Consider the following 72,089-nt stretch of genomic DNA (forward strand, 5'->3'; position numbering starts at 1 on the left):
AGTTAATGGTCTGGACTGAATTAGGCTTCAAATGAAACACTATTATCATTATTATTCTTTTCAATTAGAATTCATTCGCTCCTTATCAAGAAGTGACAAATAGCATGTTTGGATTAACTTCTGTTTTCTTGGAATCAATTCTAAAACCTAAAAGGTACTCGGGAAAAACTTCTAAACATGCAATAGTCATCGTGGAGAAATTTATTTTTTGTTAAGTACTAGTTTGGGGAAGAACCGGCGTTAACATATTTATAAGGACAAATTAGGATAGAATACATTATTGATTATGTGTAAACTAGTGTAAGATTGGGTTGATCACATAGGGCGTGGCATCCTATCCAAACCACATGCTTACAAGTCGTCAAATCTAAGGCACAAGGATGAAGTGCATCTTTACTTGCACTCGCCGCTCTTCACACATCGACAGTATAGGACATGACACCCTATCAAACCAAATATATTAATTTTTTAGAAGAAAAAACATTTTTACCCTAAGTAAAAAAAGTTTGCAATTGTCGCCAATTTTGGAGGGGTTTGAAAAATAGAGCATATTATTACCTTTCCCTAATCTCTCTTGACATTCACATGTATCCACCAAACAAGGTTTGATTCCTTTTCTCTTTAGAAACACTCTCTCTCGAGTCTCTTCCCTCATCTTTATTTCTTTCATCCCAAACTCCCCCTATAACAAACAAAACATAGAAGGTCTCCAATGAAAATCTTAATATGAAATCTTAAAATAAGACATTGATCTAAGAGAATCTCACCGCTAGAGTTGTCATGCATGACATGAGCAAAAGCTAATATCTATATCTTAACTCGTTTCTTTCAAAATTGAAATATAAGAAATATAAAATAAATAATTTAAATATTTGGGTATTGTGAATCCAATCAAATGTAAAATAAGATCTCAACCTCTTGAGCGAAATGTGCACTAAAACTTTATGAATGCTTTAAATTTTATGTGACAGAACGGACGCACGAAAAATAAGTTAAATCTCAAATTAAGATATATCCGAAAGAATTAGAAGGTGTATGTTAGAATATAATATAAAATCATTAAAGTGACTCTTACCCAACAGCTTAAGCTTTTGGGATAAAGTGGTTATCTGCCATGGTATCAGAGTCTCTATGACCGAGAGGTCTAGAGTTCGATCCTTGCTCCCCTCACTTTCTAATTAAAAAGTGGAATTTAATTACCCACATGGTAGGTGGGCCTGTGCATTTATCCACGCTTCAAGCCCAAAGAGCTCTTGCGTGAGGGGCGTGTTAGAATATAATATAAAACCATTAAAGTGACCCTTACCCAACAAGTTAAGCTTTTGAGATAAAGTGGTTATGTGACAGTGTACACCTAAACCACCCATGAGGACCGTTCATGTTAGAAGCAACCAAGTTAAAGCAACAATAACAATAACAATGATATATAAACACCTCATTTTTTAAGCACTTCATTTCCACATATTTTTGTTTATATCTCTCTCCTCTTATCATCTATCACATCTCATATTTTCTCCCTCTTACTTTTTTTTTTCTTATATCTCTACTCATTCCACCTCAAAATGAGATGTGTAAGTTTTTTTTCGATAAACAAAATAAGATGTGTAAGTAACATTATTGAAGATAAAGTTAAATAAAAAGTTAACTAAAAAAATCAATAAAAAAAGATAAAACAAAAAAGCTAAAGTTCACCCTGGAAGTCGAAGACAAGCATCCAAATATTTTCCTTTTTTCTGACAAAAAATTGTCACAGACCAAACATCAGAACTTGTAAAAAATTGTCAAAATCTCAGTCTCTCTCCTCCTCCTCCAGCTAGCTCCTCCTGTTAGAGAATCTTCCATTCTGCATTCCATCCATTTCCATGTGAACTTCCCATGTGTCAAACTTGACAACTTTTCACTAACCCCCCTCATTAAGCTTCCTTCTACACACTTTTAATTTCTTCTCACTCTGATACAAACCCACCATCTTCCATTGCAGTTGCAGCAGCTACCAACTCACTTCCAAATTCCAATCCAATCAACCCCACAACAAGCTCCAATCTTTCACCGATTTCTAGATACCCATTAGCCCAAAACCTCCAAAAACCATGTCAGTCTCATGTGGGGTAGAGTGCGTTTTCGTGCTCGGTTGCGCGCGGTGGCTATGGAAGCGCTGCACCTACATCGGCTCCTACGACAGCGCCACCTGGCCGTCCGCCACTGCGGTCGAGTTCGACCCAGTGCCGCGCGTCTGCCGCCTCATCCTCGCCATCTACGAGCCGGACCTCCAAAACCCGCAGCACTACCAGCTCGCCGGAGGCTACCGCCTGAACCCGGACTGGGTGGTCAAGCGCGTCGCCTACGAGGAGAATGAGGGTAACGCGCCGCCGTACATCATCTACGTCGACCATGAACACCGCGAGATTGTGATGGCGGTGAGGGGGCTGAATTTGGCGAAGGAGAGTGACTACAAGCTGTTGTTGGATAACAAGCTGGGGAAGCAGATGTTTGATGGGGGCTATGTTCATCATGGTTTGTTGAAATCGGCGGTTTGGTTGTTGAACCGGGAATCGGAGACGCTGAAGCAGTTGTGGGTGGAGAATGGTTCGGAGTATGGGATGGTGTTTGCTGGTCACTCTTTGGGGTCTGGGGTGGTGTCGCTGTTGACCATTCTTGTGGTCAATCATAGGGAGCGTTTGGGAGGGATTCCCAAAGAGAAGATTCGGTGTTATGCTGTTGCTCCTGCTAGGTGTATGTCCCTCAATTTGGCCGTCAAATATGCCAATGTCATTCATTCTATTGTGTTGCAGGTCAGGCTCATCTCATCAGTCATTACATTGTTATTTTCACTCTAGTCCTTGTTACCAAAGTACTTGATTGTGTGTTTTGTTGTGTACATATTGGCCCCTATTTGAAAGGGACTTAAACCAAAGTACTTGGTCAGTTGGTTGTGTTTAGTTGTGTATATATTGACTCTATTCAGTATTTATAAGGACTTATTTGACCTTAACATATAGGATAATTGCTTATGCAGGTGTATGGAGAATTTAGATTTACTACAGTTGAATTTTCCTAAATTCATTGTGGTAATTGCTATATAACTGTTTGATCAAGATGGATGGCTTAGATTTAAACAGACCTATTATATATCTGAAATCTGGTTTTAAATATGAAGAGTTCGAATTTGATCACACAGCTACAAAATTGTGACTGCAATGAATTTAGGAAAATATGACTGCATGGAAGCTAGATCCGTGTTTTGGAGAGTTTATGTTATAGCTTATTACTGACCTTTAATATGTTTTGAGCTTATTTGTGTTCAAATTAGCTTATGAATAAATGCTTATACATACCTATAACTTATTTTAAGTTTATTTCAATGAGTTTAGAAATTAGCTTATGAATAAGTGCTTATAAATACCTGTAACTTATTTTAAGCTTATTTCAATGGGTTTACGAATTTACCTTATGATTTATGAATAAGCACTTGTGCGATAAACACTTACTGTTATAAGTGCTTAATTAAGTGGTTTACTCAAACACATCCATGGTTTTGCTCAAAGTTGAGTATTCAGTTGTAATTGTCCTTTGAGTATGAGACTACGAGATAATCTCATCTTTAATATCAGTTATTAGAGACATATTTATTTTCAACCACTTTTCCCACTGTTTTTTCTATCATTTAATTCTTCTGAAAATGTTTGGTGCACGTCACCTTATAAGTTATGACCAGACTCTAAGGAAATGTGGCAGAAGTTACATAGGAACATGTAAATAAATGGTAAAAATATAAAAATTATACATGTATGGGGTAATAATATGTTTATAGAATTACGTGGTAAGAATTGTGCAAAAAGTAAGGTAATATATGTATAATCGTACGTCTCTATGAATGTAATTGACATAAATATATTTCTATCTCTTCTTTTTATCAAAGAATGCCGATGAACTTTTTCTTTTTCTTCATCAACATGCTTGATGTTACAAATTTTATGAGAAGTTGTTTCAAATGCCTCCTATTTATTAGTTTTGTTCAATGCTCGTTCAAATTTTTATTCTTTTATTAATATTCTGCAGGATGATTTCTTGCCAAGAACTCCCACTCCACTGGAAGATATATTCAAATCAGTATTCTGGTTATTACTACTGCCCTTTATGTGATATGGATTTGAGTGTCTTGGGTTTCAACTTTCAACTGCATGTGATGTGTTCTTGTTTTTTTTATGTTTATTGTTGAGCGGAGTTAAATACCATGATGATCTCTTAAACCAGGCGTTGATGATTTAAACAGCTTGCCCTGCTTATTATTCCTGGTTTGCCTGAGAGATACCTTCATACCTGAGGGTCGAAAGCTAAGAGATCCAAGGAGACTTTATGCACCTGGGCGAATGTATCATATTGTGGAAAGAAAATTTTGCAGGTAATTGACTGGCAAACAATTTTGCTCTTACTTCATAGTAAACTACTATGTAGGTTTAAATATTTTGGGAATATACTGAAGATTATTTTTCTTTGTTTACTTGGTCTGGTGCTATTCTAAGAAAAATTTATGGAACCTAGAGAAAGGAATTCGACTTGGGTAACAAAAAATTGTAACTGTTTTATACAATGTTATGTATGACATAACTCTATAATGCTGTAATAGCTTGTAGCTTGTATAATATAGTTGTCTGAGAGCATGATTCATGAAAATATATCTTTCTTCATATACCTAAGGAATAAAGTCATTATGATTCATGCATTTCTGCTTTTATTTTGTTTGGTAAAGAGAAAGGGTTGTCTTTTGTTCATTGTTCTTCTTCACCTTTTCTCCTTTTATTTTTTGTTTTGATTCATAGGTGACATCAAACCTTACTCTAAGTATCATCTGCCCACATCTTCATTAGCTAAGCACAAATTGCTATATATCCTGTGGAATTTGTGTCTTGGGATTTTAACCTTTTGCAATTACATAAGTGTGAACAATTAAAAATTGCTCATCCATCTTGAGTCTGCCAGTTCAGAGGTTCCCTCCCACTTTCTGATTTTCCCTCTTTTTTCCTGGCAATGTATTGAAAGAAATTCCAAATTCTATAATTTTAGCATCTTCTATGACCCGCACAAAGCAACAATTTCAAAAACACTCATTTAGCACAAGTAATAGTTCATATGTATTGATAAATAAATCTTTGTCCTGAACTACTGCAAGTAACATGTTATTATTCCCAATAATGAAGTACTTTGTTGCTTGGTGAACACAGATGTGGGAGATTTCCTCCTGAAGTAAGGACTGCTATTCCTGTCGATGGAAGATTTGAGCATATTGTCTTGTCCTGTAATGCAACATCTGATCATGCTATTATTTGGATTGAGAGGGAAGCAGAGAAAGCCTTACAAGTAAGAAAAATCTAGCATTTGCTGTCTTGCTCCTTTACTTGCAGCATTGTTCTTTGAAGCTTGAGACCTTTTGTTATGGAGATTAGTGTAATCTATGGATCAAAATACTGTTGTTTAACAAATTTCTGACTGATCTTGGTGTCTACTTTCAGTTAATGAAGGATCATGGTGGCTCCGAAACTGTGACAGTGCCGCCAACAGTACAGAAGTTTGAGAGGTTGAAGACCATAGAAAAAGAACACAAAGATGCTTTAGAAAGAGCTGTTAGCTTAAATGTGCCTCATGCGGTGGACGCTGAAGAGAAAGAACTGTCTGAGAACAATGAAGATGAGGCATCCGGTAGTGGGGGACAAGACAACACCACCACTTCCGCCGCCTCAAGTACCCAATCAAAATCAAGTGTTGCAAGGTCAAACTGGAATGAGGTTGTTGAGAAACTCCTAAAGAAGAATGAAACAGATAAACACATGGAAAATGATACAAATGTCTCACAATAACAGCTTGTTCTACATGTTCTTTGATTTAGATAGTCACACCCATTTATACATTTGAATCTTTTGTTTCTTCTACATATTCTTGTGTTTGTAAACATGATGATGTAAAAAGATATTCAATTCTTGGGGGAAATCAAAATTAATTCCGAGTGGTGCTATTCTGAATATGTCGGTTCTGAAATTGTTCATCTGTTATGACAAGGACAATTTTCTTAGTTGCGAATGTTACTAAAGCAAGGTATATATTTCAACTTTTCCAATCAATTCTTTTCTAGTCTATACTGCTAGGCAAGCTTGATGCGAATGAAAATAGTGTTTCCTTGTAGATGCTCAAATTATGTTTTTCTAAAGCATTATATTAATGTATAGATTCAAGTTTTAAATGCTCTCATCATTCGTTTCAAAAGAGAAGTTGCCAGACCTGATTGTTAATCTCATGAACGTTAATAGGGTTCTTTTTTTAATCAAAGACCAAAAAAACATTCCTATCATTAGCTTAGACGCAATTAAAAGATGGTAATAATTGTAGACAAGATTATCAAATGAGATTCAAAGCGGTAAAGAGACAATATAACATCGAAAGATCTTATCATTGAAATGGACAAAGTGTTGCCCATCTTAAACAAATTCAAGTATAATCAGACTAATACAAATTACAGGGTTGCTTGATTACAATAGTATAAAACAGATTTTTTATAAAAATAGTATAAAAATCTGTTGTTTAAAATAAGCGGTATTTACTATCACTTCAAATTTTCAAATCACCTATATTCCAATTTCAAGCTCGCAAAACATTTGGTTCGTTGTTTTAAAAATAAAAACATGTTCTTCACATTTGTAATACATACATTTTTAATCCAAAACAATAACATGCAAGTCAAACAAACCATCAGCACAGAAAATACTAAACTGTTTTAAAAAGATTGACATATAACTGCTTAACAGAACACTGAAGAAGCATGTTAAAAACTAGAGTTCAACTGAACCAAAAAACTAATTTCTTGTAAGATGAGAAAATCTTCAAGACAGAAGACTGGGAGACCAGCTAATGGAGCCCGACAATTGCAAATTTGACCAATAACAATAGGCAAAAATGCAACAATAATCTATATAATCTGAACTTAAAATCACCAAAGCAATCATTCAGACCCTCACAAGAATGGCACATTTAACAGCCCAGTATAATAAAAAACAAGTAACGCCATGGAAAAACTTAAAGCTCCTCTGTACAAAGCAAATAAGACTACTTCTAAGATCAAGAGATTTGCATGGACTCAGCATGATAGGTCTCCAGTTCCTTGTCAAGTTCCTCAGCCGACTTCTCAACCCAACCCTTTCTTCCACGACCCCGGCCTCCACCCCTGCCACGACGGCCTCGGCCGCCCCCACGTCCTCCACCACGTCCACGTACACTCCCACTACCAATAGCACTCCTTGAGCCACCACGGCGTCCCCAACTGTATATAAATAAACAAATGAAGAGAAGTCTTTGGTAAACAACTTAACTGAAGTGAATGAAAACAAAGAAACTATAAGATCATTTGAATATTTCAACACAGCACAGGTCTACTGAAAATGCTTCGGGGACAATTAAGAAGATTCATGCAACCCCACAAATACCTTCATTAGCAAGCAAGGCAAGTTAACAGAAAAAAATCATACAAAGAAGCACATTACCCAAGTCCCACTAGGACTCCTAAAGAAATTGGACCAGAACTACAAAAACTCAAGCACGGCCAATCAAAATAAAACACCATAAACATCTTGCCTGTTCATTATGTGCAGGGTAATTCACCAATTTCAGAAAGAAAGAAAAACTAATCCTTGCTTTGATGATGGTAAGAGTGGCAAGACACAATCAGTGAAGAAACCAATATCCAAGAGTACCACTCATAAGTTTCTACATTCTAAAGTGCTTTAAAGGATTTATGTATGCAAATATTTCAATATCTGTCTACCAGAATCTGAAAATTCTAAACATGGTCAATACTGTAGACAAATTTGACTATTCTTGCAAAGACATGTGACATGCACATTACAGAGATTCTAAATAAATGATCTATAAATATGGGGCTCGTTTGTGAAAGCTTTTAAAACTGGTTTTAGCTCTGTAAAAAAATTAACTATTTTAGAGATTAAGTAGAAGTCAATTTCATTTGGTTACAATTATTAAAAAAAACCTTAAAGAGGGATGATATAAAATCATCATAATAAAACACGGCTAAAAAACTAGGTAAAAGTAGGATGAAACAGCAACTAAAGAGGGCTTGGCAAATGCCAAATCCTTTGCAAGTCACAATTGCAAGTACTCTAATGAAATCCCATCTAAACATGAAGACAAAAAATTAAAAACCACTTGACCTTACAGTAAATAGAGAACTATAAACATAAGGAAGACAATGACCTAAATCTTATTAATATGATAGACTGACAAAAAAAAATATATGTATGTATATGCATATTATTAACTTAATTGTAGAAAGCTCAATGAATATATTTCAGCAAGTTTAATCAATAAAAGATAACAAATGTAAGACTTACCCAGCACCACGGTTAGCCAAAGCTGGACCTCCACCTCGACCACCTCCAGGCCTGCAAATCCTTTAAACATCAGCACACACAATCTGAAGTACTTACTTTTTTTTTTACCAAAAGTAGATGAATGATTACAAAAGAACTTCGAACATTATAGAGTAAAGATATATGCCAGCTGCTGCATATATTGGTCGTGTAAACATCATTTTTGGAATTAAAAAATAAACATGAACTTATTTCACAACAGATACACAGACGAACACATTTTTATCACACAAAAGCCTTCATGATAACTTACGTCATCACAACTGTCCTCTTTCTCTGTCCATTCACCCCAGTGACATTCACACGAGCAGATATGGGCAATTCTGAATCAGCACCTACAATTTCAATCTTCATGGGCTTCCCATCCAAAAGTACATTATTATATCGTTTGAGAGCAGCAAATGCATCACTCCTTCTAGTATAGACAACTTCAGCTGAACCCTGTTACACATTGAAATGTATTAAATATTTAGCTTAAGAAAATGATAATCACAATTGAAAAGATGATATGCATTAGACAAAACTATTGAGTATGGAAAAAATGCCATGGCTAAGGAGATCACAACGTTCTGAAACATTTCACGTTTTTGAAAACTTTGCCCTCACCGCCCCCCCAAAAATAACAAATGCTGCTCTCATAAAAGACCCCAAACTGAGGTATAAGTGAATTAATAATCAAGAACAAGATGCAGAAAATAAAATAGCAATTGAGTTTAGAATACAAATTCCAATACATACACTTGGATGTCCATTTTTGTCATAATGAACAGCATAGCGCTTCAGGTCTCCAAGCTCAGAGAAAAGTTCCTGAGTTGCAAATCAAGTTTCAGGAGAACTTCTAGAGCGGTTGGGTGGAAAAAGTGACTAAGAACGAAGCATATATTAATATGACAGCATATACCCTTATGTCTTCATTGGTTACTCCATGGTCCAAGTTGGAAACATACAACTTGGTGCCAACTTCTATTCCTTGAATCCCTGCAGCTCTTAAGCTATCTTCAAACAAATCATTCTGCCATGGAAAAGGCCTGGTTCTGCGAATAGACTGTCCAAACCAAACAGTTTCCAGAGGCAAAAGAAGACGTCAGATTATGACCAGAAAACATTATTAATCATTCTTCAAGATTAGTCAGTGTAGGAAAATCCCCGAGAAAACAGAACAAAAATGTTATTAAGGAAGTAGATCTGGCCACGGCAATAAATTCAAAGGATAATCCATACTCAACCATCAAAGCTCTAGGTAAAAGGTTGTAAACGGGAGTAAGAATTCAGCCACTGCATATGAACCAGTGCAATGCCACAAGTGAGAGCTCCAGTTCTGATGTTATGTGAAAACCTCCTTTGCAAAATACCATGAAATGGGGAAGTAAACTGAATTCTTGCACCATTGAACCCAACTTAGTAAGAGGATCCCAATAAAACGCCATCCCAGACAAACCAGCCAAACATTTATGTAAATGAAACGGATTATCGTGGTTTAGAGAATTTAACCCCCCTTATATAGTTATATGATTTTTGTGCTACTGGAAAGAGCTCCATTTTGAAATTCACCTAATGAAGCTCCTTCACAAAATATGCCAGGAATCATCAAAGAACTCCTGCACACATCAGAGATCTGTAGCAAAGCCCCCAAAAACAAAAGCAAACAACTCTTAGGTGTATACTAATTGCAAAACGATCAAGCATGAGCTTCTCCAAGGAACAAATACTAAAGGAGTTCCTCTTGCTTTTGAGTTTCTATAATGCTGATTTGTCTCATTATTGGGTATATTATAGAATATCAGAATCTCAAGCACATGTATAAGCATCCACGTTTTTTGAGCTTGCCTTGGCAATAGCATAGGATGATGGCCGCGTGGTAACCATAAGAGGACCTCTACGAACAGCACCAGTTGTTCTTCCACCATTAACAGCACCAGTCATTCTTCTACCACCAAAGGCACCAGTCATTCTTCCACCATTAAGAGTCCTGCTAGGTCCACGGCCAGAACGGGCTCCACCACGTCCTCTACCTCTCCCTCTGCTACTCCTGTTCTTGATTCTGTCATCAAGTGACATATCCAATGAAGAAGCCATAGCACTTGCACTTTAACAAAGTCTGACCCTTCAAGAAATTTAGATATTGTTAACCTGCAAAAACAATGAATGAAATCAGTTACATGTACATGTCCTAACGTAAACAACAAAGAATGACACGCCTACTATGATGACAATATTGTTGATACAAACTAAAGTAAGCTCCAGAAATTATTGGCCAAATATATATTATGAAACTGTAACACCCCAAAAGAATCTACAATTTGGAGACCAGCCCACCAGAAAATGCCAAAATACCAACTAGCAGATCCCACCTTTAACATTCCCTTCTGAATTTTTAGACACCCAACACAATTAACAGAGAATTCTAACGAATGCCTTCGACTATATGATCTCTCTTCAGTCTTAACACTACCCAAATTAAAAAAAAAAAACCCACTTAATTTCCAGCTTCCAATTTTGTAAGAAAATAGAAACAACAGAATGATCTCCTTAACAGACAGCACTATAGCAGTAATGGATCAGAGCTTCTGATCCCCCACACACCCACCCAACACAAAAGCATGAAAAAGGCATTGAAAAACAAATAAAATCATATCTCAATTTGGCGAATTACAGAGTTCAACAACACTATACACAAATCACAAACTAGAAACTGAAGAACCCTAATCTAGTCGAAACGCATCGGAATCGCAATTAGAGGGGAACAAATAGAGGAAAAGAAGAAAATTACCTTGAGATGATAACAAATCTACGAAAGGAGAAGGGAATGAAGTGTGCAAAGAAGAATCGGAAGGAGAAGATTGGGAGAGAGAGCGTGTTTTTGGGGGCAAAAGCTTGATGAAGCTTCAGAGAAAAGGGGGGGTTTTAGGGTTTCTGCGAAAGAGAAAGAGAGAGAGAGAGTTGGATTTAGCTTCGCAACTGAGAAAGGCACTGTTTATATATTTTGCGTATCTTCAAACCGCGTCTAATAAAATAAAAGAAACGAGGGCTTGGGCTCTGGACTCTGGTTTATGGGTTTTGAACAAAAACAAAAGGACAGAATGGGTTGTTGTTACATGTATTTTTTATCTCAAAATAAATTTTCTTCAATTTGATAAAAAAAAAAAAGCATATTGTGGGCTACGACGGAGGTTTTCTATTATAATTGTGACTCGTCACTTTTTCGTCATTAGAATTGTAATGAGTACCTATCACTAACATGCTTTTGAATTAAATTATTTATTTTATATACAATTTGGTTCATATTTGTTTTTTTTTTTAATGGAAACTGCAATTTTATTAAGCAAAAGTAGGCATAGAAGTCATTACATCAGCATGAACCAAATCAATAACCTCAACTGGAACCTCTTCCAACCAAACCATGTCAGAGTAATTGGAAGCATTACCAGCTAGGAAATCAGCAACAAAATTGCCCCCCCGGCGAACAAAAGACAAGTCAACATAATCAAAAAAATGAGATAACATGAAACAATCAGCAATAATACTAGCTAAATAAGATCTACCATCTGGCGGCTTCTTCCAACGCTGGAAGAGCTGTAAACACTCTGTCTCAAACAGCACACGCCGAAAATCCATCTGAACAGCAAGATGCATGGACCACCTAAGAGTCATTGCCTCCCCCATGATTGGCGAAGAAGCATGAAGGAGGTGTTGTGCTGCAGAAGCAAGAACCTCACCATGCCTATCCCGCACAACCAAACCAAAACCCACCAGCCCCGTGGATGCCACCGCTGCATCGAAATTTAGCTTGTAGATTTTGTGCGTCGGCCTTACCCAAGAAGATGGTAACGTCGGGCTTGGTCTGGGCACCACGGCTGCGTCCACGACGGGAGCAGCAGCTAGCATACAACAGCATTGTACCACAACAACAACCAGGACAGGCACCTCACCACCCTGGAAAACAACACGGTTACGCGCCTCCCAAAGAGCATGCACACCTGCCTGCCAAACCGCGAGAGCATCATCATCTGCCGCAGGGAGAAAATCAGCCAAAAATTCCTCCATGTTTCCAAACCTGTGCAACCGAAGGGATAAAAGAGAACCAAACCAGAAGCTCTGTGCAACAGGACAAGATACAAACAAATGAAATATCGTCTCCTCATCACTGGCGCACAACGGGCACAAAGGGTCAACATCAAGGCCTCTCCGGCGAAGGGAAGCACGGACAGGCAGCAAACCAGAGACCACACGCCACGCCACCTCCTTGCAACGGGGTTGAGCATCGGTACGCCAAAACTTCTTCCACAAGGGTGCAGGAAGCGAAGACTGAGAAGATGTTGAAGAGCAAGCACCAAGAACCTTCCTGCGAACAAAAACATATCTAGATTTGGAACAATAATTGTCATCCACAGTTTCAGGCCACATAAGAGTATCAATACCACCATGCAAAGGCAAAAGAATTTGTAAAATAATCAAAACAGTAGCTGGGTGGAAAATAAAATCCACCAGGTCATGCTTCCAAGAGTTGGATTTACGAACCAAGTATAATATTAAAAAATATCATAATAAAAGAAAAGCTAGAAATCCTAAAAAATTGGGTGACTAGCGCAAACAAAGAAACAAGAAGAAACAAATATTTAACTACAAAACTACAGTCAGAGACTCATAGCTGAAGGAGAGAATAAACGTTATAAAGAGACAACATCAAATAAAGAAAGTGAATTCTACCACACCCTTATTGTATGGTACATGACTCACGCGATTTGACGTGTACCAATAGGAAACCGACATCTGGCAGTGTATTTTAATTTTTTATTCATTTTAAAACATATATGATATAAAGAAGAAAAACACTCACTTAAATGTTATTGGTCAACGTCACGTCTTGTATCATATCTCAACAAAGTGTTGAAGTATCCTAGCAAGCACCAATAAAGATAGAGAAGTACAACAATCCATGATGACACTAAATGAAGGCGGAGCGCAATTCCGAGGACGGCCACACAGTTCGGAGCAAAGCTTGGGGGCAACACCATGGTCACAAAACAACGGTGACAATGGAACACAACATCTTAGAGGGAGCAATGACAATGCACGAAGTGGTGCAAATATGGGAAAGACTAAGGGGGACTAAGAATCGCAAACGGGCGTTGCAAATGAGGGGAAGATTGAGGTAAGCGTTCATTTCTCTACCAACCTGCTGAATGACTTTATCTAAAAAAATGTGTCTTGCGGTGCAGATTGAGATTGGTGAGCTGGTGCAAATGAAGGGAGGTTAGGGTTTCATAAATGTGAGGGAAAATTTTGAGGGTTTCTAGGATGAGAGGTTGAGGGTTTTTCATAAATGGTAAGTGAATTATGAATAAAACCTTGTTAGAGTGCGAAACATGAATTTTTATTTATTAAAATTTAGCGCAGGTTACATCTGCTGTTATAAACAAACAATCACTGCTAAATCACAATCATGAATTTAAGTTAAAAATTTTAGTGGTCGTCGCTAAAACCCACGTTTTTTTAATAGTGCTTCTCCAATCATGGTTTTTAACTCTACGTATTCTCGCTACCCGTCACTTTCAAAACCAACCAATGAAGACCCAATATGCTTAAAATATTCTTCTTGGAGATCCAGCTGAAGCAGATTTGTTGAACTCCATTGGTTAGTTGGACTCGCTTCACGTATATCATGACCAGCATGGTATCATACTCATGAGGTAGAATACCATGAAATCCTTCAAAGTGAAACAAACGTTCGGATTATTACGCTTAGAGTTATGTTTGAACTGACGGAATTCGTTCAAACATATTTTTTGCGTGTCAAGCTTGTGCATCCTCCTCCTGTTGAAAAGAATTATTAATTTATTAAAATTTAAGTGTGCATTTGGATTTCTGCTGAAGTCATCACAGATCCTTATTGAGTTGACATGTCAAAATCTTGTTTTTCTAATTCACGTTAAGCTCGTGATAAATTATAACTTCTTTACTGATGCATTAAGATAAGTTACACCCATATCAAAATCTTTCTTATCTAATTCACGTTAAACTCAAGAAGGTAAATTCTAACTTCTTTATTAATACATTAAAATACGTGAAATCGTATTAGTATTGACTTTAATACTAATAAAGCAAACCCACACTACCTCTCACAAAAACATATAATGCAAAATTAACTACTACCTACAAATAATTTACCCAAATCAAATTTAGCTAAAGTTTGTGTTTTACCATGAGTAATGATTTATTCACACTCTACTTTTATCTCTCATACAAATTTTAATATCTCTTTTTCCTCTTTCATCTTCTATTTCTTTGAGGTTAAATTAGAAAAGAGGGGTAAACAAAACATTATTATTTTATCATAAGTTTGATACCATGAACACTATGCAAGCAGTCAAGCACACTCCCGTGGTCAAACTAATTTATCAATCCACCATAGAAGAAAAGACATGACTTGTTGCCAGCTAAACATAACACCTAGGAAGGCCAAATCCAAGACAACAACAGAGAAAGAACAAGTGACGTACGAGGTTCTTGCAGTAGCATCCGGATAATTATATCTCCACACCTCACCTCAATTTTGAGGTGTAGAGAAGTGGAAGAAGAGAGAGATAGGAAGAAAAGAGAGAGAAAGTAAAAATGTGATATGTAATTTAATTGATAAAGAAGAGAGAAATAAATAGAATGAAAATGAAAAATAAGTGAAGAGGTGTGTATATATCATAACTCGTAGCATCCATCAAAAGTCAAAATTTCATTACATCGTGTCCCAGTTCCTCGGCTTTTTTCCCTCACTCCCTGCCTACGGTTAGCTACAGTGCTCAACAAAGCCCATCATGTTAGATTGCATTTCCAATTAAACCATATGAAAAAAGCAATTTGAGAATCAACGACACCCTTTTCCACATTAAAGATTTTTCAAGTTAGAATAAAATTAAGAGCACCACAAATAGAAACACAATTTATCACCAGATCTAGTCATTGCTGTCTAATTGATAACTAGAAAACAAACATAGCCTCATCCTCCACCATAGAACTAGCTAACCCACTACACAATTTTACAAACCAATTACATTGACACTAACAAAAACTAATACCACAACTACTACTAGGGAGGAAGATCAATCCAACACCACCACTACTACAACATGTCTGGTTTTCTGTTGATGCCCATAGATCACATTTGGCCCCTCATAACACGCAATTTTAATTTTCAATGCACCAAACGTGATTTTCAACACAAATTCAAACATGTACTAACTTCGATCACCCTCTATTGTTCAACACTCACTTCAGTCATCTGAGGCTTCACCTTAGGAGGCCTACCCCTTGGCCTCCCGGTGGATCCTGGCGTTGAAGCCGCCTCGGACCTCGCAATCTTCTTTGGCCTCCCTCTAGGCCTCCCACTTGAAACTTTCTCACTTGGTGGTTTTGGTGGAGCATTAGGGTCCTTTGGAGGGCGACCCCTAGGCCTTGGTGGCCCCAGAGCAGCAGTAGTAACCTCAGGAGCATTTGGGTCTTTAGGCTTAGGTGGCCTTCCACGCCCTCTCTTTGGTGGGGCATTTGGGTCAGGCTTCATGTAGTTGTTCTTGAAGAACACAATCTCACCACTGTCCTTCATCTGGTTGAGGTGGTGGGTCAGAAGGGTTGTGTGCCCTGCTGGAACATCACCATAGGTGGACTCTATGTAGTTTGATATGGCTGATTTGTTCGCACCAGTGTCTCCAACAGCTTCAATTGCTTTCATTATCATCTACAACAACAAAGAAACACAACATAACAACATCAGCAAACAAGAAAAAACTCACATGGGTATCATCAAAATTGAGTCTTTTTGAGAAACACAGCTTAAATCACATGAAAAATCACATCTCAGGTTAATGGGTCTGTGAGTCAAAATTGAGCAAAACACATCAAAATCAGTGCACAAACCAGATCAGCTTATAACAGCAAACTCATCTGGTTTTGTGCATTGAAGATGTGACCAAACAGTTAAAAAAATATTTTTTTTCCTTAAGATTCATTAGTAAAAATGTTTGAATCAATATTTAGCTCTTAGAATTAGGCCATGATTAAGCTAAGAATTTTATTTTGAAGAACCAATTTTGGAAGAAGAAGAAGAGAAAATGGGAGGTGGGTTGAGCTAGATTACCTCAGGATATGGAGGAAGAGAAGAAGGTTTGTTAAGCTCCTCAGTTGCCATTGATGTTGCAGATGGAGAAGCAAGCAGGTTCAGGAGCTTGCACAAGCAAACAAAAATAAAAATACAAACTTTGACAGAGGAAGGTTCAAAAAATTTCACAAAAAGCAACAGTTTCAATGACACTAACAATTATCTGAAGGCTGGATTTAAAGGGAATAAATAAATTAAAAAATTGTGAAATAAAGAGAAAAAAAAAAGGGGAAAATAATAAAGAAAAAGATGGAAACCCTTGCTCTTTTTCACCCACCATGCTTCATCTTTTTTTGGGATTATGGACGGTTTAGATTGAGGAGATTGATGATGATCCAACGGTGGAGGATGCATGATGAGGGGGTCACTTGGATTGATGAAGTGGCAAGTGAGTGCACAGGTTCACAGGTTTTTTAAGGCTAACCCTGTTCTGGTGGCTTTTTCTTGCTTTCTGGATGAGGTGACCTACTTAACTCTTACCCACTTTTCTTTTTAAAATGGCTTAATTACAACTTTGGTCCCCGACGTTTACCAATGCCACGATTTTGGTCCCTCACCTAATTTAATTACATGGATGGTCCCCGACATTGTAGGTTGCGTGCAACGTTAGTCCTACCGTTTATTTCTTAATGGAGGAGGCTTACGTGGACGTCTAGTTGGAGAGAAAAAGGAGATCTGAGGAGAGAGGGGAGCACGTGAGTATCACGTGAACCTTATATGAACCCATTATACCTAAATCTGAAACCCTAGGGATCTAAATCGCGTTACCTTCTTCGTTCCAGGGAGGTCAGGGGTTTGGGTATAATGGGTTCATATAAGGGTCACGTGATACTCACGTGCTTCCCTCTCTCCTCATACCTCATTTCTCTCTCCAACTGGACGTCCACGTAAGCCTCCTCCATTAAGAAATAAACAGTAGGACTAACGTTGCACACGGCCTACAACGTCGGGGACCATCCATGTAATTAAATTAGGTGGGGGACCAAAATCGTGGCATTGGTAAACGTCGGGGACCAAAGTTGCAATTAAGCCTTTTAAAATTTGGGGTATGAAAGTAGGGAATATTACGATGCCACAAAAAAAAATGTTACTTTTCTTTTTCCTTTTTTTTGATGTAAACCTATTTTATTCAAGACTCAAAGATCCAGCATCCAAGTCCAACAAATTAACAAAAAGTCTAATCTTGCTCAAACCACATGTTGTGGCTAGAGGTCATTACTAGTTAGTTTGGTTTGGGTTTAAAATAAATATAAATTGTTTTGATTTTTTTTAGTTAATATGAATTAAATTGATTAAAATTAGATTGGATGTTTTTTGTTATCAGGTTATGAGTATTAAAATTTGAATTTATGATTTATATGAAAATATAATTATTATTTTATTTTTTATCAGCCCTCACCGTTGCTGGTTGTGAGATACATTAGTCAAAACCAAAAAATGTTATTATTTTAATGCATATTTTTTGAGTTTTATGTTATTAAAAATACAAAATTTCCTTATTAATTTAATAATACTTGTATACACTTTGTTTTAGAAAAAAAATAATTGTACACAAAAACTTATATATATATACAAATTCATTTAAGAATGTATAGATGAAAATATTGATTAATAAATATTACATATAAATGCTTTAAATACAAGAATTTGTAATTGGTAAATAAAAACTATGTATGTCCTCAAATGATAGCTCAAGGGGTAAGAGTTAGAGGATATATGGGTTGAGTGAGGGAGGTTTATGGATCACTTCCTGGAGGGAGCAATTTATATTTTCGAGGTAAAAAAATACTTATATTCCATAAAATATCTTTATATATAACTGTGGTGAAATTCAATTGAAAAAATTTAATATGGATTTTAATTTTTATATTGTATATATTTTTATTTATTTATTAAATAGGCAACATTAATCCTGATGTTATCTAATTCACAATGAATTCATCAAACATGCCTAGTTCTCTTCTAATTTTGTAAAACAGTTCTTCGGACAAAAGCTTGATAAAAATATCAACTAATTGTGCATGAATAAACTCTTGAATCACATCACTATCAAGTGCATATCCATGAAAAAATATGTATAATATCATTATGCTTAGCCATTGACATAGTTGTGACCTGGGGCTACCTCACTGGATTCATGACCTGAGAACTTTAAGATTCAAATCATTGTAAGTAAAAACATTTCCAATAGCAGTAAGATGAATTGTTAGTGTATGTTTAAATTTCAATTTGTAAAACAGAGTTTGATTGAACGTGAGTTTGTAAAATAGAATTTGATTCAAAATGAGTTGGTTGTAATATGATTTATGTTTAGATATTTTAATTTCAAAACGGAGTTTAATATCCCCAATTGCTTAAAGCTAAAGTAAAAGTAAGGGTTTTGTTAAGTTGGATGAAAGTGAATTTTGAGCCAAAACCGAGTTAGGGTGAAAGTAGGTTTAAGTTATCCAAACATTATGAGACAATGTTCAGTACAAGTGAAAATAACATTGTGTTAGTGAAACAGAAAAACAACCACAACATTAAATGTACGTGTGAACCTCTTTTGAAGTTTTATGATTGTTGCACCCGGTTTCATTCTAAACATTTTATAATCTTGATATAATGTATTAAGCCCTAGATCTTTTAAATTCTTTGGCTTCATCATGGGTAGTTTCTAGGGTCTTATATTTAGAAATTCTAAAGAACTCACTAAAACCTAAAGCTAAGGTTAGGATGTGTGTTGTTCAACTCTAAGGTTATATATAGTTGATAATTGATAAACAAACTCAATAACTCTTATGCTTATTTTGTCTAAGCAATCAACCTCAGTATAAGGGACATAAGTATCACTCTCTATCATATCCCACCCATCAAGATATTGAAATTCAATAAAGAATTTCAGCCTCTTATAGTAATCATAATATTCACCGTTAAAGCTAGGAGGCTTATATTGCTGGAGGTGCTCTCACTAAGAAAGGACTTAGAGGAAGTCATTCTATGTGTTTAACCCGGACCTAAGGAGTAATTTTCCCAAATAAGGTGTGGATCCCAATTGTAAACATTAATGTAAGTCTACCTAAGAGGGGTAAATTAGATAGAACCTGGACTGGACGAGACCCCAGGGTCCCTCGTCCAGGAGATCTGACCTTGGGCGGGGAACGCGCCATGACCTTGGGCCTCCCTTCCCGAGGCCCAACTGACCCATTTGGATAGGATAGAGGCGTCAAAACCCAACTCCACCTCTATAAATAGGAGATGAATACCAATTGTAAGGGACTCTTAGCTCATTTGAGAAATAATAGCATTGAAATTCAGTTATATTTTCTCTCTCCAAGCGGTTAGAGTTTCTCTCTCTAAGCGTTCACATCACTTTCCTCACACTTTGAGTACTACCTTCCCTCTCTATGTTCTAGCATGGAACAGAACCTGTTTCTATATCTAGGTAAGTTGAAATTGGAGTTTCAATGTAAATGCACAAGATCAATATAATAAACAATATAATCAGTAACAGAAATTTAGAATTGAACTAATATCAATTGAATCTTGAATATGAAAACTTTATTCTTCACTCACTTCAATTTATCAGTTAATAGAAATATGAAAATTGAAATGAAAAGAGAAAAGTATGGAGACTTCACATCAAGATAAACTGGTTCATCTTCTACCACTCAATGCTACATTTAGTTCCCAAAAACCTATTATGTTGATACGTCAGGATGACTATAAAAGATATTTTATCTCATCCAATAAGTGTACCAAACAAAAATAGAGCCAACATAATTGATAACTCAAAGGATGCTCAAGCGCGGCTCCTGTCTCGAAAGTTATTCGTGATGACTTCAATAAGGTTAAGTGTCTCAACTATACTTCATCGCCTCATAGTATATGAATGCATGTTTTATCATTTAATTACATAAACATTATTCATTTGTTCATTATGTTCTTCTTGAACCTTGAGTTCTCTTTCTCTGACTTCAAACCGACTTGAGCATCATAGTGTTTCATGCAGATACCTTCCCGCCATGCTTTTCTTGGACAAGTGTTAGAAAATGAATGAGCTTGATCGTGATGAAATCACTTTCCTTAAAGTATTTCAAGCACTCTCTGATTTCGTCTTAGAGTTTGGATGCAATAATACCCAGGATAATCAGCCTTGCTTCGAGTTTGCACAAGACTAATGAAAACTCGAAATGAAGGGAAGTGGTTTTCTGGAAAAACAGAGGATATGATTGTATGTTCTGAATTCTGAACATGCACTCTATTTATAGGCAAAAACAGAACAATTTATAAGGTTGCGACCCTTCATAAATGATGTCTGTTACCAACAAATATGTGAATAGTTGCAACCCTTCGTGAACAGGTGCAAAATTCGAATTCTAAAACAAGCAAAACAAACGGACGTTACGGCAACCGGTTGCCGTTGATGCGTCGTGCTAAAGTGTCGTGCCGTCTACAAGCCGCCACTAGCGCCTCTACTCCCACGCCGGTGTCGCCACGGCGAGGGGTGGTGTGAATGGAACATGTGACATAAAAGCTTGGGACCACCAAACCATGCACATGTGGCACTATATACTCTCTTTGTCTCTTTGTTGAATGGCGTAAATACGGTTCTCGCACAGGACAGATGTCGAACGCGATGCTGGGACAACCGGTTCGACAACTGACTAACAGTAACAAAACCAGAAAAATAATAAAGTAGAACACAGAAGATTGGTAACCCAGTTCGGTGAAACTTCACCTACGTCTGGAGGGTTTGCACCCAAAGAAAGGAAATCCACTATCTCAAGATTCAGGAATTACAGACACTCATGAACACCACAGTTCATAGTTCACTTCCTAATCTACCCAAGTGTATTTCTACTTAGTATCTCAACCTAAGTATGAGAGCCTCTCTCCCTTTCTCTCAATCACTGCCACAGTGATTGGTAACAAACAATCAACAATCAGAGTTTGAAGAATCAAAAAACACAGAACACAACTTTGCTTTATATAATCAGGGAGCAAAGTTTGTTCACAAGAAATAAGGATAAAGAACAATGAACAACCCTAAAACACTTGATCTCTCTCTCTATTAGCTTCAGTGGTCTTCAAGCTTTAGGTCTTCATCCTTTTTATAGACTTCAGCAGCAGCAGCAGGTAGGCACTAGGGTTTACTTGGGCTGAAGTAACAGATTGCAACAACAAATCTAAACTGAATCTCCAAGATATTGTTGCAAAATTCAAACATAAAGATAGAAACCAATCTTTTAATAAAGATTGTTTCAACAAATAACAACCCACAAATCAAAACCCTTATGGAACAGCTACTTGATCCTCAAGTAACTATAAAAACATATCTTCATAAAATCTTCAGAGGACCCACAAAATTAAACTTCAGCAAAGGACTGATGTCCTAGCTTCACGAAATCAGATGCCGTTCGACAATCAGTTGTTTTTGACAAAATGATGACAAAATGTTCCAACAAATGGTTGACATTTAATGATATATAAATGCTTTGAAAAGTTACTCCACTTTCTATGTGGGACTTCATTCAAATCCATTCAATGCAACACATTTGTCATTTTGGAACACTATGTAATTATTACTCCTTGAGTAATTATTACAACAACAAGCTCACCACCGTGTTCAAGACCTAAAACCACCGCAAGGGAAACAGAGGGGTCGGTAGCACAATCTATGGAAGAACAAAACCAAACCCACAAAAACTCTTGAAGCATCCCTAGTTTTGAATGACTTAGTGAAATTCTATTCTTACACATTTATATTCACGAACCAAATGAAATCATTAAAGTTCCCTTATCGTGCACATGGTTGAAGGACCTTGAAGTGGATAAAGAGATGAACTTTGTTAGGTATCAATAATTGGTGGCATGCTTTACGGACAAAGTATCATAAAACTATAATGTTTTGTTTATTTTTCTTCGACATTGCAAATGATTTATTATTATTGGAATGGAACCTAGATACCCGAAAGTAGGCATGAAGATTCCATTAATATCATTATGTCAATTATTTTTTGTACCTAGCTACTAGAATATTTGAAGCCACTAAGTAAATTAAATGGAGTATAAAAAAAGGAAGAATAGAATAAATTCATTACACCAATAAAGTAGTTTATTGGTAAGTAAGCTAGACTCCAATAGGAATGAGAGCAAAAATTCAAATTTTGGAAAAAAATATTTATTGGGAAGAGTATACAATCATATATTAGAATTAAGGGTCTAATCCAACCCAAAAGTTAGCTCAATAATTGAGGGTTGTCTTACCATTTATAAACACTTGTTTGATCATATCTCTAGTCAATGTGGAAATTCTAACACACCCCTTCACGCATAGGGCTAGAAATCTGGAGCATGGAATGAACATCAACGGATGACCAAAATATGGAAGGTCTCCACGACAAATGAATCTAAGATAGGTGATGACTCGGGATTTAAGGCTATTTTTCTAGTTTATTTTCATGTAGTTTAGTATAATTTTTAGGATATTTCAGTCATTTTAGGACATTTTAGGCTTATTTCATGCATTTTAATGTTTTTATTTGGTTTTAGTATTTTTCTACATTTTATATTATTTTTCTAGATATTATTAGAATTTATTTACTTTAATTTAGGATTAGATAAGTTTATTTTAAGGCGTTATCTTATTTTTTATCTCTTATCTATTTTTATATGCTTTATTTTAGGAGAAGATATGAGAAGAGAGAGAAAATCAGGAAAAAAAAGGAAAAAAAAAAAAAGAAATTCGCAGCTTTAAAGGAGTTCATATCCGGTGTGCCCGCGCTCAGGTCGCGCCATGTATCAGCCTCTGTTATCCAACGTCCAGACTTCTGGGGCTACACCGTGTTATGGTGCACCTGACCGCACATGATCGCCTGCTGCATCAGAAAAGGACAAAAACGCACAGAACATGAAAAAACACTATAAAATCAGTTTTTAACCTATTTTTTGAGGATTTTTTTCATCTTTTCTCTTCTTCTAAACCTAATAAACTCTTGGGAGACTCTTGGAGGCACTTGCTTGGTGGAGAGGAAGGCTAGGCCCTTGAGGGCCGGTGTTAGGGCCATGAAGGAAGGTGACAGCTTCTCCAGACGTCCATGGCTCTGTTCTATCTTGGGTTCCACTTTCTTCTTTACCAGTTTTTGTCATCTTTTGACTCTCTTTTAGTATTCGGTATGATAGAACTTGATTTGTCTTTTATTCAATATACTTTTTATGCAATTATAAGTATGGATTTTCATTATTTGGTGTTTTTCTCTATGTTTAATGCTTCAATTGGTTAATTGGTGATTTAAAGAGTTTATATTAATTCATAAATAGATTGAGAAATTGATGAGTTAATGTAGGCTTAGTTCACAGAAAGGGGAAAAATTCCTATGTCTTAGGTTATTGATTCTCTTTGCGCGTTCATGTATCTTTTGCCACTATGATGCTTTTTAGGATTTGCATGACAATTGAGATGTTGGTGTGAATTTAGTTAATGAGAGAAACCACCCTTGCATCAGTCATCTTAAGAAATGATTGTCTTAAGTTGGGTTGAGGTTTTCTAGGTGACAATAAGAGCCATTAACTCTTAGGTATGAATATCATGAGTTGGAAAAGAGATATATATCGAGTGACAAGTCCACGAGATACTCACCTCTCTAGGATAGAATTATCTAGTAGGAATTATTAGGATTTCTTGAGTGACAGTAAGAGATTCTATCCACTAGGACATGAACTTCTTAGGTTATGAACATAGCTTGGGAATGTCTTATCGAGTAGGTATGTGCTATAATGCTCCTTTTATGATCACTAGGGCTTAAGGGATTAAGGCTAGGTTCTTAATCGGTAGATTCACTTAGCTAAGAAATTAGTAGGTGAATAGCTCTTATCATCATCTTAAATGTTAATTTCATCTTATAAAAGTATATTGGTTGAAAATAAGTTGTAAATCAAGTGAACTCGTTTTCAAATACGTTTTCTTCTTTGTTTGTCTCTGTGAACTTCTTTTATCGCTTTATTTATCGTTTTCCTTTATTTAAATCTAAATAAAACACATCGCTTTTAAACTGTTCAAACAATGTCTAGCTAGTGAGATTAATACGTAGCAACACAATCCTGTGAAGACGACAAAACCCGATACTATACTACGATTGAGTCTTGAAAGAGATTTGATAGTAGTTAGTGGAGGAAAACCTCTTCATTAAATATCCTTTCATCAATAGGCTCTGATACCATGCATATTAGAATTAGGGAAGCCTAACTCAACTTAAAAGCTAGCGCAATAGTTGAGGATTGTTTTACCCTTTATAAACACTTGTTTAACCATATTTTTAGTCAATGCGAGACTTCTAACACCATATACGATGGGTGTGTGACATCCGTCAAGAATTAAAAGAGTAAATTCAATATCAAATGACATCCGGAAGAAGCACATCGGTTGAATTATGGTCATTTGCCCAAAGTCAAGGAGTACTTGAAAAAAAAATAGAAATTGTGTGTATAAGATTACAAGAATGTATGTAGTACAAGTGAACTATCCGTTAATTTAAATAAACCATTTAACCAAGGACAAATTACAAAATTTAAGAAATTAAACATGATATATAATAACCGCCCGTTAAATTAAAAAAACAAAATGAATTATTTGTACAAAAATAATATGGGAATTTATTTATTTTTAACTTTCGTATGTTGTTATTATAATAGAGGAGGTTCAGGGCCTAGGGTTCAGATCCTCCATGGGCGTGATGGGTATTCCTAAGATGACCAACGAGGCTTATGATTGGCGGGTCTCTACTCTATTCGTCAATGGTATAGAAGAAGTGGTTGGTTACCACCAGGTTTGTTGGTTACTTGCTCATTTTGGGAGGCTTCTAAACGTCTTCATCCAATGTAATTGCAAAATTGAGAGACAGTTCCGCTTCGGTTTTGTCTATTTTCTTTCAGGTCATCATACTTCTTCTACAATCAAGGCTCTCGATGGTGTGAGATTGGGAAGTGAAACTTTATCGGTGACGAAAGCTATATTTCTCGGGGATGAGGAAAAGTTGAAGGTTGTTGTAGTGCCTAAGGTCAGGGGTTGCAAGGTGGGTGGTTTCATTCTTAAGTCTTTGCAGGATGTGAAGATGAATGTGTATGACTCGTCCTAAGCTTAGCTTGCGTTGAAGGATAGGTTTATATCCGCCTCTAGATTGTGGAGCAAGATTCCGAGGGGAGAGCACAATCTACAACAACAAAAAATTCTGTTGATGATGGCTTATTTGATGTCTTTCTTGAGTTCTATGATCGAAAGCATAGGTACCAAGATGTTGTTATGTTTCCGGAGTTTGATGTCTTAGGATTCAATGATCATGTTGTAAAGGGGAATGATGATTGAGAGAGGGATTGTCTTCTTTTTCTAGTGTTGTACTCTTTGTGGACCCTAGGGCTAGTTAGAGATCGCTCTGCACGATCTGGGTTATTTTCTTCAGTGTTATTGAACCTTTGCTTTCTCTTGAAGGGGTGCATGGTGTGTTTGCCGCATTTTCTTCTCTGATGGTATCAAACTCTGCGTCCTCGGATATAGGTTTTGCTAATGTCAACATGGAAAAGGAGGGGCTAGATTCAATCGAATGTAGAGCTTTAGTAGTGGTGGAGAGAAGCCCAGAGGTCGTGGGGCTTCATGTACCATCTTTGGTTGTTGGTGATTTCTTGGCTTCGTTTGGGGACCAAGGTCTACAATGCTCTTTGTTATTTGAGATACCATTTTCTTTTCTGCTTGAGCGGTTGCTCGAAGTGAACTATTCTTCTCTTGCTGCGGGGCGTTGCGTCGTGCTAAAGTTGTGGAGGGGCTTAACATCTCGCCTATAGAGGTTGCTTCTCCTATTGGTGGCTGCACCTTTGAGAGGGAGGCATCATCCGAGACCCCTTTTGCTTCTCTTCCTCTTGGGAGACGACATCCAAAAAAGGTAAAGAGAGATCATAAGCCCTTCCAGATGCCCCCGACCGACCACTTGAGTGGATTTGGTTGCGGTTCATGGTGGTGATTATTCTCAAGTGCGATCACGCCCTAGGTTCATCCTGCTCTCTTGTATTCAGGGAATGCTCCAAGTGGTGCTTACTAGACCCGAGCCATGAAGGTGTGGCTTGTTGGCAAGCTTGTGAGTTGTACGTTTGGCAGTGAGGACGAGACGACTATATAAGGCCTGACACATGAAATGAAGGAGTGGTGGCCTCCCTGATTGTCGAGGTCTCTATTGGTTTTTGCTATTGGTTCTATTTTAGGTCTTCAACTTTGATTCCTTTGTCTTTTCTATTTGGTTTATGGTGGTTTCTGTTGTTTTCTCTTTATAGGGTGATTAGGAGGTTGTTTATTCTTGTGGATGGTTGAAATTTTTTATTTTTGTTATCTCCTTTGTCATATTCTCGAGCTTATTCTCCTCCCTCTTTATTAATATATTTAAATTTTCAAAAAAATAAATCAATTCAAAAAATTTAATTAATTTTTATATTATATAGTTTTTACTTGTTAACATTCAACGTTAACTGGTTATAAACTACAAGAGGATAAAATGACTTACATATAAACTACAAGAGGATAAAATGACAATTGCATATCATACTTATTTCCATTTTTGCTACATTTCAGTCCATTTTCCCTTTTTTCAACTAAATCCAAATAACCTAAAAATAATTTCTTTTTCTTCTCCTTCCATCTTTTTTCATGTTTTTTTCTTCTTATTTTCACTTCACATCCAAATAGAGTTACATCCAAATAGAGTTACACTTTGCTTGTTCAAAGAAAAATGATATGAAAGAAAACTGAGATGTTAAAGATAATGAACGAGAAATTATATTTTCCCAGTTTGGTTCATATTTGAAAAGGAAAACAATAGGTTATGGGCGGATCTATGTAGGGGCTAGGTGTGGCTATAGCCACACTAAATTTTGTGAGAAATATTTCCAAAATATATAAACTTAGAAATATGTCTTTCTTTACTGCTTATAATAATAATGTTCAATTTCTATTCATATTGTGAAGTTGGTATGGTGGAAGTGAGATTTGTCTATCACCTCCAGGCACATGGTTCGAACGCCGTCCCTTGGGGCTTTTGCGTGTATTTTTACTTAACAAAGGTTATGTGAGCCAATGAACGACCATTGTGATTATTTTGACATGTTGATAAACTTGAAAGAATATATCTTTTATATTTAGTCACACTAATATATAATGTCTGGATCCGCCCCCACACTCCAATTTCACCCCATGCCTACTAGACAAACATAGAAATGGAAGAGAAAAGTGTAAGATATAATTTGGGTTTAATTGCACTTTCCGTCCCTGATGTATAACGCTTGTGCAATTTTGGTCCCCTATGTTTAAAACGTGCGATTTTGGTCCACTTAAGTTCTGGACGTGACAATTAGATCCATCTGTTAGTTCTCCGTTAAATTAGCACACGTGGATCTCATTAATGAGATGGCACTGACCCTACCGCCAGCTAGAATTCCACGTAATTAAAACGGGTGAATTAAAAAAATACAACTAGCAGTTAGTATTTCATCTTCTTCTGTACCCAAAATAAAACTTCCATCTCCTTCAACCATTCACCTTCTCTCCATTAGCAGTTAGTACAGCACCATAACCGCACCACAACCACTCCATTCTTCTTTTTCTTCTTCTTCTTCTCCTCTCTCAAGGGAACCACCCGGAACCAAAACCCGAGATCAGAGCTTTACTGTCCAAGTATGAAGATCCTAAACAAGGATTGAAGCAAGATTGAAACTTTACTCTCCAGATGATGACCTAATCAGAGAGAGTGGAGGCAATAGCAGAACCCCATCTTTTTCAGCAGATCTGTGGAGGTAACAACAAAACCCCAAATCTCCATTGAGTCATGGGCTTGAGTTTGGATGGTGGTGGTTACGAAGAGGGCAAACACGCGGTGGTAATAGGGGTAGATGAGGAGGACGGCGCAGTGGTTCCTTGGACTTTAGGGGTTTCAAATCATGATTCCTGGGTTTTATGGGTTGTCAGAGGTAAAGAATGAAGGGGGAGGGTTGACTGTTGAGGATGAAGGAAGGGGGAGATTGGAAATTAGTAGTGAATCTAGTGAAGGGGTTAGATGAAGAAAACCAATTGAAAGTCGAAGATGGGTCTTGGGTTTGTGAAACTGAAGGCATAGATGCAGGGGTTGTGAGTACGTATTCACCCTAAGATATCAATTTTATCTTGATTCTTGTTCTGTTGCAAATATCAATCTTTTTGCTTTTGGAACTGTTAGATGAAGGTGGATGGTTGGGGATGAAGTGGAAGATGAAGATGAAGAGCGTTCAAAATTTCTGAGTTTTGTGGGTTGTTAGAAGAAAGGGATGAAGGGGGAGGATTGAGGATGAAGGAAGATGAAAAGCGTTAAAACTTCTGGGTTTTGATATTCTGGATTTTTGGGTGAATATGGTGGAAGATTTTTTTTTAAAGTGAATATGATGGAAGATTGATAATGAAGTTTTTTTTTTAACGTGGTGATAAGGTGAAGAACTGAAGATGGTAGAAGAGTGATTTTAGGGATAACCTTTTCTATTTTAAATTATTTGTTTTATTTTTTATTTTTTTAATTTACTGATGTGTCATTTATGATGGTGTAGTTTGTAAAAAAGAATATTCTGTTTGAAATTTGACAGAGAACTAACGAAAGGACCCAATTGTCACGTTCAGATCTTTGTTGTACCAAAATTGCTCCTTTTAAACAAAGGGAACCAAAATTGCACAAGAGTAATACATTAAGGACGAAAAGTGCAATTATATAATTTGCAATAAATATATGAAGGAATGAGAGAGTTAGAAAAAAAAAAGAGTGAAAATGTAATGCAAAAAGTAGATGTAAATGTGTCAAACATAATTGAAAATGGCACATTGAGAAAAAACAGTACCATGACAAAGAGGGCTGTCAAAACATACATAAGTCATGAAAATTCTGTAACTAGTTTGGTATACTAAACTGTAAAATCAATTGGTATACTAAGCTGTAAAATCATACAGTATCGCAGTCATTTTCAACTAATGTAACCCTGGTCCTAGTCACCTAGGTGTTGAAAATGCTTATATCTTCAGGTTTTCACCACTTGGATAAATTAATCCTTTCAGAATTGTGTCAAGTTGTCAACATTTCCAACATGTTTAATATGCGACTCTATACACATTTCAGGTATGTGCGTGTGATGAAGGTATAAAAGCAACCCAGTGAAGATTGAGACAGAAATCAAATTGAATAGAACACACAGATTCTTCAAATCAAGAATTTATGAGGTTCATATGATCATATCCCCATTGTTTAACAATTAAAATTTACAAACCAAACCCACAGAGCTCAGCTACTAGCCAACTACCACTACACAATTGTACATAACATGTTAACAACTCATCTAAAGTCTAACACACAAACAGAGCAGAACCTAACCCAGCACATCCAATCTATCCTCTTTTCTGAAAACAACACTTCAATTTCCACATCAGGTCTAAACCCCAAAACAAGGGTTCTATTGTTAAGCACTAATTTCAGTCAATGTGCACTGCATCTTTGGAGGTCTACCTCTGGGCCTCCCACTCCCAGCTGGGACCGGAAGTGCTTCACCAGGCTGGGCCGTCTTCCTAGGCCGGCCTCTAGGCCTGCCACTCCCACCTGAGGCCTTAACCTTGGGAGAGCTTGGCGGGGCATTCGGGTCCTTAGCAGGGCGGCCCCTAGGCCTCGGCGACTCCACAACAGCACCCTGTTCCTTAGGCTTTGGGGGCCTGCCGCGGCCCCGGGGCCGCGGCGGCGCGTTAATGTCACGCTTAGTGTAGTTGTTTTTCCAAAACACTAACTCCCCACTGTCCCTCATCTTTGCAAGGTGCACGTTGAGCAGGACCTTGTGACCCGGAGGCAGCAACTCACCATATGTAGATTCTATGTACTTGGCTATTGAAGTTTTGTTGGACCCATTCTCTTCGTTCCGACCATCAATCGCCTTCAAAATCATCTGAAAATAAAATACCAACACTATTAAATTCAGCCCTCATGAAGCTAAAACCAAAATTTGTTTTTTTTTTCAATAAAATTTAATTCTATCTTGCCTCATGAATTTGCAGCAAAAATATAAAATATTTTTTTCCCTAGCAAAATTATTTCTAATAACTTATTTCAGATTTAATTATTAAGTGAACATTTTAGATATCCCTATGTTTCTGAAATTTGCATGCAAGAATATCCAGAAAAAACTAGAAAACTATATATAAACAATTAATTAATTAGACATGAAATTAATCATGGTGAAGAAGCATTTAGATAAAGGGAAATTTGTTTTTATTTTTGTTGATCTACCCTAAAATTCTCTAGAAGGTTGGAAAAAAATATTGATTAATAAAACACTGGATTAGAAAGAGGGGTAGCTACCTCACGGTATGAAGGAAGTGAAGAGGGTTTCACAATAACTTGTCCATCTTCGTTGGCCATTGAAGTTGGTTGCAGAGTGTGAAGCTTTTTCAACCTCGGATTCCCAGAGCAAACACAGTTTTCAGAGTACCACTGTCTTTATTTTAGCAGAATCTGTAAGAAATTGAGGATCTGATTTGAAGGGAGATAATAAATAATCCAATAAAAAATAATATAAAATAAAAAAAAAAGACAGAAAAAGCTTCTTTCTTTTCCTCTGTTGATGTTTTCAATCAGGGAGATATGGACGGCTAGGAATTAAGGAAGAGGGGATGATCTGACGGTGGGGTCTTAGTTTGAGAGCGACGCACGGATCGATGACGTGGCAGAAACGTTTGGAGTATTGATTGAATAACGTTGTGGATAACGTTGATGATGAGTGCTATGAACTGACTTTATTAATTATTTACTTAAAAAGAATAAAATTATTTTCATATATATATCTCAACCTTTCTTTAAACAATATATATCTCAACCTTAAAATTCAAAAGATTCACATTAATGTCTTTAGGGGTGGAAGTATGTTGAGTCTGGTTGTAGTCTATCAAATGTTTTTTTTTAGGCTTGAGCCTGATTTATATGGAAGCTTAGTTTGACTTGATAGCATATTTTTTTTATAGGTCAATGTTAGTTGTTAATTATTACTCCAAGATTCGAACCCTGATCCTTCACCCTGCAAATCCCTTCATTCCCTTAGCATTTTTAAAAGCTTGTTTCATTGTAATACATTTAAGTAGACCATCATTTTAACAAGTATATAGTGCTTTTAGAAGTATTGGTGCGTTTTAAGATACTATAATAAAAATATGATAAAAATGATAAAATATATATATATTTATTTAAATAGGCCGGTCTGTTAGGCTTTTTGTGTGAGCCTGACCTTTTTAATTAAATAGGCTCTTAAAAAAATCATTGGCCTTATCTATTTAGTAATTAGGTTTGGCCTGGCCTGAGCCTGATGTAGGTTATGTCATAGGCTCCTATCGGCAACCTGACCTACTTCCATCCCTAAATGCCTTGTGAAAAAGTGAGAAGAGATAAAATATATTTTAAAATGATAAAATAGAAAAAATAAGTATTCCATCCATTTCAAAATGAATTTAACATATATTAAAAAAATTCAATTAATATCGTTAGTTTTTGTAAATATATCATTTATTTTTCGATTTTACCCTTTAAAATGTGATTTTATCTCTCCTCAATTGTTATTAGCATTGAGGCGTTATATGGAAAAAAAAAAATTAATGCTCTCTTGTGATATATGAAAATTTGAGGTGATAGGTGAAATGTATGATATTAGATGAGAGTAAAAATGAAAGAAAGTGTGATAAATAATTTTAAATTTTTAAAACAATAATCAATTTGAAAAACAAGTGAAAAGTCGTACTCCTTTTAACACGCGGTTTCTCATATTTGATTGAAATTCATTAGGGTCCCCTAAAAACATGAATCTCAATTTCAATTTATAGTGAGACTCACTTCGAAATCAATGAGACCCACATGAATTTTAATTAATAAACAAGATTATTAAAAAGAGAAAGTTAAATAAAATATTGTACTTTCTTCTCTATTAACCGTGAAGAAAAAATAAGAAATGTATATTAGTAAATGCAATTAATTTTGGAGTAAAATACACTTACCCCCCTCAAGGTTTGCTAGAAAAACACCCCACCCCATTTTTATTCAAAATATACACTGCACTCCACTTATTTTATCAAGTTAACCTCATTCAAGAAGATGCTAACGGAATATTCCATTCAAATCAAAATTATTTAATGTAAACTTATTTTTCCTTTTTTTCTGGTTTTTTTTTTCAGAAAAAAACGTCACTTTCTAATATTTGACAAAACAAAAATTCTCAATGCTTACATACTGTTGGAGCTGGTATATAAAGTAACCATTTTATAAAATAACTCAAGAATAAATATGTATGAAATAGTTTTAAATTAAAAATTATGATAAAAGTACGTTAAACTTCCACTCCATAAAAGAATATAAAATTATATTATTATTTTAATTAATTAATTAATTTGAATAATATGATCGCGTTGGTTATAACATGTTAAATGTTAAAGTATATATTACTTTTAGTAATTGAAAATGAGTGATGTTATTGATATATGATAAGAGAATTTTATTAAATAATATCCATACATTACTCAATGAATTCATAAGCAACATTTTTTTTTATAAATCTAGGAAAAAGAAATTTAATTAGTATTTATTTGGTGAAATTTTAATTAGTATGAAATTAATTCGAAATATTTTTATATAATTCACTATTTATAAACTGGGTATTACTAGTAATTGTGATGTTATATTCTTTTTTGTAAAAACTAATGTTTTTTTTAAATGGAACTGACGTTAAACGATTTTTATTTGAAAGTGAGGGTTTTTTTTGAAAAAAATAAAATAAAAAATAACCAGAAAAAAAAGGAAATGGAAAAATAAGTTTACATTAAATAATTTTGATTTGAATGGAATATTCCATTAGCATCTTTTGGATGAAGTTAACATGATAAAATGAGTGGGGTGGAGTGTATATTTTGAATAAGAATGGGGTGGAGTGTTTTTCTAGCAAACCTTGAGGGGGGTAAATGTATTTTACTCTTAATTTTGTTAACTTTAATAAAAGTATCGCTCTCTGTCCCTAAATAATAACTCAAGTGGTAAAAATTGGTAGACATATAGGTTGAGGGAAACTGTAGTTTATCTTTCCGATATTTAAAAAAAGTGTTACTTTCTCCATTTCAATTTAACTAAACTTGTTTCATAATCACATTTTCACATATCACAATTATCGCCAATTTCTTAACTCAAAACTATCATTATCTTTCTTTAATATAGTTTAACTTTAAATAAGTTTGTCAAAATTTAGGGATGCACATGACCGGGTAGATGGCCTGATAGATCTAATGAACTTATTCAATCAAATTTGGTTCAATAGAAAAAAAATACGGGTTGGATTGGGCAACCAAGTTTATCAGATGGATTTTATTACAATTCAATTATCTTCTGATCAAATATCTGTTTTAATAATAATTCATCCAACTCAACCCGAAATCCAAACATATACTAATACTATTAATAATTTTACCTAATCCACACGTAAAATATTCAAAACTCTAATTGCAGTTCACGGTTTCACTTTTCACTTTTTTTAATCTTTTTTCAGTAACAATCTTCCTTCTTCTCAAAGTCAAACAACGTCGCCCCTCACACTCTCATTGGCGTACTTATTTTTCATGGTATTTGACTATTTGTCATTTATGTGGTACCAACATTTTTTTTTGAAGTTTTAATATATTTTTTAATATTGTTAATCTATTATTATTTTAATATAGCGATCCAATCAACCCGTCCAAATCAATCCGAACATTATCGGATTGGATTGGTTCGATCCAAAAGTGAAAATTTACAAAATTCAATCCGACCTAAACAATTTTAATTAATTTTGATTCTATTTAAGCTAAAAATCCACCTAACTAATCCCAACCCCATGTGCAGCCTTAACAAATTATAAATTAAATATTAAGTCTTAATACATAACTTTAAACAACTTTTTTGTAACGTAGGGACTAGCTAGGGAGTAAGGGTGTGTTTGGATGCACGTTGGATCAGGCCTGATTCACGTTTAAAGACCTCAAACGTGATTTTTCCATCTCCATTGATGTTTGGATGTTAAATGTTGATCCAGAATTGGATCCATCCTAACACAACAATTTGTTGCTTCAGCATCAATGTTGATCCAATTGTCCCCTTTCCCTTTTACAGATCCAATTCAAGTCTATCAGATCCAATTCCTGATAAATGTATCCAAACATAAATCACGTCACTCAAACTCACGTTTACCAGATCCAATTCATATCAGATCCAATTCTGGCCAGATCCAATTCTACTAACGCCGAGCCAAACACACACTAACATTTTACTAACGTTGATTGCTAGAGCATGTGACGTGGGGCCTTTTTCCAAGCCAAAAGGAGGAAATTAACTCTTTGTTTTCGTGAACCCCACTAGTGTAGGCTCCAAATTCTTGTAAAAAGTTTGTATCACCATCAATGAAGATGTTCATCCCCAACGAGCTTGTGCGGTCTCTCTCCGTCAGATATGGTTGTTCAGTCATCAGTGGTAGCATAGCTTTGTCCAGATTACTTTGTGCGTCAATACCCAACAACCTTTGTACTTCGTGCTGCACCGCGCTGAGCATGTGATTATTATGTTCCACACAGTAACCGGATCAAGGGTAAAAAATTTAGGTCATGGGATGAGGTGGTTAATTTGATATGGTTCACAGAATGAATAAAGAGGCTAGCCAATCCATCATTTTACTCATTATAATTACACAACAAATGGATTTAAAGGTCAATTTGTGACTTAGATTAGGTTGAAAACATCATGCTAAAGTTTAGGTTCCGACGAACCAAGATTCAAAGTTTAAAAAGAGTTTTAGCATCAAGATAGTACTGAAATAGCAAGAACTAAAATTTACATGAGCTAAATAAAAGAAAATAAGTAAACAAAAGGGAAATTTGTGCAATTTGTTAATGCGTGGAAATTAAATGTGCAAACACTAGCCTAGTTGTACATTTAGTGCGTGTGTTTATGGCCTTATGGGGAATATAATATACAAGTTAATATGACCTAGGGTAGGGTTACAATACTCTATCATCTTCTACATGCTAGTTCTTTGGTCGTTGATAAGAAGGATAGAAGATATCCACACTCATAATTTTATACTGGTTCATCAAAACAAAGGCTACGTTTGGTCCTTGGTCTTCCAACAAGATTTCCATTAAGTATTATCAAGTACTTCTCCTATGAGTTTGGTTGTTACGGACTCCTCCCCTAGTATTCTTATCAAATCCACTTCAGGCTTAACAAACATTCTTGTACAAGCCTCTCCAGGCTTAGTGAGTTTGAATGCCAGGAATTCCTCCCCAAGTATTCTTGTAAAATCCTTTCCAGGCTTAAGTATTTTTGCACCCGCTTCTTCAGGCAATTGAGTGCACACTAGTACAAAAAATAGATAAGGTAGCGGTTAAAATATAGCAAAGGTAGTGGTTCTAACCGCAGAAAAGCAAGGGGTAGCCTTTGAGCAAGTGTAACAGTAGTGGTTCTTAACCGCTACCTTTAAACACTAAATGCAGCGGTTGATTTTTGAGGAACCGCTACCAATACTGCACAAATGACTCTCAGCGAACATCAAACGTAGCAGTTGTAACCGCTGCCTTTGGATAGAAATAGTAGCGGTTGTAACCGCTGCCTTTGCTTAAATATTTAACAACAAAGGCAGCAGTTCCAAACCGCTGCTTTAATTTTTTTTTTAAATGACCAATAGGAAATGTAGGCTTCTGACATTGCTTGCTAAATAAACATGCTAAATATTTGTCAAACGAAAAATTACATAGTTCACAAGTATCTTGATTATCACATAATACTATTTGATAGAAGGAAAAACAATTAAAACATGACAAAGTTCATCTTTTAAGGTTGTCAAACAAAATAGGCTAAAATAAACATACATATTAAGCGTACTCCTACACAAATAATAATGAAAGAGTAAGTACGATACAAAAAGATGACAACTAAATTCTCCAATAGCTTACTCATCAAAATCCAAAAGACTTCAATATCTCCATAAACCTGCATCAATAAAACAAGAATCCAAACAAGTCAACATTTGATAGTACAATTCCAACATTATCAAAGCATGAGCAAAGAGAGTTATGACATAAACACCGCTAAGCCATGAACCTCTAAAATCAACCGATACAATTAAATTCAGGTCCTCACAATGAAATAACAACAGAGGAAACAAAAACAAAGTTGGGCAGCAGGAAAGGCAAACAAAACCAACAACAAATAGGACAGGACAACAACAATTCCAACATCCTAGAGGGAGAGAAACACCAACAAAGGGAAAGGCATTACAGTAGCCAAAACAGCAGCAGGAAAAAACACTAGCAGAGGCAGTAACACAACCAACAGAAAAGGAAAAAAAAAACATCCTACACAGCACCCCCCACACACACAGTAGCAGCAGAAAATTTTCCTGAGAGAATGTAGTGTTTACATACTTGAAAACAATTAAGGCCCAACATTCAGCAATAGAAAGGATTATTTTGGATCTGCAGGTTACAAAGGGGAAATTTGAAAACTATGGATCTTTTGTTTAACCAAGTTTTCTTTTATGGGTTATGCATTGTATCTGCAGTTTTAAAATCTTATACCATGAAACCTAAATAATAAGTTTTTACTTTATGAGGTATGTTTTTAAATAAAGCTATTAATTGGAAATAAGACCCCACTACAGTTAAGAAACAACCTTGGAATGAACTGATGATCATGATCACTTCTTTCATATGAGCTAAAACACTGAATAACTGATTCAAAGAAACTAAGATTATTAACCAAGACTATATGACATAAGGTGGGAAGCAACAAAAACAATCCACTTGAGAAAATTCATAACTCAAGTGTAGTCTTATGTATGTTTGGATACTCGTACGCAAGTGTTAACGCACTTTAGCACTCACATTGAGAAAAAAGTGAACGGAACACTTCTTATAAATACAGGAACTAGAGCTAACTGTCTGTGCTAACAACTTCCATACTAACTAACAATATTAACTCCTTCGAACAAAATTACAAAAGCTAAACCAACAGCTTTATAAACTGAAATATAACTGAGGGTAATTAGTCTAATATTCAGAATCAGATTAACCAATTAGATTCCTTTCTCTCTCAATTCTCTGTTATACTGTTTCTCTGTGTTCCCCTCTCATTTCTCTATATAATGACCAAGTAAAATACTATCCAGCACAAACAAGCATGAAACCAAAAGTTAAGAGCCTTTTGAATCTTTTTTCTTTTGAAAACAGAAAATTTGAAGTTGAGAAAGCTATTTTTGATCTAGAAGAGGTGATTGAGCTGGTGAAAGTTAGATCATGGAAGTGGTTAACCGATAAAGCTCAAGCTTTTAGGTACTCCACTTATGCACTAGAAGATGATGTGAAGGACTTGTTTCTTGAACTTGAATTGGATATGCATCTGTTATATGCAATTGTTCATTTCCCAAGCAAAAAGTTGTTTTGATAAGCAAAAATATATATAATAAGGAAGTACTAGGTGTACTTCAAACCAAATAACTAAGAGTAGAAAAAAAGAAAGAAAGCAAGGATGGTACTAACTTACCCATCTCAGGAAATACTATCTAACATCAAAACCAACACTAAACTACCAAGCTATACACTGGCCTTAGCCCACTAGGGAATTCATTCAATCAAAACTACACTAACAGGGCCTAGATAACGTAATCAGCAGCAGAAAAAGATAGCCACCACATTGCCATAAAGTACTAGTAAGTTTTCCTTGATCTTTTATTGTGCATAGCCTGTGTATTTCAGTGAAGCTGATGAAATGATCAAGTTTTGCTTCTACTTGATTCAAAGTGGCACTCATTTATGTTTATTCACAAATTTAGAAATCCCTAGCATGGATTTATGTTTTTAGTGAGTTAATAAACCTTTCAAGCGTTACTACATGCATCTAACATGTGAATATTCACATACCTTAAATCTATCACTGCTCATTCTTACACAACAATAGTTACCGGTGGTGATCTTCTATGCCTTATCACAGTTGGAAATTACATCTGATCTGAATTACAATCTATTCAGAGTATTGAATTTTTATTTTACATTTTCTTCAGGGATCTATCTAGTAACAACAACATTTCAATTAGATAAGCCAATTTGTATCCCAGCTTGCACAAAACAGACCCCATCACATATTCATAAACTAAACCAGAGAAAACAAATTGCACCCTTCAATTTTCTATCTATTTGATTATCTAACATGCCCACAAATTACATAACGGCACTGAGAAGGTAGAAGCAACTATGTATTAAATCAAACAGTGGAAAAAGTAAGAATTAGGAGAATTACCACAAAAAATTTCTTATAATCAAACTTCAGCAACAAAAAAGTGGAAGCCACACAAATTTTAAGTAGAGATAACAGTGTCTCTACCATTCTCTGAAAAAGCTAATAAAAGCCTAAAACCGTCAATGAGTATAATTGCACTAGCTCTTATAGACATAAATAATGTCAAGATGATGTTACCATCAAATGATTAAACTTTCTGACCTTATTCATAAACCCTGTTGTATTACTAGGCCTGCCACCATTCTAATGTTATCATTTATCTAAAAAATACTTTTTTACCTGATTCATGTTAAAAATGCATTTTTTTTCAAATTTGACCCAGCAAGAACAAAATGGAAATTGGAAAGAACTAGGGCAGATGAAGAAAGAGGAAAAGGAAAATGGGGGTATAGAGTTTGGTACATGTAGCTATCGAGCTCATCCACAAAATCATCAAGCGGCATCAAATTGGCCAATGCAACAATCTATCAATCACAACACCAATTAGCAAAAATTTGAAGTTGAAAACGATAATCAAATTTGATACAGAGAAATGAGAAAAGGGAAAGAACAAACAAACCTGGTGGCCATAGTGGATTGATTTCATCATGGCATAGCTACTGTCTTTGCCGCCGTTAACGAGTGCAACCACCTTCATCGGTGGTGTTTTCTTCCTGGGAGAGAGAGAGAGGTAGAGTGCGTAGAAGATAGCAGCAGTAACAGACCGTACTGCGACGCCGACAACAGCAATATACAAACGACGACACAAAGCGGAGCACGGCAGAGACAAAAATACGCTTGCAACAACGGCAGCAACAAGGTGACGATTGACAGCAGTGAGATGGCGTAGGGCGGAGATGAAGTGTGGGAAGAAGACGCAGCAACGCAGAAGAAGAACGAGAGTGAAAACTGCGCACGATCTATGTGTGGAAAGCTAGGGGCGCGCACGATGTGGATAAACCAGTATTTTTTTTTTTCAAAATTACTTTAAGGTTGCATCTTTTATGGTAGCAAGTTTTTTTTACCCGATGCCAAAGCCCACTTTCCTTAATTTATTACTTAGCCCGCTACCTATTGCCTGCTTAAAGGTTGCGGTTGTCTTTTAACCATTACCTTAGCCCCTTTTTTGCTAATTTAAAAAAAAAAAACGTGTTAACGTAGCAGTTACTTCAAAACTGCTACCTTTAGCCCACTACTTATTCCTTTTTGTGGTGTAGTGGCAGTTTTGGATAGGACTCCTTCCCAAGTATTCTTTGTATAAGTCTCTTCATGCAGTTGAGTTTAATTTTGGACAGCGACTCTTCCCTCATCAATGATGGGGTGCATCATGCATGCTCTATTTATACCCTTGAGTAAAGTGCATTTGATCATTGCTAGTTTGCAACCTTCTAGAGTATGTACAGGTTAGAGCTGAATGTACATTGAGTTGCTCTTAGTCCTAGTTTTTATGATTTGATCAATACAAATATATAATGAAGCACACATGAGTGATCTAAAATCTCTCACATCATTTCTCTCATTTGCTTCATGGATAGACGATTGAGTTGAGCTTTTCTCTTTTGTTTGTTCTTCAAAGGTGTGTCATAAGTTTTCTATGTGGATGTACAACCTTTTGACACATTTCTCTCCTTCGTGCATTTCTTCAAGATAACAAGCTTCGTACCTTAGATATGGATTTATGCTTATGCACATTGGTGGATTCTCACTGTGCACCTTCTTCAACTTTAAATCTAATCTTTATATCTAAAAGAGGTAGAATATGATTGTTGTAATAGTAGCTGAAATGACTCTCCTCATTGTGTTGTTTGTATGTGACACTTCTAATTACCCACAAGACATTCGCATTTAACTGAGAATTTTAATTTAATTTTTCAAATTATAGGGTTATCAGTTGTCCCCAGCTCCGATTGCCCATGATCGAACAAGAGAAATTGAATCTGCTCTCACATTTTCTTAAGCAAAACAGGGCACATTGGAGACTTGGAGAGTATGTAAAGTGTAGTGCATGTGGGGGCTTAGGGAAACCTTAGTCAGGGTTAAAGTGTGTTTTTTTTTTTTTTTTGAAGTTAAGTGTGGTTAACAATTGAGGTGAGGTGTATATTTTAAGAAAGAATAATGTTAAATGATTTTGTGGCAAATCTGGATGTGTATTTTACCATTTTATTCTTACACCCTTTGATCCAGGTTAATTTCATCCTCTCGAGCAATGATTTTTAATTGATTTATTATCTTTATTTATTTAAGCTATTACATACATGATGAATCAAAATTAAATGAGTTAGTGTTGTGATGTAGTTTTTTTTTTATCTAGATACCAGTAGGATTTGAACCCAGGACTTAGGAAATTTTAATCCATCAAGTACTATTTAGGCTATCCATACTAGTGGTGTTGTGATTTAGTACTTCATCCTTTAAGTAACTGATTGACGACATTAAATCTACTTGGAATTCACTAATTAATGTTTCATTTTTGTCTTTAGAACTTAAGTGACAAATATAAATAAGATTAATTTCTATGCACCGGCAGTGTAAATAAGTTTTAGACAATCATTCAGTCACATTCTTCCATTTTACTAGCTCATAATTAATCTTAAATTTAATGAAATTTGAAAAAAGAAATAGAATAATGTCATTAAATGTCTGTGTAAAACTTTTTACACTGTTAGTGCATAAAACTAATCTCAATTTAGATACATTCATGATTGAAAAACTCTAACAAAAACAAATTTGTAATTTTTTTCGTTAGATAGGAAAGTGTCAGCAAAACAAAAATAACTACGCTATAGAATCATGGCACAATGCGGCAACAACCCCTACGGGTGGAATCTTCCGATACGACGAGGCGAGTCTTTATAAGAGGTTTTGCGAGCTAGCAGATCAGGTGCATGATTCTATCTCCATCAATGGTCGTAAAGGACATGTTCCAATCCCAACCAAGAATATATATCATGGATTCTGGACATAGTGTCTCTTCCCAGAACGTTTGCACATATACTTGGGTCTGAAAACTACCATCATGCTAGTGAAACAAGAAGAACAAACACATCGAGAATTTTAATTCTCACCTCATCATGTTGGAACCCCTATATCTGTTAAAATATTAATTGATGGACCATTTATAGTCTAGATGTGCTTTCAGCCTTTTGTCTCTGTGTTTTTATATCGAGAATTCTTTACAGATGAAGAGATATCAAGGGAACGTACCATCACCGCTAATATTAGTATGTTTGGGGCGATGAATGAAAAAATAATGGAGTATTAATTCTTTTTTTGTCAACAATTGAGTATTATTAAGCCATACAAAACAACAAGCAATAAAACCAAAAACAGATAAAGCCCATTTTCTTAAAAACAGATAAAACTTGTCCTTGATGCGCTGCATGAGTTGTATGTTTGGGGAATTTTTTGGGATTTATTTGGGGAAAGGTATTTAATCATTTTTTTTTATAAAAGAAGCAAAAGAGAACAAAACAGAAGAAGAAACTTATGCCTAAAAAAGGCAACACCATGGGCATCAGCGTGTAGCAAGGACGTGACCCCAACCAAAGGAGACTCCCAAAAACAGGCCTGTTCGTCGTAAATGCGCCATGTAAGACCTAGGATTTTATAATTAATTAATTTCCAGCTCACGCATAGGATTCCGTGTAAGCGTGAGTGGAACTTGACTTGTGTTTGACTTTTTGACAAGTAATGCGAAGACGAAAGTTCACTGTATGTTTAAGGATGACACTATAGTCATTTTGATTGATAGCACGAGTCATATTCGCTCCTGACTAAGGTCGAGAGTGTCCGAAAAAGGCTATATCATTTTTTTAATTAAGTGAATAGGGCATATGTCAAACAAGTAAAAAAAGGGCTTGTTTGATAACAGTTTTAGTTTTCAGTTTTTAAAACAGTTTTCAGAAACAACTTTTAAAAACGGTTTTCAGAAGAAGAAAATAGTTTGAATAACATGTTTTCGAACATTTAGAAAACTTATATCTGAAAACTAAAAACTGAAACTGAAAACATCTTTTACCTGTTTTGGTTTTTTAGTTTTAAAAACTAAAAATGAGAACTGTTTTTGAAAACAGGTCGTACCAAACAGGTTTTCAATTTTTAAAAACGGAAAATTGTTTTGAAAACAGTAAACAAACATGCCCAAAATCTTTCTTGAACACAAATTCATTCTCAACAAACTAAACTCTTGATTGCATTTATTTTGTAAATATAATCAAACAAATAAGATTATTTTATTCCAGTTGTAACAAAAAAAAAACAAATAAGATTATACGGATCCTATTAATTAATTGAAATACATTCAATTAAAACCACATCACCGAAAAATATATATTTTTTTGACGGGCGGAAAACATATATTTACTGTATACTCTTCACCAAAAAAATTATATATCAAACTAAATCAATCAATTAATATCAATATCATCAATATATATTAGAAAAGAAGAATTTTCATAGTGACGTGTCAGCACCAGATTAATTCTCATAAAAATTATTCCACGTGTCAATTTGTTAGAGGATATAATTTTCAATTGATATATGTTTTAATTTTATATATTCTAACCTAATTAATTGATATTATTTTAGAAGATATAATTTTCAATTGATATATGTTTTAATTTTATATATTCTAAAATAATTGATTGATATTATTTTAAAAGATAAGATTTGGTCTTTTAATTTATTTTAAATTTATTTTTAGAATATATTGATTAATTTTTATTGAATTTTCGAATTTTTTATTAATTCGGGATTTTATGAGTTTTTATTGTGATTTGCAAGATTTTGTTAGTTTTTATGTATCTTTATTTAATACATTTTTTAATATTAGATTTGATTGGGATTTAGGTTATTTATTTCTTAATTTTATTTTAATTTATCTTATTATTTATTTTATTTTAAATCCAGGAAATACTTTATTTTATTTTAGATTTACTTTTAGAGTATATTAATTAATTTTTATTAAATTTTCAGATTTTTAACTAATTCAGGATTTTATGAGTTTTTATTGTGATTTGCCAGACTTGGTAGTTTTTATCTATCTTTATTTAGTACCTTTTTAAATTTTAGATTTGATTAGGATTTAGGTTGTTTATTTCTTAATTTTATCTTATTATTTATTTAATTTTACTTCCAGGAAATATTTTTTTATTTTACATTTATTTATAGAGTATAATAATTAATTTTTATTGAATTTTCGGATTTTTAATTAATGCAGGATTTTATGAGTTTTTATTGTGATTTGCTAGATTTTGATAGTTTTTATCTATCCTTATTTATTGTTTATTTTTAATTTTAATTTCATGAAATATTTTATTTTATTTTTGAGTTACTTTTATAGTATAAATGAATTTTTATGGTATTTTTAGTGAATTTTCAAATTTTTATTTAATTCAGGATTTTATGAGTTTTTTATTGTGATTTGCTAGATTTTGTTAGTTTTTATCTATCTTTATTTAGTACCTTTTTAAAGTTTAGATTTGATTAGGATTTAGGTTGTTTATTTCTTGATTTTATCTTAATTTATCTTATTATTTATTAATGCTAATTCTAAGAAAAATGAGTTGATTTGGTGCTGAGGGTCCACAAAGCTACCATGGACACGCAGAGATTTGATAGCTGCTATTTCTACCTCTGCCACATGTCGCAATCAGGACAGAGGTATGCCGTAAGATGATGTTACGTGAAGAAGAGTTTGTCATGTTGTGATTGATGGTTTTTGCCATTTCAGTTTATCCTTTGTTCGTAATTCAATCCTGGATTCTTAAATTTCACATATTTTGTGTGTTTTGATCCAAAAGTTTACAAATTTTTGCATAGATCCTTTGACGAATCATCGTTGAAGACGTAATATTTTGATTCTGATGTAATGTTTTTTCTATTGTTCTTCTTTCGCTTTTATATTTTTTTAAATCAGATTTTAGTATAGTTTGTAGAAATCCATGCGTGTGAAACCATTCTAAACCAGATTTTGGTATAATTTATAGAAATTTACGAAACTTAGGATAGTCTGAATTTATATTCATTTCTCAAATTTTGTCCGTTTTTATTCTTCATGTTTGAGCTGTGTGTATAAGCATACTATTTGCACTGTATGTGAATGATGCACAACTTACTATTTTTTTTAATGATGCACATGTCAGTCAAATTGATGAAAGCATATGAAGAGCTCACATTTAATCTTCATGAGTATGTTTAGCCCATTCTTAAGGTTGGTTCATGTTTTCCTCAAACTCATTAGTTTTGCATATACTCATGTTTTAGTATGTCAATTGGGTGACTTATCTTACTTTACTCTATATATTTCCTTAAGTTCAATTTAAATTGATTGTTAGTATAAGTTTATTGGTGAAGTAACCACAATTATTTTGGGTGAGAGAATTATTTAGTTTTTTTCTCACATATATAGATAATTTGTTGGGGTGCGCACATATGGGGCAATACACCATTTTTTGTTTCTCTTGACTGAAATGTGCCTTTGATTTTTTGTTTTACAAGGGTTCCACCCCAAGATTCACAAATACACTAAATACAATTCTTTCACCACAGTCCTTTCAAATTGGTGAATGAGGGTATTTTATTCTTCAAGACTTCATTTTGGGTTTTTGTTTCAATCTTCTTCATGAATTGATTTTGTTCTTCAACTAATTGTAAGATGTCATATGCTTCAAGGATTCCTGCTTTTCTCTTCTTAATCAAAAGCAAAAGGATTGAGGAAAAGAAAATCTTCTAGGGTGCAGAATATTCACTAATTGGAAAAAAAAATAACACGTGCCATTCTCAGATTAATTCTCATAAAAAAATACATTTTAAAATTTTAGATTTGATTAGGATTTATATTGTATATTTCTTGATTTTATCTTAATTTATTTTTTATTTATTTTTAGAGTAAAAAAATTCATTTTTAAATTTTAGATTTGATTAGGATTTAGGTGGTTTATTTCTTGATTTTATCTTAATTTATTTATTATTTATTTTTAGAGTATTAATTAATATATCCCAAATTTTTTTTAAAAAGAGTGAGTTTGAAAGCTATAACTTAAGTTAATTTTTTAATATATTCCCAAATAATAATAATAATAATAATAATAATAATAATAATAATAATAATAATAATAATAATAATATATGTGTGCGGATATGGGCCGGTTGGGTACTATAGTGCCCATACCCGCACCCATACCCACTATTTTTTGCGGGTAATTATCTATACTAAACCTCATACTCATAGTGAATATTTTTTGCGGGTACCCTATGATTTTGAGACTCATTGTCATCCATACATTTAGATTTTGGTAAAGATGGATAGCTTCCTGTAATGACATTGAATAGTCTAAAGGTGGGGAGCTTCGAGTTGCTACTCACGTGAGTATGGAGATGAGTACATGTAATTTTTAAAAACGCGGGTATTGAGATGGTACTATAGTACCTACCCATTGTCATCCCTACTTAGTTGGAATAAACACAATAATGCTATACTTTATGATATATCTTACACAATTCTGATTTGTGCTACTATCACATTAATTTTTTAAAGATTAATATGTTGATAATTCTTTATATCTATGATTTGTGTTATCGTCTTCATATTTACGAAGAATGTGAAACGAGTTCCTCTTGGTCTCAATCGGGCTTAGAAGAGAAGTCTTTATCTCCACTTTACTCATCAATTCTGACTTTTCTATTTCATTCGTTGTTTAATATATTTTTAATAATCAAAGTATTAATTAATGTATCAAATACAATAGACATATTTCCCGTGCAACGCGCGGGTAAAAAACACTAGTATATCCGATAGGGCAAGATATGACCGATCATCAATTTCCTTAATATTTTTCTAATCTTATAAATCAAAACAATAATATTTATCAATGCAATTAAAGCATTCATTACCTCTAGTATTTTCTGATAGGATCCGCTCATCTGGCCAAATAGGTTACAGCACTATCAGGAAACGTGTGACGTAATTTTTACCCTTACCGCCGTGACTTCTAATTTCAATTTCAAAGCGCAGTTACATTACAATTCTTATTGCAGGATGGCTACATCTTCTGAAGCCAAAGGTGAGAGCACAGAGGGGCCAAATTGGCTTGAACTTCCTAGAGAAGTCACCGCAAAGATTCTACACAAGCTGGGTCCCTTTGAAATTTTCACAAGTGCAAGCTTTGTGTGTCTTCTGTGGTGGAACATCTGCATGGACCCTCTCATGTAGCGCAACATTTATTTGACCAAATACCCTACTCTTACATACTACAAATGGGTTAGGTTTTGTCGTCATGTCATTGAAAGAAGTTGCGGTCATTTGGAAGACATTAGTATTGAGAATGTTGACGACAATTGTCAAGTCCTCCAATACATTGCTAATAGGTAATCTCATTACTTTTTTTTTCTTTGTTGGCTTCCATGTTTTATGATTACTGATTCTCCATGTTTTTCTCTTAATTTGTGCTCATTTATGTTTTTTTTAATTATTTAAATTTTAATAAACATTATGTAAAGTTTGAGTAAGGACTCAACATATAGGGACATGTGTTTTCTAGAAGTTTCATAATTTTGTTTAAGTATGTTCCTTTATATCAGTTTTTCTTTTTTTCGTACAGTGGAAGTAACCTTCGACGGATGCGACTTTTAAATTGCGGCGCTATTTCAAGTATGCAATTGAGCGAAGTTGTGAAGAAGCTTCCACTATTGGAGGAGTTTGAAATTTCATTCAGCCGCCTATATATGGATACTTTGGAATTTGTGGGCAAATGTTGCCCACATTTAAAAGTGCTGAAATATAACGTGAGCCGTGAGGGAAGAGAAAGGCGTCACATATGATGGTCAGGCATTTGCTATTGCAAAAATCATGCCTCGGCTACGCCATCTTCAACTTCTGGGAAACTGACTCACTAATAAAGGCTTGCTTGCTATTCTTGATGGATGCCCTCTTCTTGAATCTCTTGATCTGCGTGTTTGATGCCCTCTTCTTGAATCTCTTGATCTGTGTGTTTGTTCCAATGTTGATTTAAGCGGAAGTTTGAGGGAAAGGTGTTGTAAGCAAATCAAAGATATACGTTTTCCGGAAGAGTTGAGTGAAATGTCCATCTACGTTGACGATGAATTGGATGGGTTTAATGATCTAAGGGTGAATTCCGTCTTTAGTATAGTTGGCGCTGATTGCACTTTCTGAATCTTTAGAGTATGGTTCCTCAACTTTTTAGACAATGTGTGGATTGAAATGTAAGAATCATTTAACACTTACTCTTACTCTTAACTTTTTATACAACGTGTCGATGATGGCCTTAACAAGTTTCAACCTCCTTACTCTTACCTTTCCTTTTCCTCCCTAGTATACATGTAACAGGGTACCAACTACCAAGAACAGAGTTACTCCTATCTAGTTTTGTTTTCGTATGATTAGTTGCTTCGCAGATAACTTGCTTATAGCTCCATCCACCCTTTCATTTTGTTTCTGGTATAGAAATAAATTTATTGACTTGAAGGTTTTTTTTTTCTTTTCTTTTGAAATGACTTGAAGGTAAGGATCGTAACATTGATTCTAAATAGACAATACTAAGTGTTAATGCATTGTAGCAATATTTATTTGAAGATTCTGTTGCTTATGTGGTTAGTGTGTGCAAGATACTTTTTTTTAAAGACGTGCAAGATACTTATTCTTGATAGTTCTTTTTTTTACAATTGGTCTGATATGGGCCCTTTAAATTTCCTTTTAAATTGTTTATAATGGCTCTTGAACAGTGTGAATAGACTCATTCCTCTAGCAGTGGCGAGAGAATGGTATTCACCTTTAACGCTTCGCCCGCATGTTTCAAAGAAATAGAAAAACTTGTTACAAGTGGGTTCTATTCCTAGGGCAACACATAGGATTTCAAAGGCCTTTAGGTACGCCCAAGCATTACAGTGAAGTTGGGTGGGAGCAACGTTCAGAATGGTTAGGACAAAGCATGTAAAATCAGAGAGAGGAAGGGTATATTTCAAATCGGCGAATAAGTTTTCAAAAAGATATGTGAAATTCTTGCCTTGGCTGTTCGCTTTTCCAAAGCAGCATGGTTCAGTGGGGGAACAAGGGACTATGTCTAGGTAAGCATCTAGGCCATCAATGCGAAAATTATACTTAGTGATTAGGTTCATGATAGCTTTTGGAGTACAGTTTTTTTAAAACCTATTCTTAATTTTGCTAGAGACCCATAGGGAGTCGGTAGTAGTTTGGGCATTAGGCATGTTAGAGTTTCTATGGGAATGCTTAGCAGCCATTTTTGAGAGTCCTGAAATTAAAAAGTTCAAAGTAGTGAGGAATGTGGACAAATTGTTTGAAGTTTACCGGAAAATTTCAAAGTTTGCATTTTTAGGAGGTAAGGAAGGAAGTAGTCCTTATAAGTTTGATGAAGTTTTATATGGGTTAAAGGAGAGAATTTTGGAATCTGGAAAAAGAAAAGAGATGAAGATGAAGATGCATGAATATTAAAGAGAAAGGTATGGAGCTTACCATTTGAAAGGGGGAGATCCTGAGAATTTTCGGAAGTAATTGCACAAACGGAAAGTGCAAGAGGAAAACCTTGATTTTGCAAAGAAGAATTTCAAAGAGAGTTACAGAGAAAGTTTAGAACTTTGAGTTTTTAAGTAAGCTTGATAGTAATTGTGAGTAAGGAGAAAGTGAAAATGGTTGGATTTAATTGAGAGCGAACGCGTGTTTTCATGCGGCCATTTAGAACCACTCATTCAAACGATTAATGTTCCAGGGACACGTTGGTCAGGAACGTTCATTTCTAAGGGACGCGTTGGTCCAAGACGTTTCAATTCTGAGGGACATGTTGGTCCAAAAGTGAAATGTTTCCAGGAAAGAATGTGATTCTTAATGTTTGAGGGGACATATCGGTCTAGGAAGCAAAACATTCTTAGGAAAGGGTATGACTTTTCATATATGTTTATGATTTCAAATTTGTTTCTCTTTATTTCTTCTTTAATGATTATTATAGTGGAGAGTTAAAGTGTCGGGTGGCTCTGCTGCACCAAGTTCCCATATATTTTGTGTATCTTTGTTGATGTAATTATGGCAGGTAAAGTAATGATGATTTTGAAATTGAAGTTTGTCACGATAAGGGCAAGTGAAGTGACAGATGAGGTGATTCCTCATCTGGGTATACACGCAAAGAGAAAAAGATAAGAAAGAAGATCAGCATTGTTATTACTTACATTTGTTAAAAAATTTAAACATTGGAGCCTGCACGCCCATTTCATTTTCATATTAGGCGAATCAATTTATTGTAGGCTTATTAAAGACACTTTCGTCTTATTCTAAGTCTTAGTGTCTTGTGGGCTTATGGTCTGATATGGGCGCACTAACTTAATTAGTGATTGGGCTGGCCAAGATTATGTAATGAATGGGCCAGGTAACCCATGGTTCATTCAGACCAAATCCCAAGTTATAAATACCAGGCACCACCCAAGCGGTGGGAGACCTATCATTTCACGCATTTTCACTTAACTTGTTCATTTTCGCTTACTCTCAACTGGTTAGTCTGAGTCTGCTAGTTCCATACCGGAACAACAATGGAAGATTGATTTAAGTAATTTTATGATAGTGGAGTAGTTAGAACAGTTTGGATGATGGGGATTGAGTGATGAATGGAAAGTTTACTGATTTATTAGTTGGCTTGGTACATCAAGGTAAACTCTTGTTGAGCACTCTCAAATGGTGGTTCTCATTATCCCATGGTTACAATACTTCTAATCTTTCTTTAGACAACCCTTTTTCTGTAGAACTCTATAAATTTGACTTAATTTTCAGCACTTCTCAATAAATCTTGCTCTCAACAACACCTTTGTGAATATAAACATAAATGTGCATTTTGAATTCCACATTTTAGAATGCGGAACATAAATAAAAAAAATTACATTTAAGTACTATTTAGATTACGATATATATATATATATATATATATATATATATATATATCATGTTTGAGGATATTATCGGAAAAGGTGCGGTGACTTTAGGCTAAGGGTGTGGCTTTAAACTTGTCGTAAAGTATACATTTCAGTACTATTAGATTACATTTCAGTGTGATTTTGAGCCTGTTTGTTTTACTTGAGATTTTGAGTCTATTTGATTAACAAAAGAGTAAAAATTTCAAAATTGTTTCCTTTCGTTCAATCCCTAATTCTGGGCTTCCTCGGCATCGCCTCGATGTAAGGAGGTCTCATAGCGGGATGTAGAACCTTCTTGTGGATGGGTTGATACAGATTTTGTGTCTATTTGCGCGCTCCGGCGACTTTTGGTCAGGGTCAGCGACCTTCGGACGGTCTGGCTTCGTGTGGACGCGTTCGAGCTTGGGAGTGGTAAAAATTAATTTCAACGCATCTTTTAGAGGAGAACACTACCGGTCATGGGATGGTGGTTCGCAATGCAATGGAGGGGAGAGGTGATGACAACTGCTACTTCTTTCCCTATGATATCTACTCTTTCACCTCTTCTTGCAGAGGTTGCTTGTTTTCGTTGGGTACTGTGTTTGGACATCGATATGGACTTTCAGCGTGTGGGTTTTGATACAGACTATTTGCAATTATTCCAGAGATGGAAGAGGAGATCTGAGGGGGTCGTTCTTCCTTGAATTATATTATTAGTGACTGTCGTTTATGTACTTCTGGTTTTGATTTTGTTTGTCTTTCTTTTGCTCATTGTTTTGTTTATTCTATTACAGACTTTTTAGCTAGAAACTCCTCCACCTATATTGATTCAGTTTGGGTGAAGGAAGTTCCCTTGGCTGCGGCTTCGTTGGTAAAAATGTACTTGTTTCTTTGCCTTTTTCTTAATGAATTGATGAATCTTTCAACAAAAAAAGAAAAAAAAAACTCTAGTTCCATAGGTCAAGTTCGGCTTTTACTTTATTGTGTTGTTTGGTGAAATTTTGAATTTTAGAAAACACAAGTTTTGAAAAATTAGGGTTTGGTTTGAGAAAATATTTTTTATTAGGCTAAAAAGCACTTTTGGCCCCTGATGTTTCAAGTTTGTGTAAATTCGGCCCCTTTTCTATTTTTTTTCGATGTTTCTACCCCTCATGTTTTCAAACAGTGCATCGTCTACCCCTCATGTTTTCAAACAGTGCATCATCTACCCCTGACGGAGGGGTAGACGACGCACTGTTTGAAAACATAAGAGGTAGAAACATCGACAAAAATAGATAGGGGCAGAATTTGCACAAACTTGAAACATCAGGGACCAAAAATGCTTTTTAGCCTTTTTATTATTTAGTTTTCAAAAATAAATTTTCATTTTCAAATTTTGCAAAACATATTGGTTTTAAGACTTTCTTACTAACATAGTGTACTTTTAGAACCTATTTTCTATTGCTGAGTTCAAAATTAAAAAAAAAAAACCTATTTTCTATTGTAGTGTAGTGTAGTGTTTTCTTAATTACTACTTAACTAGTCACTATAATTAAGTTGCAATACCTCTTTTTTTATATCTTAATTTTTTTAACTTTCTACTTTAGTGACGAAGACAAATCCGTCACAAAGTTCCGGTATAGGACAGAGAAGTTTTTCGTCGCAAAGTAGTTAGTGACGTAATACAATTGTAACGAAGTGCATTCCGTCATAAAATCCTAGTGAATAATATCAAATGAGTTAGCGACGGACATTGGGGGGTACTTTTTGTCACAAAAGTCAGTGATGGAATATATTTTGTGACAGTTAGCTTATATCTCCATATTCTGTCACTAATTCCTTTGATATATCAGGATTTTGTGATGGATTGATTTCCGTGACTAAACTAGAAAGTAAAAAAAATAAAAATTAAGATGCCACCCTTGATAGAGGCGATTTCTTTAAAAAGAAAAAAAGAAAATCTTAAATATGCTTTTGCTCTCTAAGATTGTTAAGGGAATTAAATTGGGTCATCGGAAAATTTTTCTTTGAAATGTAATCCCTGAAATATTTGTTTAAATCAAATTAAGTCTTTTTGCTCAATTTTGACCAGTCAATGGTCTAGTTGCAAGCCTAATCAGCCGAGGATGGTCACGTGGAATTTTTTACATCAATTTTAGTCCATGTAAATTTTTGGAATTATATTTCAGTCCATTTTCTTCCACCACCATCTTCTTCCTTTTCCACCACCACCATCATCTTTATCTTCTTTCTTCTCCAATTCTCATCCAAATGATGTAATTCTTGTTCCTTTAAACTTTTGGCACTTTCATGCTTGTTCTAGGATGAAAAGTCAAAGAGAAACGTCAAGAATTGGAGGTTTAGAGAGGATCCCTGAATCCGACGAGAACTCCGACGAAGTTTCCAACGTGCAACTCCATCTTCCGCTCAAACCACAAAGCTTTTTGACTCGTAGCCACCACATATGTGTTCCTGCAGGTTATAAGAAGAGGACCTGAGTTATAGATCCGATTGCAATCGTCATCATTGTCAACCCCCGTCTTCTCTCGTGAGCTTTGTCGGAAAAATTCCAGAATTGAAATTTCTTTGCATATTGTTATTCCTTCTACATTGCTCTCCCCACGAATGACTTCCGGTTTGGGCGTGGAATGGCTTCTTCTGGAGAGTGTGTTATCTGCCACGATGGACCCGAAATAGTCTTGCATAGCTTCCGCGACTGTGTTCAGGCCAGGTCCATTTGGTAGCGTCGTGGGTTTGATACCGACTGTCCCTTGTTTTGCATCGATGATGCATAGGTTTGGTTATGTGGTCTCCTTGGGTCAAACACTTCTGCAATTGCCACTTTGTGGTGGTGGGTTTTGCGTGCCCACATTGTAGTGTGTATGGAAGGATCTCTGTTGTCCCTCTTCTAGGCTGCTGCAAATGTGGCTATCATGGAGGCTGATCTGCAGAATGCCTTTGTTGGGCTGTTTGCGGCTCTGGTGCGTACACCGCGTCTGGTGTCTTGGGCTCCTTCTTTGTCGAATTGTGTTGTGCTTAATGTGGATGGAAGTGTTTGTGGTAGCTCGAAGAGATGAGGATTTTGAGGCTATTTTCGCACAGATTTGGGGCAATGGCTTGGTGGTTTCTTTGGTTTTCTTGATGATGCTTGCATCCTGCATCTTGAATTGCTTGCTATTTTTCATGGCCTTAGTGTTGCATGGTCGAGGGAATGGCGTCGAGTGAACTGTCAGTCTGACTCCTTGGATGCTGTGAAGCTTGTGCATTTTGTGCCCCGTTACGAGTCATCTGTATGCTTCTTTGATTTGGGACATAAAGGAGCTTCTGGGTAGAGCTTGGATCGTGGCTCTTCATCATGTTTTACGAGAAGGAACACTTGCGCAAATTTCTTGGCAAAGCATGACGCTCTTCAAGATGAAGCGTTCAAATTAAATGTGTGGAGGCTCCTTTAGATGGCATGAGCTTGCTTTTGCTAGCTAATGCGTCAGGAGTCACGTCCTTGAGACTCTAGTCTTTGGTTCCCTTGACTTCTTTTTCCTTTATAAGCTGTACCAAAAAAGATAATAAATAAAGAAATAAAATTAAATTAAATCAACGATGAGATGATGAAACTTAACACTCTCAAGTTTTTTTTACACTTGAGCAGTGGCGGATCTAGGACCCCGGGTCAGGAGGTTCAAATTTTTCAAATAAACTCCTCGGTAAAAATATAATTAAAAGCAACTTTCATATGTTTATACAAGTCATAGTTGTGCAAATATGTGAGTCTTTGGTGCAAATAGGTGCAAAACATAGTTTACTAGTATAATTAAAAAATTTTAGGGGGTTAAAAAAAATTATATAGAAAATTAAGTGAAATTTTTTTTGTTCAGGGGGTGTTTAGATGAACCCCTCACTTATACATAGGTCCGCCCCTGCACTTGAGAGGAATAGAGATCCTCAGTCCTCGCCCTATGACCCATCATAAATTTTCATACTTGTAGCCTTTGATATAAATCAAAACACTTATCTCTGTGTTTTCTACCTTCCAAAACAGAAAATAAAAAATAAAAAAACAAGCACAACTTTTTCCTGTTTTGGTTTTCTTGTTTTAAAAACAAAAGAATAGGAAACAGTTTTTAAATTAATTTTCAAAAAACAGTTTAGTCAAACAAGTTTTTTTGTTTTTTTATTTTTATAAAACAGAAAACTGTTTTTAAAAACAGAAATCAAACAGGCCGTATAACATTCATTACTGCTAGTATTTTCTTATAGGGTGCAGCACTATTAAATGGCTATAAAAAACATGTGATGGAAGTTTTACCCTCACCGCCGAAACTTTTCATTCCAATTTCAAAGTGGGGTTACAATCAAATGTTACTTACACACTTCTCATTTGAGGTGGAAGAGGTGGAATGAAGAGAGAGATAGGAAGAAAAGAAAAAGTAAGAGAGAGAAAGTATGAGATTTGATAGATGATAAGAGGAGAGGGATAGAAATAAAAAGAGGTGGAAATGAAGTGTTTAAAAAATGAGGTGTGTATATATCATTGTTGCGGTTACAATTCCTCTTGTTTATAAAAACCTATCTACGTTTTACACAAATCAACTTCATTTGCTGGATGATGGCTGCATCATCATCTGAAGAAAGGCCTGTGAAGGAAGCGAGACGAAAGAGCACGGAGGGGCCAAATTGGCTTGAACTTCCTCTAGAAGTCAATACAAAGATACTACACAAGCTTGGTCCCTTTGAAATTTTCAACAGTGCAAGCCTAGTGTGTCCTCTATGGTGGAAAATCTGCATGGATCCTCTCATGTGGCGCACCATTGATATGACCAACCCCCCTCGCTTTCCACGCTCTGAATTGGTTAGGTTTTGCACCAATCAAATCCTCAAAGACATTGCTGATAGTTAATCTCATCGTTTGTCTCTTTATGGGCTTAATTCCATGTTCTATACTTACTAATTTTCCATGTTTTTCTCTTAATTTGGTCTCAGTTACATTTTTTTAATATACATTATATAAAATTTGAGTGAGGACTCAACATTTGGGGACATATATTTTCTGAAAGTTTCATAATTTTGTTCAAGCATTTTCTTTGTATTATCTGTTTTTCTTTTTTAATTTCCATGCTATTATAGCGGAAGCAACCTGCGACGGATGCAGCTTTTGAAATGCAAGAAAATATCTGATAAAGGATTGAGTGAGGTTGTGAAGAAGCTTCCACTGTTGGAGGAGTTTGAAATTTCATTCGGCCACCTATTGAAGGATACTTTGGAAGTAATTATTGGCAAATGTTGCCCACATTTGAGGCATTTGCTATCGCGAAGACCATGCCTCAGCTACGCCATCTCCAGCTTCTTGAATCTCTTGATCTGCGTGTTTGTTCCAATGTTGATTTGAACGGAAGTTTGAGGGAAAGGTGTTGTAAGCAGATTAGAGATTTACATTTTCCGGAAGACTTGAGTGATGAAGTTTCCATCTACGTTGATGATGATTATTGTGATATTTGTGAATGTGAATGTGAGTGTGGATGTGGTCGTGGTGAAGGGACTACTTGTTGTGACCGGCACAATGATTTATTATTGGATACTCTTGTGACTCTGTCTTACAGTAAAGACCCCGATGACAAGGAATATGAAAAATCTCTTCTGGCTCAGTACTGTGCTCATTTTGATTCATTTGATATGTTTTAGTTAAGTAATCTTATGTTCTTTTTGGATATGTTGATCACTTGCTGGTAGTGTTCTATATGGCATTTGTTTTTGGTTTGAAAAGAGACTTGATGGTTCTTTTAAATGGCATGGTTCTTTTACTTTTGTAATATATATTATCTACAATATCTATTTGGAAGTTTTATCTCAGACTCCGTACCAGAGTACTCAATGTATATAGTGAGCTTGTTGAGATTGTTTCTCAATTCATTGCTCTAATGCTCCACCTCCACAAGCATTTGGACAATTCATGACTATGTAGTATGTAGCATGAGAAGTAAATAACAATGAGAATAGTATATTGTATGAGACAGTGAACTTAAACATTATTAGTATTAGTATTGGATACAACTGATGCAAGTTTTAGGGATTTGCAAAATACCAGTGGAGTTGAGGTTCATTTCTTGATTTCTAGTTTTGTTTCTTCCGATCCTCCCCAATGACTCCAAAAGGACAAAAGATATGCTGTCTTACATGAATTCCAGCTTATAGAGCCATCAGTTTGTGGAAGTAGTGAACATGTAAGCAGTGAGTGAGCGAGAGGGAGAGTGGTGTGGATGAGTCATAGGGGGGTAATATGCTTTTTTTTAAGCTAAAATTGTATAGAAAAATAAGTATAAGGGTATTTCAATTCAATACATAAAAACTTTAAAGAAAAGAGAAAAGAAGAGGGGAAAGATAAAAATAAACAGAGATAGATTACAGACTCATCATATGATAAGACTCTCAACATAGGCAACAAACCAAAGACTACAAATGGGATTTGAGGACCATTCAAACGCCAAGTAGATGAATCCCTTTAAAAGGGACTTTATTCCAATGCCAAGATCTCCATTTAATGAGCTCCATTGCGGATGAGATGCGGGCATTTCCATCTCTAAAAATTATTTTGTTCCTTAGAACATCTACATCCATCATACTCACTAAAATATCTACACTTCATTTTTGCAATTCCCCATAATGCCACATCATCTACATCACTTTACTAACTTTTTACTCCAACCCAACAACTCTTAAAAGTTTCTATAGTGGATTCCATCATCAACATCACATTTGTATATTTTATTATTTATCTCCATTTTAATTAATTATATTTGCAACTTATATTAATTGTAAGTGCTTGTAATAAATGCAAGCTCACTTTTCAAGTCTAGTGTAGAGTATCTATTCTCACATACTCATATTTGCCATGTTGGAATTGAATATGTACTCCAATGGTAATAGATATTCATATGAGTATGTATTTAACATTAGATACTACCATTTGAGATGCTCTTATTAGCCAAATCGTCCAAATTATAACATATAGACAACATCCCCTACTCTGCAGATCAGACCAGCCAAACTTGAATTGCAGAAAGGGAGCACAAACAGATAGTGGAAGAGCTGTAGTAACACAAAGCCAACCATAACAACACTGCCACACCTCCGCAGAAAAGGGAGGAGAGTAGAGGATGTGCGAGCCAGATTCAATCTCAGACCTGCAAATTCACAACTGTTGGATTCGAACGCATGACCTCAACACATTGCTGCAAAGACACACCTGTCAAATGAGCCAATGGAATAGTTGTGTCTATTATTGAACGTTAATAGTAAATAGCCATTACTAAGAGATGTTTCTCCACAAAGATATTTTCTCTTCGTGATGTTAATATCTCTATAAATAGAGAAACTTCTTATTGTTCCTTTGTTCATGATTGTCTGCATTTTAGCTATATGTTTTTGCCAACATGTCGGACACGATGTTGTAACATCTTGACTATGACATGTGTCCCTGCGGATCTGATATGAGTTGGCTAAGTTATCTGTGAAGTTGTGCTTTGATGACGTGGTATTCAAGTTAGGGTTGTTGAAGAAGCTTTTGTGTGTTATCTGGAATATAATATAGTGGAATCAAATCTGCTAAAGAGGATTTGATTTGGTTTAAAGTGTGAATGTTGTTATCTTTTGTTCAAATCTTATTTGATAAGATTTGTTACTGGTTTAAAATATTTGTTCCAGATCTATTTTGTGAACGCTATATTCGTGCAAGCCCATTGAAGATCAAGACCTAAAGAACGACTATTTAAAGAGGCTTAACCCTAGTTGCTAAGTGTGCGTTTGGCACTGTTTGGTGGTGTTTTTAAGGTTTGTGGTTGTGAGTCCTTATTGTGTTAATTGTACACCACTCTACTGCCTCCATTGACATCATATGGCATAGATTTGGTTTGTTTAGTTGAGTTGTAATCTCTTCAAAATTGTTGTTTGATCATGAGATCTATCTTTACTCTTGTGTAAGAGATCAATCACCGTGGCAGTGATTATGTGTGAGAAAGTGAGAGGGGTTCTTATACTTAGGGGGAGACCTAAGTAGTAAACCACAGGTAGAAATAGGTAGAAAAGGCAGTGAACTGGGGAAGTTCAGTTAAGACATTTTTTGTACTTGCTTCTCTATAATAGTGGATTATCTTTCTCGGGTTGAAGCCCTCCAGATGTAGGTGACATTGCACCGTATTGGGTTACCAATCCTTTGTGTTATTCTTTACTTATGCTTTTAAAGTTTCCGTTGTTACTGTTAGTCAGTTGTCGAACCGGTTGTCCCAGCATTGCGTAGAACATCTGTCCTGTGCGAGAACCAGAATTTCACTTCTAAAGTAAAAAGTAGATACGAAATTGGACATAATCCAACCAATTTCTCCCCCATTTACATTATTCTAAATTATCATTCGCTTCACTAATGTATGAGTGAATTATTGTGGGAATCATCTTTCTGTAAATTATTATTAAAGATATGGTTGTTGTTTTATTGCAAATCACATCAAGGTATTTAAAGTATTATTGTGGGAATTTGATGTTCATTTCAATTGTATCAAATATCCATTAATTGGTAGGGGTGAATTGAACCTAAAGGTTAATATGTATACACGCTTTGAATCTTCAATTGCAGCATCTCCCAATATATTTTTTCCAACAGAAGCTAGAGAAGATACAAGAATTCCTTGAGGTACTGAAGGAACAGATAGTAAGTTGGTGCAAAAATTTCTCCAACGGATCCTTTTGAAAACTGGCTTCCAGAATCGATGAACAGTGACGAAATGTAATCAGGGGGCTCTAGCTATGAGTATCTGTGGAAGATCTCGGAGTGAAGTTCAGATAATGAAATTTCCTGAACGGAGCAATACTCTGATTCGTCATTGCAACAAGAGAGTTGCAATTTCTCAGAGCAAGCGAGATCTTTAAACTACACACACTCATAAGACAAACAAGAAGTTGGTTGACCCAAGAGCTGAGAGTACATGGGTAAGTTTATAATTCAATGTCTGACATGCAATAAGTTGTATTATATGCCACTTATGTTTTATTTTCTCTTTAAAATTGATTATGAAGACAAAGTTAGTGAGAAGGATGCCCAAAGTTCAGAGGACGGGAGTTCAGAGGTTGATTCAACCACTCGTAATCAACTATGGATCGAAATGGGGAAACCATGGGGTGCATATATATGGTGCTAGTGACAAGGCTTCACGATACAAGCCCGGTAATAGTTCATTACCTCACCTAGGGAGAAGCGCCACCTATGTTATTCATAACCAAAGGGAGAAGCGCTACCTCATACTCAAGAACTTGGATCTTGTTCATCAAAAGAAAATTTGTCTGAATCTTCCATATGATTAACTAAGTATGGTAGTTACCCGCAATTTACTATCAACTTGAATACCCTCTCCCGTACCTTCTGGGTACCAATATGCTCATTACCCGCAATTTAGCTAAGCAAATTTTAATTTTCATGATTTTTTCAATAAAAAACAAAAAAATAACTACTATTATAAAATAAAAAGTTCTAATTTAAAATATAAAAAATATCCAAATATTTAACAAGTGAAATCATTCGAATAAGTATAATTTTTATTGGTTAAGTGATTGTGAGGATTTTAATTGGTGAGAAATAGATGCGTTAAATGAAATATATAATATTACATAAAGACATGAAAGAATATGTGATAAAAAAATTTGAATTCCTAAAACTACAATAATTTTTTAAAATATGTGAAAAATTAAAATAATTCCCATTTTTCTGAAACCGATGGAGTAGTGTATACTCTTCACCAAAATCTATATCTATCTATATCTATCTATCTATATCTATCTATATCTATATCTATATCTATATCTATATCTATCTATATATCTATAATAAAAGAGAAGTTTTTGCAACCTTAAGGGTAAATTAGTAATTCAATTATTTATTGCACTGCATTAAAAATTTGACTATGGTTATTTTGGTAAAAATATAATTTATTCTCTTAGATTCAATCACAACCGTCTGTTTCATAACAACCTCATTGTCTTTCTATCTTCCCAAATACATTAACTAAGCTTAATTGTAAAAATCAATACTCTCATTCATAGGTGATCTTAAGTACTTTTTAAGAGACCTTCAATCTTCTTAAGTTTTTTTAGACTTTTAATCTTCTTCAAATATGAAACTAGAGGTATAAATACCCCTTTGATACTTACTTTCTCACCGGTTTTCTTCCCCATTTGAGAAGTTTTTGCAACCTTAAGGGTAAATTAGTAATTCAATTATTTATTGCACTGCATTAAAAATTTGACTATGGTTATTTTGGTAAAAATACAATTTATTCTCTTAGATTCAATCACAACCGTCTGTTTCATTACAACCTCATTGTCTTTCTATCTTCCCAAATACATTAACTAAGCTTAATTGTAAAAATCAATACTCTCATGCATAGGTGATCTTAAGTACTTTTTAAGAGACCTTTAATCTTCTTAAGTTTTTTTAGACTTTTAATCTTCTTCAAATATGAAACTAGAGGTATAAATACCCCTTTGATACTTACTTTCTCACCGGTTTTCTTCCCCATTTGTTTTTGCTTCTTATTTGGTTTAAAGTAGATTTGATCATTGACTCTTCAAGTATGATCAAACTCTCAAATGGTGAATGCTCTTTCATTGTATCTTTTACTTTTTCCTTCTATTTCATCATTTCTTTATCTTTTGCCAATTTTTAAAAAAGTTTGCGGGTCTATCAACTCTTGAGCTTCTATTTTCAAATATCATGATTTAGTTTTTATTAATTTCATGTTCAAATTATGCGAGTGGAGAAGAGGATAAATGAGATTAGTATAAAAGAACAAATGTGCATAGAATCATGATTTGAAAGGTAACTAATGAATTTGTATTTCCTTCCTTTAAAATGTAGTTCTTTTAAACATTCATACTTGAATTTACAAATTGTTATTTTGTTGGGTAAGGACTCAACTTGCGACATTTTTTGGCATGACTTTGTAACACACACAAAAATAAATTTGTATTTGGAATTTGGTTTAAATAACCAAGATGAAGGAGCTTTTGCTGCCATAGGTGAACAATTTGAGAAACAAATTGAATTAACTACGAAATTGCATCCTATGAAGGAGTAATTGCTGCAACGGTGATGAGGATGATCAAGCTCCCAAGTTATGATTGCTTCATGTACGTGTTATGGTATCTATTCATTTACTCTTCTTATTTTTTTTACCCTTGAAAATTTAATACCATAGCCTCTCATCCATATATCTTTCTAATCTTGACAACACTTTTGGTGATTTGTTCTATTGGTCCACGAAAAGAAGGAGATGTTCAACTATAACAGAGACACACACACCTTTAAAAGTGTGGATTAGAGAAAAATGAAAGAGACATTGGTTGACGAACTCAACCTTACTTCCAAGATTTTGTACACTCCTTGAAGAAGATTGAGAACTCTGGTGGCTTAAAGGTCTCCATAATGCATAGCATATTATAGAAGATATATATAGAAGGGATAGTTATGCTGAGAAATGTTAAAGCAACAAGTGTATCAATTTGAATTACTCTAAATCAATGTTACATCTAGAAAGTTTACTTGAATTTGATTTAATGTTCAAGTTCATTGGTATATTGTATCTTCTTATTTATATTATTAGTAAATTGTAATAGTACATACTGATAAAATATCTATTTTGTAACATAATATAAATTTAAGACTAAAATGAAAAAGCACAACTAAATAATTATTATTTTTTAAAAAATTAATAGTTATAATGACATTATAAATAATATTCTTATTTAGTGAAAAAACTCTTTCCATTATAAGGGTTTCATTTGAATCACTTTCATTTTTGAAATATAAATTATTAAGAAAAGTCCATAATTTTTCAAAACATTCCAAACAATTAATTAGTTTATTCATCATGGAAAAATATAGGACACATACATGGTTATAATAGCAATATTAAACTTTCTTCCTTAATAATGAACCACTTAATTCAATGGCTTCAAAATCATTTCCACTACACGTAAATCATTGGATTTTAAAAATTTATGTAAGTTTTGTTGGTTTTGGTCAAGCTATCCCAACAACAGGCAGCTGTGACACCAATCTTTCGCTCCACGGTCAACGCAAGAGGTTTTTCCATTCACAAAAATCGGTTTCAAACTCTCTACCACTTGCTTAAAGGATGAAGTGTCAAATCACTACGCAAACAAACTTGGTTAGAAAATGTATGTTATAAAACTAAAATGTTATTATTTATTAACATATTTAAAAATAAGAATATAAGCATCAAAATATTGGTTATATACTATGAATTAATATCATTTAGGAACAATATGTAAGTTAAAAGTTAAAAAGTTTAAAGATTAGTTAAATTCAAATCTCACCTCAAAGTGTCTAATGATGACACAAAAATAAAGAACTTCATGAGGCAAAAACTTTTCCATTTCTACAATATGAATAACATGTGGTTACTATTATTTAGAAAATATAAAATAAAATTGGTATGTCAGTTTTTAAAATAAAAAACATAGAATTCAAAACTAATTTAATTTAAATAATAATAATGTAATATTAAAATTAAAAAAGAACGAAAAAATTATTTCTGTTACGTGTGGTTAAATTATATTTATTGAAAAATTTAGTGATTAATATATCAGTTAAAAATTCCAAAAGACATGATTAATTAGTTGGAATATATACAATATATTAATCCTAAAAACTGAAATTTGATAGTTTTAAATTTTAACACAAATTTTAGATAAACTCCAAATAATTTATTAATGTTGATCTTTTAATTTAAAAACCACACAACACATTCATGATCATAATAACAAGATAAAATAATTTCTTCTTTAATGATGAATAGAAAAATAACCTTTGCACTACAAAAGTTTCAGTTACATGTGACTAATATCATATTATGTGTTTATTGAAAAATTTAATGGATAATATGTGGTTAATAACATGTAGGAATTCAAAAGGATATGATTAGTTACTTAGGATTTACAGGAAATATTAATATTTTAGCCTTTAAGAAGTGAATATTTGTAACAAGATTTCATAGGACATGACAACATATTTAGATTTATATAATATATTAATTAATATTAATACTAACCTTTAGCAATTCACAACCCTTTCTCCTACTGAATTTTTTTCTATTTAATTAATATTAGTTGCACACTAAATAAAAAATTTAATATTAGTTATAGAATTTCATGAGACATGGTAAATTGTATTTGATTTAAATAATATTTTAATTAATATTAAAAATAATATTTAACAACTAACGGTGGGAGTTTTAGGAGTTTTAACATTAAATTTGATATGAATGTCAGAATAAATATGGACTAACCCTTTCACTTTCACCATTTTTTTAAGATTATAGTTAATATTAGTTATACACCAAATAACCACACCAAATAATGAGGTTAATATCAGTTATGGAATTACAAAGGACACATATAATGAGTTTTGATTTATTGAATAGTAAATAAAATAATAATTAATATTAGCCATTATTAAAAGTTGAAGGTAGTGATTTTAATACTAAATATTATATCTATGCATAATATAACCTTCTCACTATCCATTTTTCCTTGAAGTTCTATTTGACAGTTTCAGTTCTCATATAAGTGTCATGCTATATTCTTCTTATATTTATCTCGAAACTATTTAAAAAGGTTTAATGGTTTATCATTATTTGACTCATGAGTTAAGAAATTCCAAAGGGCACACATAAAGTTACTATTAATTTCTTTCGATACCAGTTTATTTGAGCTTATTAGAGATTGGAGATTCTCTACTAAAAAAAGCACTAAATAAGCTCTAATAAGTGCTTTTTATTTGCGTCCAAACGACTTCTATGATACCTTCAAGGACATGTGTTATACAATTGAGTACTTTGCAGTTATCATATTAGTTTTCAATGGTAGAATTTGTTTGGAAAAACCCTGATAGTATTTAAGTGATGCTATTTTGAATAGATAAAGACTTCTTATGCAACGTAGTGGTGAGTACATTTTTAATCAAAACTCAAAATAATAATAAAAACTTGAGTTTCTACAAAATAAAATAAAAGCAAACACGTTCATCAAGGAAGAGAAACTTACAAAACTTTATTTGCTTATATCTAAAATTAATTTCATTCTTTTAATTCATAATTTTTTTTTCAATAAACAACAAAATAACACAAACTTAGATAAAAATACACAAAAAATAAATAATCCCCCGAGCATCGCACGGGTCAAAATACTAGTAAATCATATATCAAATCAAATCTATCCTATTAAATAGGAACGATATGATCTAGGTGACCCCTAATGTGGACCACTTTTAAAATGGTCTAATTTTATACCATTTTTTTTAACCTGCTATAACAGGTCAACACGTCTTTTTTTAAAGAAATTTAATATATGATAAATTTTTAATGATATTTTTTTCTTAAAAAATAATAATGTGTTGACCTGCTATACCCAGTCAAAGTAGGTGGTGTAAAATTACACCACCTAAAAATGGTGCATATTAGGTTCACCCTATGATCTATCATCAGGAATGTCAAAAAAAAAGATATGACCTATCATCAGTAATAGTGCCAGAAATTAGAGCATTCATTACCCTAGTATTTTCTGATAGGGTGCGGGTGCGGGTGCGGCTCCTCCTCTGGCCAAATTAGTGTTACAGCTAGCACTATTAAATGTCTATCAGAAAACGTGTGATGGAAGTTTTAATTACCTCACCGTGACTTTTCATTTCAACTTCATTTCCTCTTGTTTATATAAACCTATCTATCGCTGAACAAACTGCACAAATCAACTTCATTTGCACTACGATGGCTGCATCATCTCCTGAAGAAATGCCTGTGAAGGAAGCCAATCAAGAGATCACTGAGGAGGAACCAATCAAACTTGATGAAAGGCTTGAAGTTCCTACAGATATCAGTGCTAAGATTCTGCACAAAGTGACTGAAGATGATGAAGGTGAAGATGAAGAAGAAGATGAATGTGAGCTTTGTGGATGTGACTGTGGATGTGGTGAAGGTGGTGGTTATGTGAACTGTGGCCAGCACTACGATGAATTATTAGATACTCTTGTGATGCTGTCTCATAGCGACGATCCCAAAGACAAGGCATATGAAAAAACTCTTCTGGCTGAGTACTATGCTTCATTTGAATTTGATATGTTTTAATTAGTTATGTAATCTTATGTTCTTTTTGGATATTTTGATCACTTGCTAGTTGTGTTCTGTATGGCACTTGTTTTTGGTTTGAAAAGAGACTTAATGGTTCTTTTAATTGAATGTATGGCCTGGTTCTTTTACTTTTGTAGTGGACTGGGCGAGCCCCTAGAGGGGCAACGCCTAACATGTAGCCCGCCCCGGGGCAGGGCCCTAACCTTAAGATGGGCCTTGGCTTCGGAGGCCCAATTGGCCCAAGAGATAGTGCCCAAACTCTATAAATAGGGGGAGCTACCAATTGTGGAGGACTTCGGCTCATTTGATGAAATCATACATGAAATTCAGCATTCTCTCTCTCATTCTCATTCTCTCTCTAGCACAATTCTCCACTCTCTAGGTACTATACCTTTCTTCAATGTTCGTTGCTAGAACATTTGGCGCCGTCTGTGGGGACTGTAAACTTTCTACTCCCATTCACGTGGATTGATTGTGCAGGAAGTTATCTCTGTTGGTGATTAGGCAATTCTCTGGTCTTTTGATTTTGATTATGTAACCGGTGTTCGTTTTCCGATCGAGTTTGCATCGTTCTTGGTTTGGATGGAGACTCGACGCAGGAGGCAGCATCATTCACCAGTGCGACAGCGAATTTCGCCGCCTCGGCGGCCTCATCGTGTGATCCTGGATTCTCCGGTACGAACGACGGGAGTACAGCCGCCTTCTCCTCCTCCGTCACCACCACCTCCTCCATCGCCTTCACAGGTTGGATCTCTGGAGCGCTCACCAGAGAATTCACCTGCTCCGGAGCAACAACCGGCGGTGACACAGGAGCAATGGAGCCATCTGATGCGCAGCATTGGCAACATCCAACAGAGGAATGAGCATCTACAAGCTCAGTTGGATTTCTACCGTCGCGAGCAGCGGGACGATGGAAGCAGAGAAGCAGATTCCGTGGCTGAGTTCCGTCCGTTCTCGGAGGATGTTGAGAGTGTGGCGATTCCGGATAATATGAAAACGTTAGTTCTGGATTCTTACAGCGGAGATTCCGATCCGAAGGATCATCTTCTGTATTTCAATACGAAGATGGTGATAATTGCGGCGTCAGATGCGGTGAAGTGCAGGATGTTTCCATCGACGTTCAAATCGACGGCGATGGCGTGGTTCACAACTTTGCCGCGCGGATTGATTTCAAATTTAAGAGACTTATCATCCAAGTTTCTAGTGCAATTCTCGGCGAATAAGAATCAGCCGGTGACGATCAATGACCTATATAATATTCGCCAGCAAGAAGGAGAGTCACTGAAAGAGTACATGGCAAGGTACAGCGCAGCGTCGGTCAAGGTTGAGGACGAGGAGCCTCGAGCTTGTGCTCTAGCATTTAAAAACGGTTTGCTACCGGGAGGGTTGAACAGCAAATTGACACGTAAGCCGGCGCGTTCGATGGAGGAGATGCGTGCTCGCGCCAGCACTTATATTCTTGATGAGGAGGACGACGCTTTCAAAAGAAAGCGCGGGAAGTTGGAAAAGGGCGACACGTCGCCCAAGCGCGCGAAAAAAGATAAGAATGGCGAAGATAAGGGGGATAGCAAGCAGCAAAGGCAAGATAAAGGGAAGGCGGCATTGAGGCCGACCAAGGAGCAGTTGTATCCACGACGTGATGATTATGAACAACGCCGGCCATGGCAATCAAAGTCCCATCTCCAGCGGGAGGAAGCTGACATGGTAATGAATACTGAGTTAACGGATATACTCCGCGGGGCGAGGGGCGCAAATCTAGTGGATGAGCCAGAGGCCCCTAAGTATCAATCACGGGACGCCAATCCCAAGAAGTGGTGTGAATTCCATCGGTCCGCCGGGCACGGCACAGACGAATGCTGGACTTTGCAGCGGGAAATTGATAAGTTGATTCGGGCGGGATATCAAGGAAATCGCCAAGGCCAGTGGCGCAACAACGGCGATCACAACAAAACGCATAAGCGAGAAGAGGAGCGAGTGGACACTAAGGGCAAGAAAAAGCAAGAATCAGCGGCTATCGCCACAAGAGGAGCTGATGACACGTTTGCTCAACACTCAGGACCGCCCGTCGGGACCATAAACACCATCGCTGGGGGATTTGGCGGCGGTGGCGACACCCATGCGGCGCGGAAACGCCATGTTCGTGCGGTTAATTCTGTTCATGAGGTCACTTTTGGATTCGTACACCCTGACATAACAATCTCGATGGCAGACTTTGAGGGGATAAAGCCTCATAAGGATGACCCGATCGTAGTGCAGTTAAGGATGAACAGTTTCAACGTTAGAAGGGTACTCCTGGATCAGGGTAGTTCGGCTGATATTATCTATGGTGATGCATTCGACAAGTTGGGACTAACTGACAATGATCTGACTCCATATGCGGGAACCTTGGTAGGTTTCGCGGGGGAGCAAGTAATGGTGCGAGGATACATTGATCTAGACACAATATTCGGGGAAGATGAGTGTGCCAGGGTTTTGAAGGTAAGGTATCTGGTTCTCCAGGTGGTGGCATCTTACAATGTCATTATTGGGCGGAATACGTTGAATCGCCTTTGTGCAGTAATTTCAACAGCCCATTTGGCGGTCAAGTATCCGCTAAGCAGTGGAAAGGTTGGAAAGCTGAAGGTGGACCAGAAGATGGCGAGGGAGTGTTACAATAATTGCCTTAACTTGTACGGCAAGAAGAGTGCGTTGGTCGGTCATAGATGTTACGAAATTGAAGCTTCGGATGAAAATCTTGACCCACGTGGCGAGGGGCGGGTAAACAGGCCCACGCCAATTGAGGACACGAAGGCGCTGAAGTTTGGCGATCGCACTTTGAAGATTGGGACCAGACTGACGGAAGAGCAGGAGACGCGCCTGACAAAGCTGCTTGGGGAGAACTTAGATTTGTTTGCTTGGAGCTGCAAAGACATGCCTGGAATTGATCCAAACTTTATCTGCCATCGATTAGCATTGAATCCAAGTGTCAAGCCAGTTTCACAACTCAGGCGGGGCTTGGGAGGAGACAAGGGAAAGGCGGTTCAACAGGAGGTTGACAAGTTGCTGGCGGCAGAGTTCATCAGGGAAGTGAAGTATCCGATGTGGTTGGCGAACGTCGTAATGGTGAAGAAGGCGAACGGGAAGTGGCGAATGTGTGTAGATTACACCGATTTAAACAAAGTATGTCCAAAAGATTCGTATCCCCTTCCCAGCATTGATAGCCTCGTTGATGGTGCCTCAGGCAATGAACTGCTTAGCTTGATGGATGCTTATTCTGGCTATCATCAAATCCGCATGCACCCGGCAGACGAGGACAAAACGGCTTTCATGACCGCCAGAGTCAATTATTGCTATCGCACCATGCCGTTTGGACTAAAGAACGCTGGGGCGACCTACCAAAGATTGATGGATAGGGTTTTTGCTGGGCAGGTGGGGAAAAACATGGAAGTTTACGTCGATGATATGATCGTTAAGTCAGTACGTGGTTTGGATCATCATCAAGATCTGGAAGAAGCATTCGGCGAGATCAAGAAGCACAATATGCGCCTTAACCCGAAGAAGTGCTCTTTTGGTGTTCAGGGTGGCAAGTTTCTGGGATTCATGATCACATCCAGGGGAATAGAGATAAACCCGGACAAATGCAAGGCGATTCAGCAGATGAAAAGTCCCTCTAATGTGAAAGAAGTCCAACGTTTAACCGGGCGAATAGCAGCTCTATCTCGTTTTCTCCCTAAGTCTGGTGATAGATCTTTCCCATTTTTCAAGTGTCTTCGAAAAAATGCTGCATTCGAGTGGACAGCGGAGTGTGAGGAAGCTTTTGTTCGCCTCAAAGAACTCCTGTCATCACCGCCGATTTTGTCAAAACCAATGCAGGGGCACCCGCTGCACTTGTATTTTGCTGTGAGTGATAGTGCTCTGAGTTCTGTGATATTGCAGGAGGTGGATGGCGAACATCGAGTCATTTATTTCGTTAGCCACACACTCCAGGGCGCAGAGGTCAGATACCAGAAAATCGAGAAGGCAGCATTGGCGGTCCTCGTCACCGCCCGGCGGCTACGACCTTACTTTCAGAGTTTTCCAGTAAGGGTGCGAACGGATTTACCCCTGAGACAAGTGTTGCAAAAACCGGATTTGTCAGGCAGATTGGTCGCCTGGTCGGTTGAATTGTCCGAATATGGTTTGGAATACGATAAACGAGGCAAGGTTGGCGCACAGTCGCTGGCTGATTTTGTGGTGGAATTGACCCCAGATCGGTTTGAAAGAGTAGACACTCAGTGGACTCTCTTTGTAGATGGATCCTCCAATAGCAGTGGCAGTGGCGCGAGAGTAACGTTGGAAGGACCAGGAGATCTAGTACTGGAACAATCGCTGAAATTCGAGTTCAAGGGCACAAACAACCAGGCAGAGTATGAGGCTCTCATCGCCGGGTTGAAGTTGGCGCGTGAAGTAAAGATTGGAAGCTTGTTGATAAGAACGGACTCGCAGTTGGTGGGGAACCAAGTGAAGGGCACTTTCCAGGTCAAAGATCCTAATCTGATCAAGTACCTAGAGCGAGTGCGATATTTGATGACACTTTTTCAAGAGGTTGTGGTGGAATATGTTCCTCGGACTGAAAACCAGCGGGCGGACGCGTTGGCCAAATTGGCGAGCACGCGGAAGCCCGGCAACAATAGAAGTGTGATTCAGGAAACGCTGGCGTTCCCCAGCATTGAAGGCGAGCTCATGGCATGCGTGAACAGGGGAGTGACGTGGATGGGACCTATATTGTCCATCTTGGCGGGGACCCAGCGGAAGTGGAGCAATGCACGAAGGAACAACGGCGGGAGGCGAGCCACTATACTCTCATCGACGGACATTTGTATCGCCGTGGTTTTTCGGCGCCATTGTTAAAATGCGTACCGCCGGAAAAATACGAGGCGATAATGTCTGAGGTGCACGAGGGAGTGTGCGCAAGCCACATTGGGGGGAGATCTTTGGCTTGCAAGGTGTTGAGGGCGGGATTCTACTGGCCCACCCTCAGGAAAGACTGCATGGACTTTGTGAAAAAATGCAAAAAATGTCAAGTGTTTGCTGATTTATCTAAGGCACCGCCAAAGGAGCTGGTAACGATGAGCGCCCCATGGCCCTTCGCCATGTGGGGGGTGGATCTAGTAGGGCCTTTTCCGATCGCCAGGTCGCAAATGAAGTTTATATTGGTAGCGGTGGATTATTTCACTAAATGGATTGAGGCCGAGCCCCTGGCCAAAATAACCTCTGCGAAGATAGTCAACTTCTACTGGAAGCGAATTGTTTGCAGGTTCGGGATCCCAAGGGCGATCGTATCCGACAACGGGACCCAGTTTTCAAGCAACCAAACTAGAGAATTTTGCAGGGAAATGGGCATACAGATGAGGTTTGCCTCTGTGGAGCATCCGCAAGCAAACGGGCAAGTGGAATCTGCGAACAGGGTAATCCTGCGTGGATTAAGGCGACGGCTCAAGGAGGCTAAGGGAGCCTGGCTGGAGGAACTTCCGGTGGTGCTATGGTCATACAACACCACTGTGCAATCCACTACAAGGGAAACCCCTTTAGAATGACCTATGGGGTTGATGCTATGTTGCCAGTGGAGATTGACAACTTCACATGGCGAACCCAGCCAGATTTTGAAGGGGATAATCAAGCCAATATGGCGGCGGAGTTGGACCTTTTGTCGGAAACGCGTGATGAGGCGCACATTCGGGAAACAGCGATGAAGCAGCGCGTGGCGGCAAAGTTCAACAGCAGGGTTCGCGTCCGAGATATGCAGGTCGGCGACCTGGTCCTCAAGTGGCGATCGGGAGCCCCGGGAAACAAGCTCACGCATAACTGGGAAGGGCCCTACCGCATTATTAAAGTTCTTGGTAATGGGGCCTATCACTTAGAAGAGCTTTATGGAAGGCGGCTACCTCGGTCGTTCAATGGTTTGAGCTTGCGTTACTATTATAGTTGATCGCAGGCGAGAAAGCGAACAAGGCGAAGTCGCCGGAGCCAGATATCTTTGAAATTTTCTGAAAAGTGTTTTCAAATTCTCCAATGTATTGCAATAACAAAGCGTGCTCTTTTTCTCCGAAGGAGTTTTTTAATGAGGCGCTCCATCAAT

At 35.9% G+C, this 72,089-nt stretch overlaps 6 protein-coding genes across 6 annotated transcripts in view; 2 read left to right on the plus strand and 4 right to left on the minus strand.

Moving 5' to 3' along the window:
- LOC130726545 (glucan endo-1,3-beta-glucosidase 2-like) overlaps nucleotides 1-92 on the plus strand; it is a 3,548-nt gene extending 3,456 nt beyond the window's left edge. Inside the window, exon 4 of the mRNA XM_057577828.1 lies at nucleotides 1-92. This exon is cut by the window's left edge and continues 280 nt beyond it. The gene's annotated coding sequence lies outside the window, so the exon portion shown is untranslated.
- Nucleotides 93-1,662: 1,570 nt separating this feature from the next.
- Nucleotides 1,663-6,019, plus strand: LOC130726941 (uncharacterized). The gene is made up of 5 exons (XM_057578258.1): nucleotides 1,663-2,792; nucleotides 4,060-4,118; nucleotides 4,274-4,402; nucleotides 5,223-5,358; nucleotides 5,511-6,019. The coding sequence occupies exons 1-5, from the start codon at nucleotides 2,091-2,093 to the stop codon at nucleotides 5,853-5,855; spliced, it is 1,371 nt and encodes a 456-aa protein (XP_057434241.1). The 5' UTR covers nucleotides 1,663-2,090; the 3' UTR covers nucleotides 5,856-6,019.
- An 814-nt stretch (nucleotides 6,020-6,833) lies between these two features.
- Nucleotides 6,834-11,407, minus strand: LOC130726942 (THO complex subunit 4D-like). The gene is made up of 7 exons (XM_057578259.1): nucleotides 11,203-11,407; nucleotides 10,260-10,562; nucleotides 9,334-9,477; nucleotides 9,171-9,239; nucleotides 8,686-8,873; nucleotides 8,394-8,444; nucleotides 6,834-7,309 (listed from the first exon to the last, which is right to left on the minus strand). Exons 2-7 carry the CDS (start codon nucleotides 10,506-10,508, stop codon nucleotides 7,108-7,110), a joined length of 903 nt encoding a protein of 300 aa, XP_057434242.1. The 5' UTR covers nucleotides 10,509-10,562; nucleotides 11,203-11,407; the 3' UTR covers nucleotides 6,834-7,107.
- A 343-nt stretch (nucleotides 11,408-11,750) lies between these two features.
- On the minus strand, nucleotides 11,751-12,836 carry LOC130724869 (uncharacterized). The gene has a single exon (XM_057576139.1). It carries the CDS (start codon nucleotides 12,834-12,836, stop codon nucleotides 11,751-11,753), a length of 1,086 nt encoding a protein of 361 aa, XP_057432122.1.
- A 2,447-nt stretch (nucleotides 12,837-15,283) lies between these two features.
- On the minus strand, nucleotides 15,284-16,734 carry LOC130725978 (HMG-Y-related protein A-like). The gene is made up of 2 exons (XM_057577171.1): nucleotides 16,558-16,734; nucleotides 15,284-16,158 (listed from the first exon to the last, which is right to left on the minus strand). Exons 1-2 carry the CDS (start codon nucleotides 16,606-16,608, stop codon nucleotides 15,679-15,681), a joined length of 531 nt encoding a protein of 176 aa, XP_057433154.1. The 5' UTR covers nucleotides 16,609-16,734; the 3' UTR covers nucleotides 15,284-15,678.
- A 13,054-nt stretch (nucleotides 16,735-29,788) lies between these two features.
- On the minus strand, nucleotides 29,789-31,125 carry LOC130726598 (HMG-Y-related protein A-like). The gene is made up of 2 exons (XM_057577900.1): nucleotides 30,954-31,125; nucleotides 29,789-30,540 (listed from the first exon to the last, which is right to left on the minus strand). Exons 1-2 carry the CDS (start codon nucleotides 31,011-31,013, stop codon nucleotides 30,067-30,069), a joined length of 534 nt encoding a protein of 177 aa, XP_057433883.1. The 5' UTR covers nucleotides 31,014-31,125; the 3' UTR covers nucleotides 29,789-30,066.
- Between the last annotated feature and the right edge of the window lie 40,964 nt (nucleotides 31,126-72,089).

The sequence above is a fragment of the Lotus japonicus genome, chromosome 6 (assembly GCF_012489685.1).
Source record: "Lotus japonicus ecotype B-129 chromosome 6, LjGifu_v1.2".
Classification (NCBI taxonomy): domain Eukaryota; kingdom Viridiplantae; phylum Streptophyta; class Magnoliopsida; order Fabales; family Fabaceae; genus Lotus; species Lotus japonicus.

Coding starts and splice junctions, on each gene's coding strand:
- LOC130726941 (XM_057578258.1), top strand. CDS start 2,091: ATGTCAGTCTCATGTGGGGTAGAGTGCGTTTTCGTGCTCGGTTGCGCG. Junction 2,793..4,059: donor TTCATTCTATTGTGTTGCAG/GTCAGGCTCATC, acceptor AATATTCTGCAG/GATGATTTCTTGCCAAGAAC. Junction 4,119..4,273: donor ATATTCAAATCAGTATTCTG/GTTATTACTACT, acceptor TGATTTAAACAG/CTTGCCCTGCTTATTATTCC.
- LOC130726942 (XM_057578259.1), bottom strand. CDS start 10,508: ATGGCTTCTTCATTGGATATGTCACTTGATGACAGAATCAAGAACAGG. Junction 9,478..10,259: donor CATCCTATGCTATTGCCAAG/GCAAGCTCAAAA, acceptor TGGTTTGGACAG/TCTATTCGCAGAACCAGGCC. Junction 8,445..8,685: donor AAGAGGACAGTTGTGATGAC/GTAAGTTATCAT, acceptor AAGGATTTGCAG/GCCTGGAGGTGGTCGAGGTG.
- LOC130724869 (XM_057576139.1), bottom strand. CDS start 12,836: ATGTGGCCTGAAACTGTGGATGACAATTATTGTTCCAAATCTAGATAT.
- LOC130725978 (XM_057577171.1), bottom strand. CDS start 16,608: ATGGCAACTGAGGAGCTTAACAAACCTTCTTCTCTTCCTCCATATCCT. Junction 16,159..16,557: donor CTCTTCCTCCATATCCTGAG/GTAATCTAGCTC, acceptor TTGTTGTTGTAG/ATGATAATGAAAGCAATTGA.
- LOC130726598 (XM_057577900.1), bottom strand. CDS start 31,013: ATGGCCAACGAAGATGGACAAGTTATTGTGAAACCCTCTTCACTTCCT. Junction 30,541..30,953: donor CACTTCCTTCATACCGTGAG/GTAGCTACCCCT, acceptor TTTTATTTTCAG/ATGATTTTGAAGGCGATTGA.